Raw genomic sequence first — 71,742 nt, 5'->3', positions numbered from 1 at the left:
GGAGGAGATGGAGTGGAGGAGAGGTGGAGTTGAGGAGAAGAATGAAGAGGTAAGGAGGAGAGGACCACGCCCAGCCATATATACGGCATAGTAATGGCGCACCGTGGGCAGGTGCGCCATTAGTAACTTTTTTTTATTTTTTTATTTATTTTGAATTTTGAAGGCGGGAAGATACTAATGGCGCACCACGGGCAGGTGCGCCATTACTAACTTTTTTATTTTTTTATTTATTTTGAATTTTGAAGGCGGGAAGATACTAATGGCGCACCACGGGCAGGTGCGCCATTAGTAACTTTTTTTTATTTTTTTGACTTATTTTGAATTTTGAAGGCGGGAAGATAGTAATGGCGCACCATGGGCAGGTGCGCCATTAGTAAGTTTGAATTTTTTTGCCTCTCCAGATCTTAAAAGCCTCGTATCTTTTTTTCTGTTAGGTTTTTGAGGATTTTGAAAAAACTTTTTCATCCGAGTTCGTATGCAAAAGTTATGCCCATTTTACAAATTCTCGAGAGATTTTGCAAATAAAGTTGAAATTCATGTTTGAAAATTTTCACAACAACTAGACCACATATCACATGGGAAACTTATTTTCTTTTATTTTTTTCACATTTCCATCATTTTTTTTATTTTTTTTAACTGAAAAGGCGGTCCACGGGGGGGCATTCGGTGGAAGTGGTGGCCAAGTTACTAATGGCGCACCGTGGGAGTGGTGCGCCATTAGTAATGGCGCACCACTCCCACGGTGCGCCATTAGTAGTTTCAAAAATAAAAAAAATTGAATTTTTTTTGAAACATAATTACTTATGGCGCACCGTGGGAGTGGTGTGCCATTACTAGTTGAACTACTAATGGCGCACCATCCCATGGTGCGCCATTAGTAGTTTTGAAAAATTAAAAAAAATTACTAATGGCGCAAGTATTTGCACAGTAATGGCGCACCAACACATGGTACGCCATTAGTATTTAGTAATGGCGCACCACATGTACAGTGCGCCATTAGTGTCCATATTGGCTATAGCTGTTTTTGTAGTAGTGTTCCATCGGACGTGGACTGCACGTGGAGAGGCTGACAGCTGGGTCCACGGCTGCAGCAAGGAAGTGCCTCCTTATTACGCGCAAAATAATGATTCGTCCACCTGACAGTGGGGACCCACCGGACGGGCCACCGTATTTCGCAAAAAAAAAAAGTTTCCCCCTGACTGCTGGGACCCACCAGCTACATCTTCGCACGCAAGGAAGTGCGTCCGGGCAAAAAAACGATTCGCCCCCTGACTGCTGGGACCCACCAGCTACATCTTCGCACGCAAGGAAGTGCGTTCGAGAAAAAAAACGATTCGCCCCCTGACTGCTGGGACCCACCAGCTACATCTTCGCACGCAAGGAAGTGCCTGGCAGTCGGGACCCACCTGGTCGAAGCGTACGTAGTGTTGTCATTCTGGCCGCGAACGTGTACGTACATATATACTGGTGGATGTAGAGGCGTGCACGTGTCGTAGTAGAGGCGCGTACATGTCGTAGTAGAGGCGCGCACGTAGCATGTACACGTACGTACAGCGGCCAGGGTGCAAGAAAGAAAATACGGCCACGTATGTGTACATACGGGCGGGGTCTCGAACGCCTACTCGCGCATACGTACGGCCAGGGCTCGTGTACATGGCTGGGTCGGAACGGAGAAACAGCGTCGTCGTCATGTTCATGGGGAGGCAACGGAATGCATCGTGTTCATGGGGAGGCAACGGAATGCGTCGTGTTCATGGGGAGGCAACGGAATGCGTCGTGCTCATCGGGAGGCAACGGAACGCGTGGGAGCCAACCGGCTGGGTCAGAACGGAATGTGTGGTCGTGTTCATCGGGAGGGCTTGGACGGAACAGGCGATGGAAACGAGGCCTGGTGTACCGCAAAACGGAGGAAACGGACCTCCTACGTTCGGAAGGGGGTCCTGTTGATCGGGAGGGGTGTGGCGTACCGCAAAACGGAGGAAACGGACCTCGTACGGTCGAAACGGGGGTCCTATTGATTGGGAGGGGTGTGGCGTACCGCAAAACGGAGGAAATGGACCTCCTACGGTTGAAATGGGGGTCCTGTTGATCGGGAGGGGTGTGGCATGCCGCAAAACGGACGAAATCCTACGTTCGAAACGGGGGTCCTGTTGATCGGGAGGGGTGTGGCGTACCGCAAAACGGACGAAACGGACCTACTATGGTCGAAACGGGGGTCCTGTTCATCGGGAGGGGTGTGGCGTACCGCAAAACGGGACTCCACGGGATACTATTCATCTCCACCGTCGACCTCCTCCAGCCTCCATGGGCTATCGTCGACCTCCTCCAGCCTCCACGGGCTCCTGTTCATCCAGCCTCCACCGCGCGCTACTCCACCGGCTACTGTTCAACCACCCCTCCACGGGCACCCCTCCACCGTCTACTGTTCATCCAGCCCTCCACACCACGGGGTCATGTTCAACCACCCCTCCACGGGCACCCCTCCACCGTCTACTGTTCATCCAGCCCTCCACACCACGGGGTCCTGTTCATCCAGAGGCAATGCCACCGCTCACCGTTCATCCAACCCCCCTCCCCCCGCAACGCTCACTGTTCATCCAATCGATCGGCTTCAGTTAGTAGCAGTAGCAAAGGAATCGCTCGATCGGGTTCAGTTAACAGCCATCGATCGATCGCTCGGGTTCAGTAACGCGTAGCCTGCAGTGCAATCGCTCGGGTTCAGTTAGAGCCCAACGCCTCGCTCGGGTTCAGTTAGAGCCAACGCCTCGCACACACGCGTGTACGTGTACGAGAGAAACGCGCATCGCTCGGCCCCCGACCTCCCACCGTAACCGGGAACTCCCCGAAATTTTCCTCCCCCTTGCTTCTACCACGGTTTTTCCCGTCATGGACGGCCCAAAGAATGGTATGCAGCTGCGTCTCCGGCCCGCCCAGGACGAAAAGCTCATTTTCTGTCATGATTTTTTGTCATAGAAGTAGGAGCCCACCACATCTATGATGATACCGGGTTTTGTCACAATTATCGTCATAGAAGTGTCATATGTATGACAGAAAAAAAATTCGTTCGGCCCAAAATGTCACAGGTGTGTCTTTTTTTGTAGTGACCGCTAGGTGCAAGGCCCGCTGCAGGAGCAACGCCGGACATTGTGAACGCCTGGCAGAGCAAAGCTGATGACTACTCGATACTTCAGTGTGCCATGCTTTACGGCTTAGAACCGGGACTTCAACGACATTTTGAACGTCATGGAGCATATGAGATGTTCAAGGAGTTGAAGTTAATATTTCAAGCAAATGCCCGAATTGAGAGATATGAAGTCTCCAATAAGTTCTATAGCTGCAAAATGAAGGAGAATAGTTCTGTCAGTGAGTGTATACTCAAAATGTCTGGGTATCATAATCACTTGACTCGGCTGGGAGTTAATCTTCCGGTTGATAGTGTCATTGACAGAGTTCTTCAATCACTACCACCAAGCTACAAAAGCTTCGTGATGAACTATAACATGCAAGGGATGGATAAGATGATTCCCGAGCTCTTCGTAATGCTAAAGGCTGCGGAGGTAGAAATCAAGAAGGAGCATCAAGTGTTGATGGTCAACAAGACCACCAGTTTCAAGAAAAAGGGTAAAGCGAAGAAGGGGAACTTCAAGAAGAACGGCAAGCAAGTTGTTGCTCAAGTGAAGAAGCCCAAGTCTCGACCTAAGCCTAAGACTGAGTGCTTCTACTGCAAAGGGACTGGTCACTCGAAGCGGAACTGCCCCAAGTATTTGGCGGATAAGAAGGATGGCAAGGTGAACAAAGGTATATGTGATATACATGTTATTGATGTGTACCTTACTAATGCTCGAAGTAGTGCCTGGGTATTTGATACTGGTTCTGTTGCTAATATTTGCAACTCGAAACAGGGACTATGGATTAAGCGAAGATTGGCTAAGGACGAGGTGACGATGCGCGTGGGAAATGGGTCCAAAGTCGATGTGACCGCCGTCGGCACGCTACCTCTACATCTACCTTCGGGATTAGTTTTAGACCTGAATAATTGTTATTTGGTGCCAGCGTTAAGCATGAACATTATATCTGGATCTTGTTTGATGCGAGACGGTTATTCATTTAAATCCGAGAATAATGGTTGTTCTATTTATATGAGTAATATCTTTTATGGTCATGCACCCTTGAAGAGTGGTCTATTTTTGTTGAATCTCAATAGTAGTGACACACATATTCATAATATTGAAGCCAAAAGATGCAGAGTTGATAATGACAGTGCAACTTATTTGTGGCACTGCCGTTTGGGTCATATTGGTGTAAAGCGCATGAAGAAACTCCATTCCGATGGACTTTTGGAATCACTTGGTATTTGCGAACCATGCCTCATGGGCAAGATGACTAAAATTTCGTTCTCCGGAACAATGGAGCGAGCAACAGATTTATCGGAAATCATACATACTGATGTATGTGGTCCGATGAATATTGAGGCTCGCGGCGGGTATCGTTATTTTCTGACCTTCACAGATGATTTGAGCAGATATGGGTATATCTACTTGATGAAACATAAGTCTGAAACATTTGAAAAGTTCAAAGAATTTCAGAGTGAAGCTAGTGGAAAATCATCGTAACAAGAAAATAAAGTTTCTACGATCTGATCGTGGAGGAGAATATTTGAGTTACAAGTTTGGTCTTCATTTGAAACAATGCGGAATAGTTTCGCAACTCACGCCACCCGGAACACCACAACGTAATGGTATGTCCGAACATCGTAAACGCACTTTATTAGATATGGTGCAATCTATGATGTCTCTTACTGATTTACCGCTATCGTTTTGGGGTTACGCTTTAGAGATGGCTGCATTCACGTTAAATAGGGCACCATCTAAATCCGTCGAGACGACACCGTATGAACTGTGGTTTGGCAAGAAACCCAAGTTGTCGTTTCTTAAAGTTTGGGGTTGCGATGCTTATGTGAAAAAACTTCAACCTGATAAGCTCGAACCCAAATCGGAGAAATGTGTCTTCATAGGATACCCAAAAGAAACTGTTGGGTGCACCTTCTATCACAGATCCGAAGGCAAGATATGTGTTGCTAAGAATGGATCCTTTCTAGAGAAGGAGTTTCTCTCGAAAGAAGTGAGTGGGAGGAAAGTAGAACTTGGTGATGTAACTGTACCTGCTCCCTTATTGGAAAGTAGTTCATCACAGAAATCAGTTCCTGTGACTACTGCACCAATTAGTGAGGAAGCTAATGATGATGATCATGTAACTTCAGATCAAGTTACAACTGAACCTCGTAGGTCAACCAGAATAAGATCCGCACCAGAGTGGTACAGTAATCCGGTTCTGGAGGTCATGTTACTTGACCATGACGAACCTACCAACTATGAGGAAGCGATGATGAGCCAAGATTCCGCGAAATGGCTTGTGGCCATGAAATCTGAAATAGGATCCATGTATGAGAACAAAGTGTGGACTTTGGTTGACTTGCCCGATGATCGGCAAGCCATCAAGAATAAATGGATTTTCGGGAAGAAGAGTGACGCTCACGGTAATGTTACTGTCTACAAAGCTCGACTTGTTGCGAAAGTTTTCGACAAGTTCAAGGAGTTGACTATGATGAGACCTTCTCACCCGTAGCGATGCTTAAGTCCGTCCGAATCATGTTAGTAATTGTTGCATTTTATGATTATGAAATTTGGCAAATGGATGTAAAGACTGCATTCCTGAATGGATTTCTGGAAGAAGAGTTGTATATGATGCAACCCGAAGGTTTTATCAATCCAAAGTATTCTAACAAAGGTTGCAAGCTCCAACGATCCATTTATGGACTGGTGCAAGTATCTCGGAGTTGGAATAAACATTTTGATAGTGTGATCAAAGCATATGGTTTTATACAGACTTTTGGAGAAGCCTGTATTTACAAGAAAGTGAGTGGGAGCTCTGTAGCATTTCTAATATTATATGTGGATGACATATTGTTGATTGGAAATGATATAGAATTTCTGGATAGCATAAAAGGATACTTGAATAAGAGTTTTTCAATGAAAGACCTCGGTGAAGCTGCTTATATATTGGGCATCAAGATCTATAGAGATAGATCAAGACGCTTAATTGGACTTCCACAAAGCACATACCTTGATAAAGTTTTGAAGAAGTTCAAAATGGATCAGGCAAAGAAAGGGTTCTTGCCTGTGTTACAAGGTGTGAAATTGAGTCAGACTCAATGCCCGATCACTTCAGAAGATAGAGAGAAAATGAAAGTCATTCCCTATGCTTCAGCCATAGGTTCTATCATGTATGCAATGTTGTGTACCAGACCTGATGTGTGCCTTGCTATTAGTTTAGCAGGGAGGTACCAAAGTAATCCAGGAGTGGATCACTGGACAGCGGTCAAGAACATCCTGAAATACCTGAAAAGGACTAAGGATATGTTTCTCGTTTATGTAGGTGACAAAGAACTCGTCGTAAATGGTTACATCGATGCAAGCTTTGACAGTGATCCGGATGACTCTAAGTCACAAACCGGATACGTATTTATATTGTACGGTGGAGCTGTAAGTTGGTGCAGTTCTAAGCAAAGCGTCGTGGCGGGATCTACGTGTGAAGCGGAGTACATAGCTGCTTCGGAAGCAGCAAATGAAGGAGTCTGGATGAAGGAGTTCATATCTGATCTAGGTGTCATACCTAGTGCATCGGGTCCAATGAAAATCTTTTGTGACAATACAGGTGCAATTGCCTTGACAAAGGAATCCAGATTTCACAAGAGAACCAAGCACATCAAGAGACGCTTCAATTCCATCCGCGATCAAGTCAAAGAGGGAGACATAGAGATTTGCAAGCTACATACGGATCTGAATGTTGCAGACCCGTTGACTAAGCCTCTCTCACGAGCAAAACATGATCAACACCAAGACTCCATGGGTGTTAGAATCATTACTTTGTAATCTAGATTATTGACTCTAGTGCAAGTGGGAGACTGGAGGAAATATGCCCTAGAGGCAATAATCAAGTTTTTATTTATATTTCCTCTTATCATGATAAATGTTTATTATTCATGCTAGAATTGTATTAACCGGAAACTTAGTACATGTGTGAATACATAGACAAACAGAGTGTCACTAGTATGCCTCTACTTGGCTAGCTCGTTGAATCAAAGATGGTTAAGTTTACTAACCATAGACATGATGTAGCGACCCGACCTCAGACGGCCAAGTCTCTGTGCTTCAGTGCCATCCCTGGATCGGTAATGCTGACACACACAGTACTCGAATGGATTTATAACAGAGTAGCAATCACACACTTATTACATCGATAGTCTCAAGAGAGATCTTATTACAATAAATATGGCTTAAGGCCATCTAAATAAGATAACAGCGGAAGACTTGGAAGATAAAGCAAGTCCATCAACTCTAATGGCATAGCTAAGTGCATGACAACGACCTAGCGCACCTTACTCTTCGTCTGAAAAGTCTGCAACATGATATGTTGCAACCCGGAAACGGGTCAGCACATGGAATATGCTGGCAAGATAACACAGTACAACAATGAACAAGTAAAACCTATCTCTACATGCATATATGGCTGGTGGAGGCTCTACTGTTATAATGTTTTGTGAAGAGCCAATTTTTCCCTACAGCAAAGGAATATATTTTATTTAACTATCATGGTGGTTGAAACATTGAGAAGGTTCCTCCAACTCAATCCCAATTAAAAAGTAATTATCAACCCAACAAATTAATTTAAAGTGACGAGATCAACATGATAATCCAAGAACCAGATACTCAAGATGTCCATAATCGGGGACACGGCTAACCATGATTAGTTTGTACACTCTGCAGAGGTTTGTGCACTTTTCCCCACAAGACTCGATCTCCTCCGTTGGATTTCTCGCACTACATGATGTTTAAGAAACGGATGACCGAGACACAGTCTTTCAGAAACATTAACTCTTTACTCTGGGTGGACAGTTACACCTACTTTCCCCTACATCTGCTAGCCCACCACTGAAAGAGGTCATGCAACCTACTCAACTATGCTAGAGCCCATAATAGCTTGTGGCTGCACACGGAAGTTTCTAGCATGAATAATCTTATGATCCCTTTGAGCCCAGGTGGCGAACCATAGGATGATCACACGGGTACTCCGGGATATCCTAGGACAATTGAATCGAATCAGAGCCTGGGTTTCTAGAGATTCGATCTGCAAAAAGAATCAATCGAATCGGAGCTACGGAACTAAAACTACGGTCAAAAGAACTTCGAATACAAATCTGCTTGAAACCAAATTTTAAATTTTTCAAAACCTTGTTCAAGTTGATTACACAGAAAGAGGGGCTCAAGACGAAAATTTTGGTGTTGGTTTCACTGGATTTGGACAAATGGTTAAGAAACGGCGAGGGTTTGAAGACCAGGGGCTAATCTTTGATAAAAATAATCGCGGATAGGTCCCTGGCTGAAAAGAAAAGAAAAGAAAAGACTAACGAACGAACGTTCGCTGTCTGAACCTAACCGGCGAACAACGTTCATTAAAACGAACGATCGGACGAACGTCCGCTAAATAAAATAAACCGACGAGAACCGAGTAAAAACCGAAAAAATGCATCTAGGTTTTTAAAAAAAACGATCGGTTTTTACCTAACCAAAAAAACCGGCGGCGGATCCGGCGGCTCGGGCGGCTCGAGTCCGGCGGGCGAGGCGGCGACTCCAGCGGGACTAGGCGGCTACGCGGCGCGGGCAGCGGCGCGGCTCGGCGGCGGGGCTGGCGGCGCGGCTCGGGGTGGTGGTGGGGGTCGGTGGCGAGGTATTTAAAGGCTCGGGGGGGTCGGCGCCTTGGGAAGGGGGTCGAGAAGGAGGAGTCCTCCTCGGACTCGGCGGCGGTGGCGGCGTGCGCCGGCCGGACTCCCGGTCGGAGTAGGTCGGGGCGAGGCGGTGGGCTGGCCCGGCTTAGCTGGGCTATTGGCCCAGTCGGGCGCGCGAAGTTTTTTTTAAAATAGATTCCGCCGAGAAAATCCTAATAAAATAAAAATAGAATATCTAAAAATGCCAAAACAAATTTTCCCTGGCTAAGTAAAATATTTCAAACAAAGTGAACATTTTTCTTGGCCTAAAAATGCATATTTTTCTAATTCAAATAAAATATTAGTAAAATCCAAATAAAATTATTTATTTGATTTTAACATTTTTCCTCCAATATTTCATTTATTTTGGAGAAGTCATATTATCTCCTCTCATATATTTTAATTTGAAATATTTTTGAAGAGAAAAATAATTAAAACCAAAATGATCCCCGTTTCAATATTTGAGAAAACTCAAATAGGAAAATCGTGAAATCCCCAACACTCTCCGTGGGTCCTTGAGTTGCTTAGAATTTCAAGGATCGCAAAACAAAATGCAATAAAATATGATATGCATGGATGACCTATGTATAACATTCCAAATTGAAAATTTGGGATGTTACAAACCTACCCCCTTAAGATGAATCTCGTCCTCGAGATTCGGGTTGGCTAGAAAATAGGGGTGGGTTGTCTTTGCGCAACTCTTCCTCTTGTTCCCAGGTGGCTTCATCCTCGGTATGGTGGCTCCACTGAACTTTGCAAAACTTGATAACCTTGTTGCGTGTAACTCGGCTCGCAAACTCGAGAATCTTGACAGGTTTCTCCTCATAGGTCAAATCACTATCCAACCGAGTCGCTTCCAGGGGTACTGTATCTCTCAGAGGAATATCGGCCATCTCAGCATGGCACTTCTTCAACTGGGAAACGTGAAACACATCATGAACTCCTGCCAGTCCTTCGGGTAACTCCAACTTGTAGGCCACTTCTTCCATACGTTCCAAAACTTGGTATGGTCCTACAAATCTCGGGGCTAACTTTCCCTTAACTCCAAAACGTTTAATTCCTCGCAGAGGTGATACACGAAGATATGCTCTATCTCCAATTTCATAGAATACCTCCTTGCGTTTCAAGTCTGCATAACTCTTTTGCCTAGACTGAGCTACCTTCAGTCGGTCTCGAATCAACTTAACCTTCTCTTCAGACTCTTTGATCAAATCTGGTCCAAACAACTGACGGTCTCTGACTTCATCCCACATTAATGGTGTTCTGCACCTTCTTCCATACAGGGCTTCGAAAGGTGCCATCTTCAAACTGGCCTGGTAGCTGTTGTTGTATGAGAACTCCGCATAAGGCAAATTATCATCCCAACTAGATCCATAATCTAGCGCACAAGCTCTCAACATATCCTCCAGAATCTGATTGACTCTCTTGGTCTGTCCATCTGTCTGCGGATGAAAAGCTGTACTGAATTCTAGCCTGGTACCCAAAGTCTGGTGCAGCTGGTGCCAAAACTTTGAAGTGAACTGCGTTCCTCTATCTGATACGATGGTCCTTGGAACTCCATGCAAACATACGATCCTGGTCATATATATCTTGGCCAACTTCGCACTTGTATAGGTGGTTTTCACTGGGATAAAGTGAACTACTTTGGTCAGACGATCCACTACTACCCAGATAGAATCGTATCCCGATCGGGTCCTGGGTAATCCGGTGATAAAATCCATGCCAAGCTTGTCCCACTTCCATTCAGGTATAGGCATAGGCTGCAGTAATCCTGCTGGCTTCTGATGTTCTGCCTTCACTCTCTGACATACATCACATACGGCTACATACTTGGCAATATCCTTCTTCATACCAGTCCACCAGAAACGCTCCTTCAAATCCAAATACATCTTGGTGTTTCCGGGGTGTATCGAGTATGGTGAGTCATGAGCTTCCTGAAGTATCAACTTTCTGATCTCTGCATTATTGGGCACATAAACACGGTCCTCAAACCACAAGGTGTCGTGCTCATCCTCACGAAAACCTTTGGCCTTTCCTTTGCTCATTCTCTCCTTTATTTCGGCAATTTCCTTGTCATCCTTCTGAGCTTCTCGATTTTTTCCCAATAATGTTGACTGAACCTCCAATGATGCAACAAAACCTCTAGGAACTATCTCCAAACGAAGCTCCCTAAGATCTTCTGCTAATTCCTTAGGCAATCCTCCGCTTACGAGGGTATTAGCATAACTCTTCCGGCTGAGAGCATCTGCTACGACATTGGCCTTGCCTGGATGATAGTGCAACTTCATATCATAATCCTTTATGAGCTCCAACCATCTCCTTTGCCTGAGATTTAGCTCCTTGTCCATGAAAATGTACTTCAAACTCTTATGATCCGTGTACACATCACAACGGTTTCCAATAAGAAAATGTCTCCAGGTCTTGAGTGCATGCACTACGGCTGCTAACTCCAAATCATGCGTGGCATAATTCAACTCATGCGGTCGAAGTTGTCGTGAGGCATATGAAACAACTCTCCCGTCCTGCATAAGCACTCCTCCAAGTCCTAAGCGAGAAGTGTCGCAATACACTTGGAAATCCTTGCGTATATCTGGCAGAATCAGCACCGGGGCTGTAGTCAAACGTTTCTTCAACTCTTGAAAACTGGCCTCACATTCCTTTGTCCATTTGAACTTAGTGTCCTTCAACAGCTCCGTCCTGGGCTTCGCAATCTTAGAGAAATTCTCGATAAATCTTTGATAATATCCCGCGAGTCCAAGAAAACTGCGGATCTCTCCAACTGAGGTGGGTGCCAACCACTCAGTGACTGACTTAACCTTGGTGGGGTCTACTTCTATACCTTCTCCTGATATAACATGTCCAAGGAATCCAACTTCCTTCAACCAAAACACAACTTGCTGAACTTGGCATACAACTGATGTTCCCTGAGCTTCTCGAGAACTAAACGTAAGTGTTACTTGTGCTCCTCTTCATTCTTCGGGTATACCAAAATATCGCCAATGAACACCACAACAAACTTATCCAAGAACTCCATGAACACCTTATTCATCATACTCATGAAATAGGCTGGGGCATTAGTCAATCCAAATGACATAACCGTGTACTCATACAGCCCATACCTTGTGGTGAAAGCCGTCTTAGGTATATCCTGTTCTCGAATCTTCAACTGGTGGTATCCTGATCGCAGATCGATCTTGGAGAATATTTTAGCTCCTTGCAACTGGTCAAACAAATCATTGATCATCGGCAGTGGGTACTTGTTCTTGATCGTCACTTCATTCAAGGCACGATAATCAACAACCATTCTCAACGATCCATCCTTCTTCTCAACCAAGAGCACTGGGGCTCCCCATGGTGACGAACATCATCGAATGTAACCTTTCGCCAACAACTCCTTAATCTGCTTCTTAATCTCCTCCAGATCATTTGCGGGCATCTGGTATGGTCTCTTTGATATCGGTCCGGTGCCTGGCAATAACTCTATCAAAAACTCAATGTCTTGATCTGGTGGCATGCCTGGTAACTCCTCTGGAAATACATCTGGGTAATCCTTCACTACAGGCACTTCCTCCTGAACAACTCCTGAGAGGGAATTTACTTGGTTTCTCCTTGGCGCATGCCTGGATACATACTTGATCCTTTTTCCCTCCGGGGTGGTGAGTAAAATCGACTTACTAGTGACTTCCTTCAAGTGTCGTCCAAATGGTGTGTCTTCATCCGGTTGTGCAAACTTGTTCCTTGAGTCCGCCATCCTAAAGAGTAGAAAATGGAGAGGAGTCAGAAATGAGTAGAGAAGAGTGACCTATGGCTCATCTTAGTGGTCGTGTCCTACATTCAGCGTGTGCTCTGATACCATCTTGTAGTGACCCGACCTCAGACGGTCAAGTCTCTATGCTTCAGTGCCATCCCTGGATCGGTAATGCTGACACACACAGTACTCGAATGGATTTATAACAGAGTAGCAATCGCACACTTATTACATCGATAGTCTCAAAAGAGATCTTATTACAATAAATATGGCTTAAGGCCATCTAAATAAGATAACAGTGGAAGGCTTGGAAGATAAAGCGAGTCCATCAACTCCAACGGCATAGCTGAGTGCATGACAACGACCTAGCGCACCTTACTCTTCGTCTGAAAAGTCTGCAACATGATATGTTGCAGCACGGAAATGGGTCAGCACATGGAATATGCTGGCAAGATAACACAATACAGCAATGAACAAGTAAAACCTATCTCTACATGCATATATGGCTGGTGAGGCTCTACTGTTATAATGTTTTGCGAAAAGCCAATTTTCCCTACAGCAAAGGAATATATTTTATTTAACTATCATGGTGGTTGAAACATTGAGAAGGTTCCTCCAACTCAATCCCAATTAAAAAGTAATTATCAACCCAACAAATTAATTTAAAGTGACGAGATCAACATGATAATCCAAGAACCAGATACTCAAGATGTCCATAACCGGGGACACGACTAACCATGATTAGTTTGTACACTCTGCAGAGGTTTGTGCACTTTTCCCCACAAGACTCGATTTCCTCCGTTGGATTTCTTGCACTACATGATGTTTGAGAAACGGATGACCGAGACACAGTCTTTCAGAAATATTAACTCTTTACTCTGGGTGGACAGTTACACCTACTTTCCCCTACATCTGCTAGCCCACCACTGAAAGAGGTCATGCAACCTACTCAACTATGCTAGAGCCCATAATAGCTTGTGGTTGCACACGGAAGTTTCTAGCATGAATAATCTTATGATCCCTTTGAGCCTGGGTGGCGAACCATAGGATGATCACACGGGTACTCCGGGATATCCTAGGACAACACTGGATTCTCCAGGTGCCCGCAACCAATCCACCCAGATGTGTATTTAAGTAGCCACCTTAAGTTAACCATTAATTAACAATCTCACATCTGTCATGGATACACTCAAACCCAATCCATGTCTACTAGCATAGCATGGCAATATAAGCATAGCGTAGAAGTAACTCCCAAGGGTTTGATAATAAAAGGGCAATAGGTTCTACCTCATCATCTACTTCCCAAACCCACATGTTAAGAGATCCTACTCATGCAATGTTTGAGGATTGTAACTAATGCATAAAAACTGGGTATAAAAAGAGTATGATCAATGTGTTACTTGCCTTGCTGACGATCCGCAAAACCTAGTGACTCGTAGTAGCACGCTTCGCACTCCGGGAATTCTATCGCAAACAAACAATAGCATACATAAGCACTCAAGCAATGATGCACGGGTAAAATTCAAATAAGAAGATCGAATCTAAAAGCTCAACTGAAGAGATTCGATCTGCAAAAAGAATCAATCGAATCGGAGCTACGGAACTAAAACTATGGTCAAAAGAACTTCGAATACAAATCTGCTTGAAACCAAATTTTAAATTTGTCAAAACCTTGTTCAAGTTGATTACACAGAAAGAGGGGCTCGAGACGGAAATTTTGGCGTTGGTTTCATTGGATTTGGACAAACGGATAAGAAACGGCGAGGGTTTGAAGATCAGGGGCTAATCTATGATAAAAATAATCGCGGATAGGTCCCTGGCCGAAAAAGAAAATAAAAGAAAAGACTAAAGAACGAACGTTCACTGTCTGAACCTAACCGGCGAACAACGTTCATTAAAACGAACGATTGGACGAACGTCCGCTAAATAAAATAAACCGACGAGAACCGAGTAAAAACCGAAAAAAAGCATCTAGGTTTTTAAAAAAACCGATCGGTTTTTACCTAACCGAAAAAAAAACCGGCGGCTCGAGTTCGGCGGGCGAGGTGGTGGCTCCGGCGGGACTAGGCGGCGGCGCGGCGCGGGGCGGAGCAGCGGCGGCGACGGCGAGCGGCGGCGGCACGGAGCGGGCGGCGCGGCTCGGGGTGGTGGTGGTGGTCGGCGGCGGCGGTATTTCAAGGCCCGGGGGGTCAGCGGCTTGGGGAGGGGGTCGAGGAGGAGGAGTCCTCCTCGGACTCGGCGGCGGCGGCGGCCGGACTACCGGTCGGAGTCGGTCGGGGCGAGGCGGTGGGCTGGCCCGGCTCGGCAACGGCCCAGCCGGGCGCGAAGTTTTTTTTAAACAGATTCCGCCGAGAAAAATCCTAATAAAATAAAAATTAAAAATCTAAAAATGCCAAGACAAATTTTTCTCGTCTAAATAAAATATTTAGAACAAAATGAACATTTTCTTGGCCTAAAAATGCAATTTTGAAAAATGCATATTTTTCTAATTCAAATAAAATAGGAGTAAAATCCAAATAAAAATATTTATTTGATTTTAATATTTTTCCTCCAATATTTCATTTATTTTGGAGAAGTCATATTATCTCCTCTCATATATTTTAATTTGAAATATTTTTGGAGAGAAAAATAATTAAAACCAAAATGATCCCCGTTTCAATATTTGAGAAAACTCAAATAGGAAAATCATGAAATCCCTAACTCTCTCCGTGGGTCCTTGAGTTGCTTAGAATTTCAAGGATCGCAAAAGAAAATGCAATAAAATATGATATGCATGGATGACCTATGTATAACATTCCAAATTGAAAATTTGGGATGTTACACATGAGTTGTCATTTCATTAACGGGATCACATCATTAGAGAATGATGTGATTGACTTGACCCATTCCTTTAGCTTAGCACTTGATCGTTTAGTTTGTTGCTATTGCTTTCTTCATGACTTATACATGTTCCTATGACTATGAGATTATGCAACTCCCGAATACCGGAGGAACACTTAGTGTGCTATCAAACGTCACAACGTAACTGGGTGATTATAAAGATGCTCTACAGGTGTCTCCGATAGTGTTTGTTGAGTTGGCATAGATCGAGATTAGGATTTGTCACTCCGATTGTCGGAGAGGTATCTCTGGGCTCTCGGTAATGCACATCACTATATGCCTTGCAAGCAATGTGACTAATGAGTTAGTTACGAGATGATGCATTACGGAACGAGTAAAGAGACTTGCCGGTAACGAGATTGAACTAGGTATTGAGATACCGACGATCGAATCTCGGGCAAGTAACATACCGATGACAAAGGGAACAACATATGTTGTTATGCAGTTTGACCGATAAAGATCTTCGTAGAATATGTAGGAACCAATATGAGCATCCAGATTCCGCTGACCGCTGTTGGTTATTGACCGAAGATGAGTCTCAGTCATGTATACATAGTTCTCGAACCCGTAGGGTCCGCAAGCTTAACGTTCGATGACGATCGGTATTATGAGTTTATGTGTTTTGATGTACCGAAGGTTGTTTGGAGTCCCAGATGTGATCACGGACATGACGAGGAGTCTCGAAATGGTCGAGACATAAAGATTGATATATTGGACGACTATATTCGGACACTGGAAGTGTTCCGGAGAAGTTTCGGATAAAACCGGAGTGCCGGAGGGTTATCGGAACCCCCGGGGGAACTAATGGGCCTCGATGGGCCTTAGTGGAGAGAGAGAGGGGCGGCCAGGGCAGGCCGCACGCCCCCTCCCCCTTGAGTCCGAATTGGACTAGGAAGGGGGGCGGCGCCCCCCTTTCCTTCTCCCTCTCCCTCTCCCTCTCCTTCCTTCCCCCTCTCTCCCTCTTGGTGGAAACCTACTAGGACTTGGAGTCCTAGTAGGATTCCCCTCTTGGGGGCGCGCCAAGGAGGGCCGGCCAGCCTCCCCCCTTGCTCCTTTATATACGGGGGCAGGGGCACCCCAAGACACACAAGTTGATTGTTTAGCTGTGTGGTGTGTACGGTGCCCCCCTCCACAGATTTCCACCTCGGTCATATCGTTGTAGTGCTTAGGAGAAGCCCTGCGTCGGTAACTTCATGATCACCGTCATCATGCTGTCGTGCTGACGAAACTCTCCCTCGACCTCAGCTGGATCTAGAGTTCGTGGGACGTCACCGAGCTGAACGTGTGCAGATCGCGGAGGTGTCGTACTTTCGGTGCTAGGATTGGTCGGATCGTGAAGACGTACGACTACATCAACCGCGTTGTCATAACGCTTCCGCTTTCGATCTACGAGGGTACGTGGACATCACTCTCCCCTCTTGTTGCTATGCATCAGCTAGATGGATCTTGCGTGTGCGTAGGAAGTTTTTTGAAATTACTGTGTTCCCCAATAGCCACCTCCCTTCCGCCTCACTTTTGGGCAGACGTTGTCTCGACTACCATCTATGTCATCAACCTTCAGCCATCCACTGCTCTGCAGGGTGGCGTTCCTTTTGAGCATCTCTTTGATCGTTCTCCTGGTGGCGCTTCATTTGTTTTGTTGTGGTTTCTGTATCCTTCTTGTCCCTCATGAACGCACCAAACTGATCGTTCAGTCTGTTGAGTGTGCCTTCTTAGGATATAGTGATAAGCAAAAGGGGAATCACTTTTTATCATGTTGGTCGTCACATGCTTATCTATTGGGATGTGAATTTTTATGAGTCTCGTCCCTTCTACCCACGTCCACTTTCCTCGAACTTCCAGTGCATGATATCACTTTCATCACTTTTTCCGATGCTCCTATCACTCCTTTTGAGCCCTTGTCCATCTGTAATACTGCTCATGCTTCTTCGACTCTTACAAAATTGACGCCGCCATCTCCTATGGTTTCCTCACCTCGCTTATTACAAGATTCTACACCTTCGTCCCTGGTGGCTTCCATCTCCATCAGCTGAGTTTATCCCGGTGATTCCTCCTCGTATTCTTCCATCTTTTACTCACTTTTATATTCGTCGTTCTCATGGTGTGGGTGAATCTATTGATGCGCCATCTACTTTTGATGTGCCATCTTCCTCGTCTCTGCCCACTTATGGCCTGCATCCTCAATTTCTTGTTCACTTTCGCCTGTTGACCGCCCTGGTTTTTCAAGAGCAAGTGCAACTGTTCTTAAGGCGACTCCTTATAGTGATGCTATTGTTAATCCCAAATGGCAGCTTGCAATGTCAGATGAGATTGCGGCTCTTGAGCCCACTGGCACGTGTGTTCTTGTTTCTCTTCCTCCATGTGTTCATTCCATCACTTGTAAGTGGGTCTACAAGGTTAAGACTCACTCTAATGGTTCTCTTGAGCACTAGAAAGCTCGTCTTATGGCTCGTGTCTTTCAACGGGAGCATGGTCTTGATTACAATTTGCTCCTGTGGCGCGTGAGCTGTGTTCACCACTGGTCTATGTCTCATCCTGATGTTAAGAATGTCGTTAGCAGGTCAGTTGTGTGAGGAGGCCTACATGTAGCCACCGCTTGGGTATCCCGTTCCTGACGACACAGTATGTCGTCTTTGTTGCTCTCTTTATGGCCTTAAGCAAGCCCATCGTGCCTGGGATGAGCATTTTGCATCTCTGGTACATACTGCATATTTTCTAAAAGCATATACAGTCAGGATGGACTTATTTAGACCTCTAAACGTCCGTTGACGCGCCCGGTCACTGCCCGGGCGCGTCTGCTTTGAGCCCTCATTTTCCTGCACGCAACCACGACTCTCATATTGTCCTTCCTACTTTCAGACATTTCAACGAACATGTCATATGCGGCACTACCAGGGCACGCATCAGCGGCGGCAAGGACATAGTACGGCATGCACACACCAGAGCTGCCCCTGCACCCGGCAACCACACACGCGACACAGCCAGCTGGTGGCGTCCTCGCGTGGACGCACAAGATGTACAGCAAACACAAGAGCCGAACTTCACAGCCGGCACAACAAACACATGAGCGGGTGACATCCCCGCGAGGACGCAACACAGCAGGCACACAACCAGCCGGCGGCATCCTAATGCGAACGAAGCAACGACGGCGGGCTCGTCTGGCGAGCCGATGCCTAGCTCCTGGCGTTGAGAGCCTACCGCGTCCACTGCATGGGTGCCAGTTCGTGGTCCGGTCGTGCAGGCACCGCCAGGGGTGTGCGAGCTCCGGCTGGGAGCGGCCGTGGACGCGCTGGCGCGTGAGCTCCGGCTGGGAGCAGCCATGGACGTGTTGGCGCGGGAGCTCTGTCTGCGCTCGCGTGCTCCGGCTGGGAGCGGGAGTGGGCGTGCCCATAGGCGCGAGCGGACACAGCCATCTCATGGTCAGCTCCTGCAGGCCGCGCCGCAGGCGTCCGAGCTCCGGCCTGGGAGCAGCCATGGGCTGCGAGGTCCGCCTATGGGCGCCCGAGCTCCGCCCTGGGAGCGGCCGCGGGCGCAGCAACGGTAGCGGTGGCGCGATCTCCGAGCGGCCGCCTGAGGAGCGAGTGCTACCTCTTGAGCACTGCGTTGGTTTTCCCTTGAAGAGGAAAGGGTGATGCAGTAAAGTAGCGTAAGTATTTCCCTCAGTTTTTGAGAACCAAGGTATCAATCCAGTAGGAGATCACGCACGAGTCCCTCGCACCTACACAAACAAATAAGAACCTCGCAACCAACGCGATAAAGGGGTTGTCAATCCCTCAACGGTCACTTACGAGAGTGAGATCTGATAGATATGATAAGATAATATTTTTGGTATTGTTATGATAAAGAGAAATAAAGATGCAAAGTAAAATAAAAGGCAAAAGAAATAACTAAGTGTTGGAAGATTAATATGATGGAAAATAGACCCGGGGGCCATAGGTTTCACTAGTGGCTTCCCTCAAGAGCATAAGTATTACGGTGGGTGAACAAATTACTGTTGAGCAATTGATAGAATTGAGCATAGTTATGAGAATATCTAGGTATGATCATGTATATAGGCATCACGTCCGTGACAAGTAGACCGACTCCTGCCTGCATCTACTACTATTACTCCACACATCGACCGCTATCCAGCATGCATCTAGAGTATTAAGTTCATAAGAACAGAGTAACGCTTTAAGCAAGATGACATGATGTAGAGGGATAAACTCATGCAATATGATATAAACCACATCTTGTTATCCTCGATGGCAACAATACAATACGTGCCTTGCTGCCCCTGCTGTCACTGGGAAAGGACACCGCAAGATTGAACCCAAAGCTAAGCACTTCTCTCATTGCAAGAAAGATCAATCTAGTAGGCCAAACCAAATTGATAATTCGAAGAGACTTGCAAAGATAACCAATCATACATAAAAGATTTCAGAAGAGATTCAAATATTGTTCGTAGATAAACTTGATCATAAACCCACAATTCATCGGTCTTAACAAACACACCGCAAAAGAAGATTACATCGAATAGATCTCCACGAGAATCGTGGAGAACTTTGTATTGAGATCCAAAGAGAGAGAAGGAGCCATCTAGCTAATAACTATGGACCCGAAGGTCTGAAGTAAACTACTCACACATCATCGGAGAGGCTATGGTGTTGATGTAGAAGCCCTCCATGATCAATGCCCCCTCCAGCGGAGCGCCGGAAAAGGCCCCAAGATGGGATCTCACGGGTACAGAAGGTTGCGGCGGTGGAATTAGGTTTTTGGCTCTGTATCTGATAGTTTGGGGGTACGTAGGTATATATAGGAGGAAGAAGTACGTCGGTGGAGCAACGTGGGCCCCATGAGGGTGGAGGGCACGCCCAGGGGGGTAGGCGCGCCCCCTGCCTCGTGCTCTCCTGGTTGATTTCTTGACGTAGACTCCAAGTCCTCTGGATCACGTTTGTTCCGAAAATCACGTTCCCGAAGGTTTCATTCCGTTTGGACTCCGTTTGATATTCTTTTTCTGCGAAACACTGAAATAGGCAAAAAAACAGCAATTTGGGCTGGGCCTCCGGTTAATAGGTTAGTCCCAAAAATAATATAAAAGTGTATAATAAAGCCCATTAACATCCAAAACAGAATATAATATAGCATGGAACAATCAAAAATTATAGATACGTTGGAGACGTATCAAGCATCCCCAAGCTTAATTCCTGCTCGTCCTCGAGTAGGTAAATGATAAAAGCAGAATTTTTGATGTGGAATGCTACTTAGCATAATTTTCAATGTAATTCTCTTAATTGTGGTATGAATATTCAGATCCGAAAGATTCAAGACAACAGTTTAATGTTGACATAAAAATAATACTTCAAGCATACTAACTAAGCAATTATGTCTTCTCAAAATAACATGGCCAAAGAAAGTTATCCCTACAAAATCATATAGTCTGGCTATGCTCTATCTTCACCACACAAAGTATTTAAATCATGCACAACCCCGATGACAAGCCAAGCAATTGTTTCATACTTTTGGTGTTCTCAAACTTTTTCAATCTTCACGCAATACATGAGCGTGAGCCATGGATATAGCACTATATGTGGAATAGAATGGTGGTTGTGGAGAAGACAAAAAAAGGAGAAGATAGTCTCACATCAACTAGGCGTATCAACGGGCTATGGAGATGCCCATTAATAGATATCAATGTTAGTGAGTAGGGATTGCCATGCAACGGATGCACTAGAGCTATAAGTATATGAAAGCTCAACAAAAGAAACTAAGTGGGTGTGCATCCAACTTGCTTGCTCACGAAGACCTAGGGCATTTTGAGGAAGCCCATCATTGGAATATACAAGCCAAGTTCTATAATGAAAAATTCCCACTAGTATATGAAAGTGATATCATAGGAGACTCTCTATCATGAAGATCATGGTGCTACTTTGAAGCACAAGTGTGGTAAAAGGATAGTAACATTGTCTCTTCTCTCTTTTTCTCTCTTTTTTTTTATTTGGGCCTTTTCTCTTTTTTATGGCCTCTTTTTTTTCTTTTTTTCGTCCGGAGTCTCATCCCGACTTGTGGGGGAATCATAGTCTCCATCATCCTTTCCTCACTTGGGACAATGCTCTAAAAATGATGATCATCACACTTTTATTTACTTACAACTCAACAATTACAACTCAATACTTAGAATGACTCTATGTGAATGCCTCCGGCGGTGTACCGGGATATGCAATGAATCAATAGTGACATGTATAAAAGAATTATGAACGGTGGCTTTGCCACAAATACGATGTCAACTACATGATCATGCGAAGCAATATGACAATGATGGAGCGTGTCATAGTAAACGGAACGGTGGTAAGTTGCATGGCAATATATCTCAGAATGGCTATGGAAATGCCATGATAGGTAGGTATGGTGGCTGTTTTGAGGAAGGTATATGGTGGGTGTATGATACCGACAAAAAGTGCGCGGTATTAGAGAGGCTAGCAATGGTGGAAGGAAGAGAGTGCGTACAATCCATGGACTCAACATTAGTCATAAAAAACTCATATACTTGTTGCAAAAATCTACAAGTTATCAAAGCAAAGTATTACGCGCATGCTCTTAGGGGGATAGATTGGTAGGAAAAGACCATCGCTCGTCCCCGACCGCCACTCATAAGGAAGACAATCAATAAATAAATCATGCTCCGACTTCATCACATAACGGTTCACCATACGTGCATGCTACGGGAATCACAAACTTTAACACAAGTATCCCTCAAATCCACAACTACTCAACTAGCATGAATCTAATATCACCATCTTCATATCTCAAAATAATTATCAAGCATCAAACTTCTCATAGTATTCAACACACTCATAAGATAATTTTTACTAATCTTGGATGCCTATTACTTTAGGACTAATTTCTCAATTTAAGCAAATTACAATGCTGTTTTGTAGGACTCTCAAAATAATATAAGTGAAGCATGAGAGAACAATAGTTTCTATAAAACAAATCCACCACCGTGCTCTAAAAGATATAAGTGAAGCACTAGAGCAAAAACTGTATAGCTCAAAAGATATAAGTGAAGCACATAGAGTATTCTAACAAATTCCGAATCAAGTATGTCTCTCTCAAAAGGTGTGTACAGCAAGGATGATTGTGGCAAACTAACAAATAAAGACTCAAATAATACAAGACGCTCCAAGCAAAACACATATCATGTGGTGAATAAAAATATAGCCCCAAGTAAAGTTACTGATGGACGAAGACGAAAGAGGGGATGCCTTCCGGGGCATCCCCAAGCTTTGGCTTTTTGGTGTCCTTAGATTACCTTGGGGTTCCATGGTCATCCCCAAGCTTAGGCTCTTGCCACTCCTTGTTCCATAATCCATCAAATCCTTACTCAAAACTTGAAAACTTCACAACACAAAACTTAACAGAAAATCTCATGAGCTTCGTTAGCGAAAGAAAACAAAACACCACTTCAAGGTACTGTAATGAAATCATTCTTTATTTTTATGGATGTTAAATCTACTGTATTCCAACTTCTCTATGGTTCATAAACTCCGTTACTATCCATAGATTCATCAAAATAAGCAAACAACACACGAAAAACAGAATCTGTCAAAAACAGAACAGTCTGTAGTAATCTGTACCTAACGCAAACTTCTGGAACTTAGAAAAATCTATCAAAATAGGAAGACCTAGATAATTTGTTTATTGATCTACTGCAATTGGAATCAGTATGTTATCACGTTCTGGTGATTTTTAACTATTGTTTTCGTGAGCAGAAAGTTTCTGACTTTTTCAGCAAGATCAAATAACTAATATCCAAGTAGATCGTATAGGTTTTACTTGGCACAAACACTAAATAAAACACAAAAACACATCTAACCAGAGGCTAGATCAAATATTTATTCCTAAACAGAAGCAAAAAGCAAAAAAACTAAAAATAAAATTGGGTTGCCTCCCAACAAGCGTTATCGTTTAACTCCCCTAGCTAGGCATAAAAGCAAGGATAGATCTAGGTATTGCCATCTTTGGTTTTAGGGAAGAAAAGAGCAAACTTGTTATCTATGGAATTAATCTTTCTATTTTGATAAATCACGTGGCTATTAATGGTAGAAGAAAGATTAAGCACGTTGCGGAAATTTGCATCTAGGCTAGCTTTTATCTCTTTGATAAATTCGTTTTGGTAGGAGAGCAAAAGAGATGTAGATTCAACTTTCTCATTCATGGGGTGCCCAAATATGGTTTTCATCTTTTCATAAGTATCTACGGCATCCCCTTCAAAAAAGCCTTCTCCAAATATAGAATCTAGGACATGCTTAAACGAAGAAGGTAGGGCAACATAAAAGCTCTTCAAGTAAATTTCAATTTGGTATTGGGGTACATAGTTAACCCGGATCCTTAACAGTCTATCCCAAGCATCTTTTAAAGATTCATTGAGTAAATAACGAAAAATTCCCGAATCATCTTCATCAAAATTATTAGGACTCTCATTGACAACTCCGGCAGGTTTTTCCATAGCATTATTTATGAGTTTAGATAGAATAGAAGGATCGTCCAAAGTACTAAAGCTCGGGAGAGAACCCCCATCTCTTTTTGGTTCCGACATGCCGAAGGAAAGGCGAGCAGAAAAGAGGGCGAATAAAACGGCAAGGGTGAAGTGGGGGAGAGGAAAACGAGAGGCAAATGGCAAATAATGTAATGCGAGGGATAAGAGTTTGTGATGAGTACTTGGTATGTCTTGACTTGACTTGACTTGGCGCGAATCTCCCCGGCAACGGCGCCAGAAATCCTTCTTGCTACCTCTTGAGCACTACGTTGGTTTTCCCTTGAAGAGGAAAGGGTGATGCAGTAAGTAGCGTAAGTATTTCCCTCGGTTTTTGAGAACCAAGGTATCAATCCAATAGAAGATCACGCACGAGTCCCTCGCACCTACACAAACAAATAAGAACCTCGCAACCAACGCGATAAAGGGGTTGTCAATCCCTCAACGGTCACTTACGAGAGTGAGATCTGATAGATATGATAAGATAATATTTTTGGTATTTTTATGATAAAGAGAAATAAAGATGCAAAGTAAAATAAAAGGCAAAAGAAATAACTAAGTGTTGGAAGATTAATATGATGGAAAATAGACCCGGGGGCCATAGGTTTCACTAGTGGCTTCTCTCAAGAGCATAAGTATTACGGTGGGTGAACAAATTACTGTTGAGCAATTTATAGAATTGAGCATAGTTATGAGAATATCTAGGTATGATCATGTATATAGGCATCACGTCCGTGACAAGTAGACCAACTCCTTCATGCATCTACTACTATTACTCCACACATCGACCGCTATCCGGCATGCATATAGAGTATTAAGTTCATAAGAACAGAGTAACGCTTTAAGCAAGATGACATGATGTAGAGGGATAAACTCATGCAATATGATATAAACCCCATCTTGTTATCCTCGATGGCAACAATACAATACGTGCCTTGCTTCCCCTGTTGTCACTGGGAAAGGACACCGCAAGATTGAACCCAAAGCTAAGCACTTCTCCCATTGCAAGAAAGATCAATCTAGTAGGCCAAACCAAACTGATAATTCGAAGAGACTTGCAAAGATAACCAATCATACATAAAAGAATTCAGAAGAGATTCAAATATTGTTCATAGATAAACTTGATCATAAACCCACAATTCATCGGTCTCAACAAACACACCACAAAAGAAGATTACATCGAATAGATCTCCACGAGAATCGTGGAGAACTTTGTATTGAGATCCAAAGAGAGAGAAGAAGCCATCTAGCTAATAACTATGGACCCGAAGGTCTGAAGTAAACTACTCACACATCATCGGAGAGGCTATCGTATTGATGTAGAAGCCCTCCGTGATCAATGCCCCCTCCGGCGGAGCGCCAGAAAAGGCCCCAAGATGGGATCTCATGGGTACAGAAGGTTGCGGCGGTGGAATTAGGTTTTTGGCTCCGTATCTGATAGTTTGGGGGTACGTAGATATATATAGGAGGAAGAAGTACGTCGGTGGAGCAACGTGGGCCCCACGAGGGTGGAGGGCGCGCCCCCCTGCCTCGTGCTCTCCTGGTTGATTTCTTGACGTAGACTCCAAGTCCTCTGGATCACGTTTGTTCTGAAAATCACGTTCCCAAAGGTTTCATTCCGTTTGGACTCCGTTTGATATTCTTTTTCTGTGAAACACTGAAATAGGCAAAAAAAAGCAATTTGGGCTGGGCCTCCGGTTAATAGGTTAGTCCCAAAAATAATATAAAAGTGTATAATAAAGCCCGTTAACATCCAAAACAGAATATAATATAGCATGGAACAATCAAAAATTATCGATACGTTGGAGACGTATCAGCGAGCGAGCTCTGGGACGGGCATGCTCCATGCTCGTATGAAAAAGGAGAGATAGAGGGGGGAGGTGAGGTGGGACCTACGAGGGTTGTCCGGGCGCGTCCGGGTAGCCTCATATTCATCTCATATTTGAGATGGATTGGAGGTGGTGGAAATTGCACAAACCACCTACTTTTGGTGTTAGTGTGGCACAAAACACCTACTCCGTACTTTACAGATTTGTTGCACAAAACACCGTATATTGGGGTAATTCGTTGCAGTTAGGTCTAATCCACCATTTAGGTGTATTTGACAGAGAAAATTGCAAAAACCACCTATTTTTGGTGCTGGCATTGCACAAAACACCTACTTTATAGATTTGTTGCACAAAACACTGCATATTGGGGTAATTCATTGCAACTAGGTCTAATCCATCATTTGTGTGTGTTGACATAATTCCGACAAGTGGGTCTAGTTTGTAAGTGCACCGGTGGCAAAAAAACCGGCCACATCAACAACCAACAAGAACTATCAATATCTCACAATCCTTTGCTCGAATTGAGCTGAATTTTCCCCTGAATATTAGTGAGTGCATGTATGATTTATTGGGGGTTATTTTTGCATTTAGATAATGTTAATTTGAGCAAAAACATTGAGCGAGCCAACTAACGTTGCAAATATCGCACAAACTGTTGGTCCACATGAGCTGTGTTTTTTTTCGGAATAGTATTGGATACAAGTGTGATTTACTGAAATTATTTCGCATTTATTTTGAAAATTTTGAATTTTGAGTAAAAAATATAAGAGCCAATATAGACTACCAATATCTCATTATAATGCGATCCAAATCAACTGAAACTTTCCAGATTCATTACTGGTTACATCTAGCTAGTACAACACCACAAACTTTCGTGTGACTAAACATAAGATTGCTAGATAAATCTAAAAAGATCCATAAATAGCCACAATATTCATAAAATAAGATCAGTAGCACCAAAACATGGAAGATATTGTTGCCATCGGGCTTTAGCATCCAAGTAGTCGCCATATGGCCATTACAGACATCATCAAGTCTCCCACACGAAAATATTACGCCATGAGGTTTTATTATCCAAATACATCCCAAGTTGCAATATAGGCATTACATACTGATATACGATATTCACTCTTGTCGAGGCTGGACTTGAAGTGAAGTAGGAATACGTTATTTGCTTTCTTATCCTCGCTACCATTTTTTTGACACCGGTGCATTTACAAACTGGGCCCATTTGTCAGAAATCATGTCAACACATCCAAATGGTGGATTAGACCTAGCTGTAACGAATTACCCTAATATATGGTGACGACTTCCCGACTGTCTACTACAACAAATTGTGCCCGGCTCTGGCGAGGGAGGGGCGATGACGGCGACGCGCCTTCGGCTCGCTTCAGTGCTTGTAATCGTCGCCAGGTGGTATATGAATCTGGATGTAATTTTTATTATTTCTGGTGCTCATTGTACTGCCATGATTGAAGATGAATAGATCGACAGTTTCCCAAAAAAAAGTGAGAGATAAACCAATAGTGGCCATGATTGACTCAATTAGGACCATAATTTTCAAGAAAATGCAAAACAATTCCAGTAATTCACGCATGTAGCCAATGCTATTCTGGAAAAAAAACTCACCTCATTTGGACCAATAGTTTGTGAGACATTTGCAATGTTAGTTTGCTTGTTCAATTTTTTTTTCAAATTTTTACATTTAAGAAAATGAAAATAATCAATAGTCATAAATGGATTCACTAATATTATGGGGAAATTCAGCTGAGTTGGAGCAAAGGATTGTGAGATATTAACAGTTCTAGTTGGTTGTTGATGTGGCCATTTTTTTGCCACCGGTGCACTTACAAAATGAACCCACTTGTCAGGATCATGTCAACACACATAAATAATGGATTAGACCTAGCTGCAATGAATTACCCCCAATATATGATGTTTTGTGCAACAAACCTATAAAGTAGGTGTTTTGTGCACCACTACCACCAAAAGTAGGTGGTTTGTGCAATTTTCTCATTTGAGGTGCGTCGAACAACTCGGACATTGAAGGACGAAATGAGGAGTCCGGTTGGATCATCTTTTTGTGACCAGACACTGTACGGACTGCCCGTCCGGGCGTCTAGAGAGGAAATAGGGGGTCCAACTGCATATGCTCTAACAATCCGGTCCTGAAATAAGCCCGCCACACGTCACCTCACTCCTACTGGTGATGCACCGCAGCGCTGGCTAACCTCATGGTGACCAATAGTAAACAAGACCATTAGGGTAACTCCAACGCGCCGACCCAAACGGGCGCTTTATCCGCTTTTCGTCCGTTTGGGTCGGCCAAGTGGACGTGCGCATCCGCTTTTTAATTTGGGTTGGCAGGTGCGCCCAACGAAAGGCATACCCATTTTTACCGACGTGGCCGAAACAGACAATAAAACATAATTATACATAAATGGTCGGTACAACGCCGGCCAAACTCCGCTTAAACATAACTAAATATAAGAAAACTCTAATAAACGCCCGCACGCTGCCCTTGTAGACCGCCTTGCCCTTGCCCTTGCCGCCGTCGTCGCCGCCGGTGAGGTCGATGAAGACAGGAGGCGGTCCAACCCAACCGAACGCTGATTGATAGGCCGCCAGGGCAGCCTCCTCCGACATCTATCGCGGCGGCGGCATAGCGGCGAGGCGGGTGCGCTCCTCCTCCTCCTCGCGGCGCAGCTGCTGCTCGCTGCCAGCCCCCTCCTTGGCGAGCCAATGCTCCTTCCAGCGCTCAAGGTGAGCCTCCTCCTCTTTTGGCGTGAAGGCGTAGTAGCAGGGAGGCGCGCTCACCCACTCGCGAAGCTCGCCGGCCCACGAATAGGACTCCTCGGGCCAAGTGGGGGGGCGACGGTGGCCGCTTCCGCGTGGGTGTTGGCTCAAGCTCCGGCTAAGGCTCTGGTTCGGCCTTGGGCTTGACGAGGGGCGCCGATGGCGGCACGAACAGGGGCGCGTGGACGGAGTCCCCCGCCGCGGACAAAGCAATGGCGTGCTCCAGCCCATCCCAATGGGCATCCTCCTCGAGCCGGCTCGCCTCCAACGCATGTTGCAGGGCTTCCTCGAGAGCGGCTTGGTACTCCACCTCCGCCTGCTCTTCCTCCAGCTTTACCTCGGGGGGCGGCGGTGGGACGTTGTGGTCGATGTGGATGCCGCGTTAGCGCTCCTCCTCGTACTCTATCGTAAACCAGCGCTCCCAGTTGGGGGAGTTTGGCGCGTAGGCACGCATGGCGCGCTGCTCCGGCATAAGCAGCTCGCGCCGCCCGCAAACATCCTCCGCGTGTGCCCGTGCGGACCGCGGCGTTGCCGGGATGGGGATGCCTGCGGGTCCAGATGTCAGCCGTGCGGCAAGTACACATCCGTGTACTGCAGGGGTTGGCAGTACTCCCAGTGCCACCGCGCCTGGTGGACTGGGATGTACAGCCGCTCTCGCTCTCGTGATGGCTTGCCGTATCTAGCCGGTGGCGATGGAGGAGGGAGCCCGCGGGAAGATCTCGCGTCGGCGCTGAGCCTCCCCTTCCTCCCTCCCTTCCCGCTGAAGATGACAATGGCTTTGCTAGGGTTTCGGGCTGGCTGGCTGGCTAGGATTTTATGGTCGCCGACGATGGAACAAAGGTGGCCAGATGTGGACGAGAAGTGGATGAGGTCGGCCCCGCAGCATGCATCCATTAAAAAGAACGGGCACGCGACCCTTCCACACACTGCCAGGCGGGCCCGAGGTAGGTGGCCGCGTTTAATATGACCACATGTGGTTGTTGGCTGGCTGACTTGTGGGGCCGCGGCGGACACCGAGGGAACACGCGGCGCGTCCACTTCGTGTCCAAGCCGCCGCATTTTAGGACTGAAATGCGTCGATGCGGATACGAAGTGGACGCAATTTGGGTTTGGGTCGGCGCGTTGGACCGGGGTTTTTATCCGCGCCGATCCAAACAGACTTGGACGGGCGAAATGGGTCGCCCGGTTGGAGTTGCTCTTAGTGATCATTATTCTGATCCCTTCAAAGTATTTTTTTTTCCTTTTTATACTCCACCAAAATATAGCTTGGGACTCCAGTCTTATTTGTCTTTGTTAGTTGTTGGTGTGTTTTTGTATGCACGCCTTGATTTTGGCTCTATGGATCCTAATGACTATGCAAAGGTCAAAAATGTGCTCATTGTATTTGAGTCAAGATACGGTAAACAAGAACAAAAGCAAACAAACCTGGGCTGGCAGTGTGCCATCTTCAGATTACCTTTCCCGTCCTTTTGATCTGTCGGTATAGTAGTACTACCGATTGGCCGATGCTCCTGTGACAGCAGAAAAGTCCACGAGAAGCCAGCGTACCGCCTCGGCCAGTTCCGCCGGACGTCTTGTCTGGACCGGAGAGTGCACACGCGCGACGACCGAGCACCAGTCTCGCGCCCCTTGACTAGCGATCGAAATCCCGCTGTACAAAGGGCCTGCGTCCGTCTTCCCTGCGCGCACTTGGTGAGTACTACTAGTGCAGGAGGATAAGGGTGGGCTGTGAGAGCGATGGGGTCGCTGGGGAAGGACGCGGCGGCGGGGGAGCGGGTGGTGCTGGCGGTGAACGGCGCGCGGCACGAGGCGGCCGGCGTCGACCCGTCGACGACGCTGCTGGAGTTCCTCCGCACGCGGACGCCCGTCCGGGGGCCCAAGCTCGGCTGCGGCGAAGGTGAGGGCAGCACCGCTCGATTCATTTCATATCCCCTTGTTTAATTCTTCTTTCGCTCGTTCGAATAAGCGGATCGATCGAGCCCAGATTTCGATCGAACCGGTACCAGTTCTTGTGTGTGAGCAGGGAAGAAGTTTGTGTACACGTTCACGTAGGACATCACGCCACAATCACAATGCACACCGATGGTTAATGTTGCTCGTCTCTTGTTCTTCTAATCTTCTTCTTTTTGCTTAATTAGATTAGCTAGCTAGCGCTATCGTTCATAAATCGTGACGGGCACATATATACATCGCAGCCGTCGGCCTTTTTATTTCCTTGCATTATCGATCCTTCACGGCACATACCGATTCCAGCCTCCATCGCAGTTATTGGATCGATGGTTCGTTCATCAAACGCGGGCCACAAATATAGTTTTACTGTTTGTTTTCTCCTGGGAAAATCAATCCTCCTGCCTGCTCCGGCCTCCGTGTGAGCATGCGGCAGATGCTGCCGCGATCTGATTACAGCGTTTACTTCTTGGATTCTGGTACCGCTTGCTTGATCCCATGCACACTTCACATTGCTAATTTCGTTAAGGGCCTGTTTGGTTCTAAATAAGTCACCAACTTATAAATCAAAAAATAAAAAAAGTGACTTATTTTGCCAAACAGACCTAACTTATAAATCACCCCAATTTATAAGTCATAAATTGCTCCACCTCAACTTAAAACTTATAAGTCACCCTTTTGCGTAGGTCCCACCACCTTTACATAAAAAGACAAGATGAAAAGGTGTGGTTAGGTGACTTATAAGTCAGATGACAACCAAACAGGCGTGACTTATAAGTCATTGGTTTTAAATCACCTGACTTATAAGTCAGGAACCAAACAGGCCCTAAGTCAACTCCACCACGGAATCTAGCTTTTCATTGGATGGACCCTCTGTCTGAAGATCCTAGTCCAGATTTTTCGGAATAGAATAATTGAATGATAAGGTGGTGCACATGGTCAATCTCCATCTTGAAGCCAAGTCTCTTTTGTCTTCTTATATTTTACATGAAGATAAGAAGTAAAGAATAGGATCTCGGCATCGACTTTCCAACCTGCTCTCAACACCCACACGATCACACTGACCGCTGCTCTTTTACTATCAATAATGTGGCAAGACATAATCTGGCCCATCACGCAAGTTCACGCGTATAACTTCATGTAGGAGTATATAATTCAAATTTGCAGTTTAGTGGCAGTATTTTTTTTCCGCTGTAAGTTTACTTTGAATTTCTTTTTTCAAGAATGAATTTTACTTTAACTTTACCTACTATCAAACGACTAGTCAACAACCAATGACTTTGTACAACAGTTAACGGAAATAACATTGCCGAGCACGTTACTGTCACTACACTCGGCCTAGCGATGCGAAAGAGGTATACTAGTATATATTTTCTTGACTTTTATCTAAAAATAGTACTACCTTCGTATCAAAATATAAAATGTTTTTATAGACTAAACTAGTCTACAAAAATGTCTTATTTTGCTACGGAGGGAGTAATAATCTCTGATTTTGGGGCCCCTAAAATTCGATGGCCCTATACAACTGCTCCGGTTGCACATGCCAAGATACGGGCCTGATCGCAGCTGTCGGCCTCTTGCATTATCGGGAGGAATCGATCCCTGCACGTCTAAGTCAAGAGCATAGAGCCAACACCACTACACAAGGCTCAGTTCGTTCCAAATAAGAAAGAAAATAATACTGTTTGAACCCTCTTTTAGTACAACTTTGTTTACGTTGACTAATATAGAAAAGGAAAAATTCACAAAAATATACGAATTAAAAAATGTTCACGAAATTTTAAAAAAAGTTCACCAAAGTTGATTTTTTTCATCGAATTTGAAAAAAGGTCATCGCATTTGAAAAAGAGTTCATCGTTTTTTGAAAAAATTTAATCAAATTAAAAAATTCATCGATTTTGAAAAGAGTTCATCAGATTTGAAAAAAGATCATCGATTTATAGAAAGTTCATCGATTTTGAAAATAGTTCATCATATTTTAAAAAGAGTTCATTGATTTTTGAAAAAAAATCATCGAATTTATAAAAAGTTCATCGATTTTGAAAACACTTCATCATATTTGAAAAGAGTTCATGGATTTTTGTAAATAGTTCATCGAATTTTTAAAATAGTTCACAAATCTGAAAAAGTTCATCGATTTGAAAAAAAGTTCATGGAATTTTAGAAAAGGTTCATCGATTTAAAGAAAAGTTCATGTATTTTCAAACAATTCATCGAACTAGGAAGAAGGAAAAAGTAAAAACAAAAAACAAAATATTAAAAAGGGAAAACAAAAAAGGTAAAAGGAAAGAGTGAAAAGAAAGAAAAAGTTCAATCATAGCAGATGCCGCGAGTTGGCGTGGTGGTTACACAGGCTGTAATCGGTAGGGAGGACCCTCGTTCGAATCACGATTAACGCGTGTATTTTCTCTGATTAAAACATAGAAGAAAGGAAACGCTAATGGGCCGGCCCAGTGCGGGAGCGCTTCAGGCGCCCGTTTGCGAACGGGCGCATATGCGCCAAATAGGATCCGCCGCCGATTCCAGCCTCCGTCGCAATTGATGGATCGATGGCTCTATATATCGTTCATTCATCAAAAGCGGGCAATCTTTAGCTGACGATCTTTACGAGAACCGGATTCATATTGCTTCAGATAGCAAGATGGTGGTGAATGACATCAAGGTGAACTCGGCAGCAGGGTATGGAGCCATTCTGCATGAAATAAAAGACCGATCTAGGAATTTCTTTTGTTGTAATATAGTTCATGAGTTTAGGAGCTCGAATTTCGAGGCTCACACTCTCGCTAGGCATGCTTTAGGACTCGGTTTTGGTCGCCATGTTTGGTTAAGCCGACCGGGGGAGCTTCCCTTTCCTGTAAACATTTTGGAGATGGAATAAAGCTAAGCGAGATTGTCTAAAAAAATCAAAAGCGGGCCACAAATATAGTTTTACTGTTTGTTTTCTCCTGGGGAAATCAATCCTCCTGCCTGCTCCGGCCTCCGTGTGAGCATGCCATCTGATTACAGCGTTTGATTCTTGGATTCGGGTACTGCTTGCTTGATCCCATGCACACGCTACATTGCTGATTTAGTAAGTTAACTCCATCACGGAATCTAGCTTCCGTAAGAGGGTATTTCCAATGAGGCAAGTAGTTTATCGAAGGGACCCTTTATCTGAAGATCGTAGTCCGGATTTGTCGGAATAGAATAATTGAATGATCGGGGGCGCACATGGTCCATCTCCCACCTTGAAGCCGAGTCTCTTTTGTCTTCTTATATTTTACATAAAGATAATAGAGAATAGGATCTCGGTATCGACTTTTCAACCTGCTCTCAACACCCAGACAGCACAGACGATCACACTGACCGCTGCTCGATCTTTTACTTTCAATAATAAGGTGGCAAGACATAATCTGGCCCATCAGGCCAGTTCACGCGTATAACTTCATGTAGAAGTATATAATTCAACTTTGTAGTTTAGTGATTCTCGAGAAAATAAAAAAGTAGTTTAGTGGTAGTATTTTTTTTGCTTGAAGTTTAATTTGAATATCTTTTTTTTAATGAATTTTACTTTAACTTTACCTACTATCAAACGACTAGTCGACAACCGACGACTTTGTACAACAGTTAGCGGAAATAGCCTTGCCCGGCACGCCATTGTCACTACACTCGGCCTAGCGATGCGACCGAGATATACCGCACCCGCAAAAAAAAAGATTGAGATATACTAGTATATATTTTCTTGACTTTTATCTAAAAATAGTACTACCTTCGTATCAAAATATAAAACGTTTTTATAGACTAAACTAGTCTACAAAAATATCTTAGTATTTTGCTACGGAGGAGTAATAGTAGCTAAGAAAACAATAAACTAGAGGATTACTAGTTCTTTACGGTCACTCAGCTCAGGCATGATGGTGACAAAAGGATGCCTTGCCGTTGTACTTTTCTCATAGTGGAGCAATCATACACCCATCCAAAACAATTGGACCATGACTCTGCTTTTTCCTGTTTCGTGGCCAGGCCCGGTCCATGTTCAGTTCAACTGCCGATATTAGAAACTTTGGCGCGTGTTCCAGTTTGCCACGTTCAGTAGCGAAATTCTGTAATCAGTACCACCAGATTTTTGCCCGTGTCAACTTGGCAGATTTACAGTGTTTCCTCATGCGTGGGACATCCATCGCTCACCCACTGCTAGCCAATGACATGTGGGTCAACGCCAAGCTAGCATGCCACACATGCGGAACATACACTCGGATACCTACACGAGGCACAATGCACTGTATTTGCATCATAGGACAAGTTATTGCACCAGTTGTGTGTATTTTGCAACTTTAGGCATCAGAGCATGGTTAATAATATAGCCAGCTGCTGGCTATAAGCCAGTGCCATGTCATCTACAGCCCATTTTATAGCCAACATGTACAATAATAGATCAAAAGAGTGTACTACTTTTTTATTATCTGGCCCACCCTTCATTCTCACAAGGTGCCTAGGAGCACGTGTTAGAGTTGGCTCTTCACGAAGAGCCCGCTTACCTTCTCTCTCCTCTTCTCTTTCCTCCAACTAAGCAGAAATATACTAGTTTAATCCTTATAGCCCGCTTACTCAGCTCTATTGTACTTGCTCTCAAAAAACCGCGCTAGACCATGTATTTAAGGCATCCGCAGTGTATTTAACTCTTGATATTTTATACAGATTCGCATGACTTTACACTTTACAGAATTAGTGGGACCATATACTCGCAATAGCCGTTGCCTTTTAGCGTGAATTACGTGAGATTTTTTATCTTCGGTTTTGGCCGATTCTAGCTGAAATTAACATATCCCCGCAAAAAAAAAGTGAAATTAACCAACAGCAAAAAAAATCTAACGTGTGTTAACGTTGCTGCGTGCATGCAGGTGGATGCGGCGCATGCGTGGTGCTCATCTCCAAGTACGACCCGGCCACCGACGAGGTGACCGAGTTCTCGGCGAGCTCCTGCCTGACGCTCGTCGGCAGCCTCAACCACTGCTCGGTCACCACCAGCGAGGGCATCGGCAACACCCGCGATGGCTACCACCCCGTCCAGCAGCGCCTCGCCGGCTTCCACGCCTCCCAGTGCGGCTTCTGCACCCCCGGCATGTGCATGTCCATCTTCTCCTCGCTCGTCAAAGCCGACAAGCCCGGCACCACCACCGCCGGTGATCACGCCCCGCCTCCGGGGTTCTCCAAGCTTACCTGCGCTGAGGCCGAGCACGCCGTTTCCGGCAATCTGTGCCGCTGCACCGGCTACCGGCCTATCCTCGACGCCTGCAAGAGCTTCGCCGCCGACGTCGACCTGGAGGACCTCGGCCTCAACTCGTTCTGGAAGAAAGGCACCGACCGCGCCGACGTCGGCAAGCTGCCGGAATACTCCAGCGGCTCTGTCTGCACCTTCCCTGAGTTCCTCAAGTCCGAGATCAAGGGTCAAATGAACGATGTTCCAGCGGCGATCGCCGGCGAAGACGGCTGGTACCATCCCAGGAGCATCCAGGAGCTCCATAGCCTCTTCGATTCCAACTGGTTCGACGAAAATTCAGTCAAGATCGTGGCGTCAAACACCGGCGCTGGCGTGTACAAGGATCAAGACCTGTACGATAAGTATATCGACATCAAAGGGATCGCAGAGCTTTCTGTCATCGACAGGAACAGCAAGGGGTTGGAGATCGGGGCAGCCGTGTCCATCTCCAAAGCCATCGAGGTCTTCTCCGATGGCACTCCGGTATTCAGAAAGATCGCCAGTCACCTGAGCAAGGTGGCCTCGCCGTTCGTCCGAAACACGGCGACCGTCGGCGGGAACGTGATCATGGCACAACGACTGCAGTTCCCGTCGGACATAGCCACCGTTCTTCTTGCCGCCGGCTCCACCGTCACCATCCAGACGGCTTCCAAGATGTTGTGCCTGACGCTCGATGAGTTCTTGGAGCAGCCTCCCTGTGATGCCAAGACCATACTGCTCAGCATATTTGTCCCGGATTGGGGTTCAGACAATGTCATCTTCGAGACCTCTCGTGTAGCTCCCAGACCATTTGGCAATGCCGTCTCCTATGTCAATTCTGCATTCCTGGCAAGGACTTCAGGCGATGGAGCATCAGGGGAGCTCATAATTGAGGATATCTGCCTTGCATTCGGCGCATACGGTGTCGATCATACCACCCGGGCTCGGAAGGTTGAAGAGTTCTTGAAGGGGCAATCAGTGAGTGCGCCTGTGATACTTGAAGCTGTTCGATTGCTGAAGGATACTATCATGCCGTCAGAAGGCACCACACACCCTGAATACAGAGTCAGCTTGGCTGTCAGTTTCTTGTTCAGTTTCCTTTCTTCACTTGGAAACAACCAGATTGAACCAGCAAAGGCAATTGCTCCCAATGGGTCATGTGCAAATGGAAGCATGAATGGTCAGGTTGCGAGCGAAGACTTGCAGATTCGCTCAAGACAAGAACTGGTTTTCAATGACGAATACAAACCTGTCGGCAAGCCGATCACGAAATCCGGGGCCGAGCTGCAAGCTTCTGGTATACTCCTACACTCTTATTCCAATGTTTTATTTAGCTTATAAGTGTTTACTTCAATTAGTTTGTACTCTTCAATTACAAGTGATAGTACTACTCGACAATGCTAGTCTACCTTATAACTTACGCACTTCTTAGATTTCTGTAGCTTGAACTTCTCAGCATTGTTTATAGTAAAGTTGTACTAAAGCTGCGTCAATTAATATGGATCGGAGGGAGTAATATTTTCTTCTACATACTTCAAGATTATTTGGGAGTTTTCTTTATTCATCTTTAGCACAATGGTTCTATCAGTGCTGAACCATCTGACATGCTGCATCCCTGAATATATTTCTTCAAAAATTAAAAAAGTTTGGCACATCTAACATGGGCTTGACAATATTCTTGCTTGTTTTCCAGGGGAGGCTGTGTATGTTGATGACATCCCTGCTCCCAAGGATTGCATCTATGGAGCATTTATCTACAGCACACACCCTCATGCCCATATCAAAGGTGTCAACTTCAGGCCATCTTTGGCTTCAGAAAAGGTCATCGGGGTTATCACCGCAAAGGATATTCCAGCCGGTGGCAAAAATGTTGGAGCTGGCATCAATATGCTAGGAACCGAAGCTCTTTTCGGCGATCCGGTTTCTGAATTTGCTGGTCAAAATATTGGCATTGTGGTACCTACTTCTGGCCACCTGAACTCAATTTCAGGACATAAACCAGTACTAGTTTATTTTTACACTGAATTTTAAGAGACCATTGGACTTACCCTATCCTTTGCCATCACTCAGATCGCTGAAACACAGAAGTACGCCTGTATGGCGGCGAAGCAAGCGGTCATTGAGTATAGCACCGAGAATCTTCAGCCGCCGATTCTGACAATAGAAGATGCCATCCGGCATAACAGCTACTTCCAAATCCCCCCATATTTTGCTCCTCGGCCAGTTGGGGACTTCGAACAAGGGATGTCTCAAGCTGATCACAAGATTCTATCAGGAGAGGTACACATTTGGTATTTAGGGTGCTGCATTGTTAGTTTCAGATGACGAAGATAACTGAATAGTGTCTTTTGTTAATTTCCGACAGGTGAAACTTGAATCACAGTACTACTTCTACATGGAGACTCAGACCGCATTGGCCATCCCCGACGAAGATAACTGCATCACCGTCTACTCCTCTACGCAGCTACCCGAGATCATTCAGAATGTCGTTGCGGACTGCCTCGGCATTCCCTACCACAATGTTCGCGTCATCACAAGGAGAGTTGGAGGCGGCTTCGGTGGAAAGGGAATGAAATCAACCCATGTAAGTTCATTTAGACACACACCAACAATAAGTTCTGCAGCATTCATTCAGACTACACACCAACAATAAGTTCTGCTTTTCAGTTGGTACAACCTTCTGATCATGTTGCAATTGTTTGGGTTTTCAGATAGCATGTGCGTGTGCAGTTGCAGCGTTCAAGCTGCGGCGCCCTGTTCGGATGTACCTCGACCGGAAGACGGACATGATCATGGCCGGAGGGCGGCACCCCATGAAGGCGAAGTACTCCGTCGGGTTCAAGTCGGATGGCACACTCACGGCTCTGCACGTCGATCTTGGGATCAACGCCGGGATATCGCCGGACTTGAGCCCGTTCATCCCGGCTGCCACCATCGCTTGTCTGAACAAGTACAACTGGGGCGCCCTCGCCTTCGACATCAAGTTGTGCAAGACGAACGTATCGTCCAAGTCGGCCGTGCGTGCGCCCGGCGACGTGCAGGGCTCCTTCATCGCCGAGGCCATCATCGAGCACGTAGCGTCCGCGCTCGGGGCCGACACCAACGCCGTCCGGAGAAAGAACCTCCACAGCGTCGAGAGCCTCACGAAGTTCTACGGCGACGCCGCGGGGGACGCCCCGACGTACAGCCTCATCGACATCTTCGACAAGCTGGCCTCGTCACCGGAGTACCGGAGCAGGGCGGAGGCAGTTGAGCGGTTCAACGGCGGGAGCAGGTGGAAGAAGCGCGGCATTTCGTGCGTGCCGATCACCTACGAGGTGGCCCTCCGGCCGACGCCTGGGAAGGTGTCCATCCTGAACGACGGCTCCATCGCTGTGGAGGTCGGCGGCGTGGAGCTCGGGCAAGGGCTGTATACCAAGGTGAAGCAGATGACGGCGTTCGGGCTGCGGGAGCTCTGTCCCGACGCCGACGGGCTGCTCGACAAGGTGCGCGTCATTCAGGCCGACACGCTGAGCTTGATCCAGGGCAGCTTCACCGGTGGGAGCACCACCTCCGAGAGCAGCTGCGAGGCGGTCCGTCAGTCGTGCACCGTGCTCTTCGAGCGCCTCAAGCCCATCAAAGATAGTCTCGAGGCCAAGTCCGGCGCGGCGGCGCCATGGAGCGCCTTGATCGCCCAGGCTAAGATGGCGAGCGTGAACCTGTCGGCGCACGCCTACTGGAAGCCCGACCCAGCCTTCGTAAAATACATCAACTATGGGGCCGCCGTCAGCGAGGTGGAAATCGACGTGCTGACCGGAGCGACGACGATCATGAGGAGCGACCTGGTCTACGACTGCGGGCAGAGCCTGAACCCGGCGGTGGACCTCGGCCAGGTAAGCTCGCCGCCGACCGGCACAGCCCTGCTTCTGCTGATCGTTGTAATATGACTCCATTTTTGGTTGATGGATCAGGTGGAGGGCGCATTCGTGCAAGGGGTGGGGTTCTTCACGAACGAGGACTACGCGACGAACGCCGATGGGCTGGTGGTGAACGACGGCACATGGACGTACAAGATCCCCACGGTGGACACCATCCCCAAGCAGTTCAACGTGGAGCTCATCAGCAGCGCGCGCGACAAGAAGCGGGTGCTCTCCTCCAAGGCGTCCGGCGAGCCGCCGCTGCTCCTGGCAGCGTCGGTGCACTGTGCCATGCGGGAGGCCATCAGGGCGGCCAGAACGGACTTCTCGGTCAACTCACCGCTGACGTTCCAGATGGACGTGCCGGCGACCATGGCCGACGTCAAGGAGCTCTGCGGCCTCGACGTCGTGGAAAGGCACCTCCAGAGCCTCTCCTCCGCCGCCGAGGTCCCGACTCCCGTGGCATGACGCTGAGTGCGTTGTGTGTAAAAGGTGGGCATGTAATTTGGCTCGTGTGTTATGCAAAACAGTTTTGCTAAGTCTTAATCGACTCTATGTTGTATTTCTTTGATCTTGCATGAAGATTCAGACAAATTCTTTCTTTTCATTGTCTTTTTTCTTATTTGACTGAGAAGTCTCGGTCGACTGAGATCTAAGCACACCCTATGGAAAAATGTTACACCTACAGACCCAACCTACGGACGTACATCTCCGGCTGTGCTACGGTGCTAATCTTCCCCTCCCTCCTGGTTCAAATTTGAACAATAATGGCTCGGGCATCTCCAACATGGACTCCTAAAACGAACACTGTATCCATCCACGAAAAGTGATACGAGAGTCGCCATTCAACCGTGTACCTCAAACGTCCGCATACGTTGCAGATCAAATTTGAACAAACCGGATGATTTTCAGGTAAAACGGATGATTTTCATTTAAATTTAGGGCCAATTCCATTTTTCCCCGTAACTTTGTCCCGACCTCATCTTTACCCCTAAATAAAAACAGTGCTCAACTTTGCCCCTCTTCCGTTAGGTGCGCTTATAGGAATGCCCTTCCGTACATTTTCCGTCCAGTCAAAGGCCTTTAACCGTTAGATTTTTCCTTTGACTGGACGGAAAATGTACGGAAGGGTATTTCTATAAGCGCACTTAACGGAAGAGGGGTAAAGTTGAGCACTGTTTTTATTTAGGGGTAAAGATGAGGTCGGTACAAATTTAGGGGGAAAATGTAAATCTCCCTTAAATTTAACCAAATTCATTACATTTTTGGCATATATCTTTCAACTAAACAAAAACGAACGACGCTGTTTTAACCTGGTCTAAATCTTCATCAACCGTGGAGGTGTGTGTGTTTCACGTCATGTATTCCCCGTGTCCAACAAGCTCAACAGATGCGAGCCCCAGGAAGTGCAGCGGTGGGAGGGGAAGAATAGAACGTGGAACACGACCCACATGCGACATCAGACTTGGTCGCATTTCTGTTCTACCTTCTACTCTTCGTCACCGGAGTCTGTCGCATGGACTCCGTTGGAAGGGTCCCACGTTTGCATTCGGATGCTCTTCCGCCATGACGACGTTGAAGTGCGCCTGCGTGGGCAGGGACGTCGGCTCGTCATCGGATGCCTCCTCCATATCTCGGCTGCTCTTCTTTAAGAGGAAGTGGTACTCATAGGCCCGGAGACCATTATAGAGGCGATCGGATACACTTTGGCTCATCTGGAATCGACGGCGGAAAAATGACTCAAATAGCACATCAGGGACAAAGTAGTCGTCCATCCACATCATATGCCCCATGCCCTTTGTCGATTCATCACTCGATGCCCCTTGATTGATCCTATGCATGTTGGGCATCTCCAATAACCGCATGCATCGTCACCATTTCATCCTCATCTGAGGAGGCTGAATCCATGAACGCGACATAGAAGTACTCCACAACCAAATTCATTGTGTTCACTTTAAAGTAAACAACAATAAAATCAATAAATTTGGCTATGACATTTGATTGAACACTTGCCAGACGTGGTGTCTGTCATGGACCACAATGTGCAGGGGCGGAGGGTACCTGTGTTACGGCAAGACCAGGGTTGCAAGTAAGGCCGCAAGTCGGAGCTTGTCGCCCTTTCGCAGGGGATTCTAACCTTGTGTCAGACCCATGGGTAGCGACAGAGGTCCGGCAAGGCCTGTGCAGCAAAGTGGGTGGTATAGCGTCGGAGTGGGTGGTACGACAACGGTGTCGGTCTCAGACTATGCAGATGCAGCGAGGGTGGAGGGACAAAAGTAGGGCTTTGTGGTGTTTCTGGTTGGGCCCAGGGTGTCCCTACGCGGCGGAGGTCCGAACACACACAAACCTCTCCAAGTTTGCTTGCGGTTTGCAGGAATACGGTTTGCAGGAAGTTTAGCGGCGTTTTGATGGACCGCGTTGGAATGCCTGACTGCCGGATGGCTCATGTGAATCATGGCAGGGGGAAACTGCGCTGATATGCTCTCATTTCTACGAGAAACAGAACGATTTTATTTATTTATACTCTGATTTCACGGAGCCATGGAGACACTGAAATTTATAGGTTTGTTGTGTGCGCCAAATTCACCTCTGAGCACATTTGCGGCCCTCTGGATCGCCATGGCGACCCTCCACAGCTCCTGCCGCACCGCCGCCTGCCGTTGTCTCGTGCTCTGGTTCCCTCGCCGAGAGATGGCGTCCGCGATCCCCGGGAAGAACGAGAGCTCGCTCTCGTAGTCCTCCGGTGGCGAGTACATCTACGAATAAACAAATAAACTGTTGTTGGAAAGGCGTGCTCATAGTCGCTAGAAATATGATCAAGTTATTCTTGGCGCCATTGTTGCGTCACTTGGCGCAGGGTTTGCTCACCAGATGCTTGTACCATGTTCTTCCTTGGAGTCCTTCCGCGTGCAGGAAGCTTCTTTCGGCTAGCAGAAGGCGGTCGTTCAACAGCCGCCTCCTTATAAGACCGCGTCCATCGTGTATATCCAGCAGCTTTAGTTCCTGGATTTGATACCAAAAATCAACAGCGTAAACCACTAAATTTCACACCCAAACCATTTCATTAACCGTGGCCTGATAGTGTTAAAAAAAAATATTGTGCTGGACTACTCTGGCAAAGCTTCAACGGTAACTCAGTGGTCATTGACCATAACTGAGGCAAACATGCGAATCTGCTTAAGCATTTGACAACAGAAGTGCATATTCTTGGAGCCCGACAATGTCCAAACGAAAATAAGAAACACAAGTACACGAACAAAAAATTACAATGGCGCAATACAAAGGAAAAATACAATAAAGTGTGTATAGCCTCAACATACCTTTGCCTCCTTCTGAACTTCTGTAGCTGCACTGGAAAGATCATTGATGAATCCATTTATGACACTGACTGATTGACTATTGTTCATCCTGTCAGCAAGTACATTTGTATGCTCCTGTAATGTTACGAATTCCAAGTGTACATTAAAACAAACACGCTACATCGGGACACTGTTGCCATAGTAATACACGCATGGCTTATTATGTGTTTGACAGACCAGATTTGCCAAATTGGGCATAGACCTATTTATAATTTGTAGATATGATGTGTTAAATGAGAGTTAATCCCTGATCTGGAGGTCAATCCTCTCAAGGAAGAAGCACTAATGTGTGTAGCATCTTATGAAGACAGAGAAAGAAATGCCCAACAATAATGAATATGCTTATCATAATTCTGAAAAATAATTACTGTACCTGCAACTGTGAGGCATATGTGTGGTAATCAAAAGGCAACACAAGATCATTTGCCAAGCGAAGCGCTAGTAGTCCCCAAATTTCGGTAACTGATGAAGTGGAAAAGTCAAATAAGTGGGTCTGATGACTACTATTATACATGCTTGCGGAAATCATTTTTCAAGCACCAGTCAAAATCTACCACAACCATATGTGCAGTTCTGTAGGCCACAGTCCATGTGCATTCTTACTCTTGACCAACAAAATTGTAATTGTAAGGCACTCATATCATTTTGATAGATCGTGCTGCTACTTACTAGCCAAATGACGAAGAAACAATGGATCACCATGCTTTTCCATCCAGATATAAGAGTCAAGTGCAGTATGATATCCAGGAAATTCTGTATCAGTAGTACTCTGGTTAGTGATGATGATTAACAGAATCAATAGGACACGTGGTATGAAAAGATAGAGCGAGGAAGTAAATTCCATCTGCCTATTAAGGCTGACCAGGAAAAATATGGAAACAAAAGAAATTATCCGCATACATAACTTTAAAAAATTGGATTTTATAACCCAAACAAAATACATAAAAAATTGATATGCAGTAACTATACTAAAATTGGCATTTATTCGAAAGGAATCCATATTGGGCTATCTGAAACTCAAAATTATACAAGATCTGACTTCTGAAAGAGATGAAAATATGGTAGTTTCTATTTGGAAAAAGGACAGTTTTTTCCCCTCAAACTACATATATGCTGAAGTGTAAGAGTAAGACAGCGGAGATCACAAGGTATGATTTCGTATCAAATATCAACAAGAATCTTGGAGCAACCATTGAATTAAATGTACTCAAATACCTTTTCCATAGTACAAGTCCACACAAGGAATTCCAGCATGATGGAGAAATGGGGCGAAATCAGAATCAGTTCTGGCAAGTCTCTCTATCTGCATATTGAGATCATCTTCAGAAATAAATCCAAACACCTAGAATACAAGCAAGGTACTAACTGCAATCATCTCAATACAATTATTCTGTGTGGGTATTGTCCGTGATTACATTAGCAAAGAGGCGCTCTCGAGGCAAAATGAGGAGGAAACCTTTCTGAATTACGCGAGCATGATCGGTAAGACCAAAGTGGTTTATTAATTGATCATATGTACCACACTCAACGGAGATTAGACCAGTTTCAAAAGATAAATCTGCCAAAATTCCAACTAGCAGCCATTTGTTCATATCTAAACCTGGTTTCTGCGTACTAATTGCAAATACTTAGAGGCTAATCTTGGCTCCAAGCTATAGACCATGTAGTAAACTGCTGTGAAGATAATCTGTGGATTTCAAACTATGAATGTACTATTTTCTTGGTTTGATCTTTGAATTGCTACCGTGTTTCAGTTAAACAATATATTAGATAACTATATTGTGTTTTTTTATACCACCTATTTTAGTAAAGATCGGAGTATTGCTCGGATTAGAAATACACATCATTTAAAACGGGAAGTGGCTGCATTTGCGTTCCTTTGGTCTGGCTGTCATCGTGACTGCTGATTTGAATAAAAAGTTGACCTCGACAATGTAGATTGTAGTAGCCAAATTTAGGGAGAGGCGTGTGTTCGCCCACTATGATCTATAAAGACCTCATACGCATTTGGGACAACTGCTCCCAATGGCAGCACACTATGTCTGTCCCCTTACTAGCATCATAATGCACGATAGTCAACGAGATCAGTAAGAAAATTATGAGACCACAAATGAGACGTGATGTCAACATGGTCACAGTTAACTTGCATGCAGAGGACAAACCGTGACCTCTATGTGGCGCTGTTGTGAAACTCTCATTTGCCTTTTAACCATTTTAGAGCAACTAGAGACAAGAGACAACATCGAATTGTAGTCCAACCACAATACTATGTGCAGGGGGGAAATTAAACAATCATAATTCTTACATTGATGCCGCCATTCATTGTACTCCATGTATCATGAACTGTCTTTCCTTCAACATCTGGATCCTTTACCTGGAAATAACAGGTTTGAAATAGAATAAATCTCATCTACTCATTCCAATTCTTTCATACCACGGTGACGCTGATGTCGTAATGATATTTCCTACATAACGATGGTTAAGCTAACTAGTTTCAACCATATGCGGGAAACATGCAGGTACTAACAAAGGTTTTATAACAGAACCATGTGTAAGAAATTGCTACTGTTAGCTAAAAGTGAACTTGAGCCAGAGAAGAATGCAAGAGTAAAATAATTTCTTTTTACCTGTCTTGTAACATCGATCAAGAGCTTATCCAACTGGGGAGTAGAACCAGCGAAAAGCCCCATGCCTTGCACAGCACAGTCAACATTCAAGTAAGCTACAGCTTTGGATTGAAGATCTCCAAGGTTCTCTTCGACCCATTCAGTTGACCCGATCTGGAAAAAAGAACCTTCAAAATATAGAAAAAGCAAGTGTAGCAAAAAGTAAATGAGTCTTGGGAGTTGTAATAAATTAACAAAGTAAATCAAGTAAAAGAATCTTTTACTCAGAATTTTGAGCAGCCTAAAACTAGATAGCACATAACAACTTCATGTGGTCATGATTTTGCTATCAATAAAATCAAGAAAATGATTTGCAAATGATCCAATATCAGAAATCCATAAAACTTAACATCTGCCTTGTTCTTTTTTTTCTCTAACCAACATCTGCCTTGTTCTGATCTTTTGAATTGTGAGTATTGCAAATCATGCCACTACCAACAGCCACATAATCAGACCATTATTTTGCAAAAAAAACACTTGCTGATTATGTAGGTAAAAAATTAGTCAACCTCAACTGCTTGCCACCTTATTCTGATATTTTGAATTGTACCTACCACAAACATGCCACTATTGACCGCCACATGATTACATGATTATTCTTGCAACATAGACACACATATATTGACATTTAAGGTCGATGCAGCTTCACATTTGTGACAGCCAGTTTACCACCTTATGAATTTTGCTACAAATGACCAGCATGCCTTAACTCTAAAGTGCACGTACAGTTTCAAATTTAGTGAGGGCCGGGGGGAGGGGGGCACATGTCCCCACACTACTATACACATATCCTATGGTTACGTAGATCATGTTTTTCAAACCAAGCATCTTATCATCTTCTGTTGATACAGACTTACCATTCCAAACTCTTCAGCATCCCAGCTACAAAGAATGATAGTCCTCCGTGGTGTCCAACCTGACCGCAGCATTATTCCAAGACGGCGAGCAACATCAAGAAGCGCAGCTGTCCCACTATTAGGATCAACTGCTCCATACGTCCATGCATCTCGGTGGTTCCCAAGGATCACGTAACGATCAGGTTCTTCGCGTCCTTTTATGACAGCAAAAATATCCTTTATCGTAGCCATCTTCCTGTCCTCCTTAAAAACAGAGATGAGAAGACCGTTTTTTCAGAAATTAAAGCCACCATGAGCTTGAATATTGTCGATGAGGTACAAGTAGTATTTGAAAGGAGATGCAACAACACAAAACTCCAAAGAAAATACTTATGAACGTACGGCAATTATATGGCCTTTTGTTTGTCCAGCACTACCTGGCCCACCCAAAAATGACAAAATGGTATACATCATCAACAGAACAAAGTCACCCAAAGGTTGCAAAATTTACAGCACCGAAATGTTCTGTTATTTCATACTCAAATTACTTTGCTATATCGCCAGAAAAATCTCCCTTCACAAATTATAATCCATATTCTGAGAATGCGAAAGGATTAAGGATGTTATGGAACCATGAGAAAGGGAAGCAAAAATTACCACTCTACATATATTAGTGACTTACAAATGGAGGAGAGCAAAGATGCGATAAATGTGGGCAGACAAGGAAGCCATTATCTGCCTTTCATGAATAAAGTGAGGAAGTATATACACAGCAAAAGAAGGAGGCATCCAAGCTCCCTTCACCGTGTATCCGTAACAATAATCTTCAGAAAGCCAACCAACCTGTACTGGCAGCAAAAACTACCTGGGGGCGCACTAAACACCAAACAGAGCCGCTATTTGACAGTCTTTGCTTTACCATGGAAAAAGATCAAAAGATGCAAGGACCGCTGGAACCATATCCCAAATAGTGAGGTCGACAACGACATGAGTCACTGTAATTCCCTGCTTAAATTTGGTAGTAGCAGTAGTACAAATGTACAATACAGATGCAGGCCACAGACCACACACTCTACCAGATTAAGCAAACGTCAACCTCGGTGAGTTCCTAACAAAAATGGGTCAAATTAGCAGCCTATCTATGGAAACCCCAAAATTCAGGTGGTCGGTCGACGGAATTTCCCGTTTTCGCGTCCTTCTTGTCCGCCTCTGTCTGTACATGGCGACAGCAAAATACCAAACCAATGCCTATGTACACCTGAATACCTGGTAGGTGAAGTTGACCAGCGTGGGGCCTGGTCCGACGCCGCCGGCGTGGCCCTCGAGCCCGAGCCCCGCGCGCCACTCCGCCGGCAAGGCCGGCCCGCCCAGGCTCCGCACGATGGCCGAGGCCGTGTCGGCCGACACCGGCATGGACGGGATCGTCGGGAACCGCCGCCGGACCGCCTCGTGGTCGAACCCTAGCCGCTCCGCGCCGTCCGCCGCGGCCCAGCCGGGCGTGAGCGGGTCGCCGGGGCCCCCCAGGAGGACTGTGCCCCTCTCGACGCCGCCGTCCGCGCGGCCGGCGATGAGCACTGCGACGGCGCCCCTCCCCGCGGCGCGCGCCACCACCCCGCCGCGGTACCCGCCCCCGCGGACCGCCACGGCGACGCGGCCGCGGAGGGACACCCCGAGCCGGTCGAGCGCGGCGAGGTCCTCCTCGCGGCCCAGGTTGACGAACACCGCCTCCGCCACGGCCGCACCGGAGGGAGCATACGCGTGGTAGGGCCGCACGACGCGGCGGCCCGGGTCCGCCGGCTCGTCCGTCGACAGGTGCGCCAGGAGGGACCGGTCGGCGGCGAGCAGCGCGAGTGAGGCGTGCGCCCGGTACGAGAGCAGCGGTGCGTACTCGCGGGTCAGCGTCCTTAACCCCGCGGCGCGGAGCCGTGAGAGCACGTGCGCGGCCACGCCCGCCGCCCCGGGCGTGCCCGCGAGGTGCGGCCCCGACGTGAGAGTGAGCAGGTCGGCGGCGATGCTGGCGTTGGCCCCCGGGGAGAGCGAGAGGAAGAGCGCGGCAGGGTCGGTGCCGGATTGGCCGGGGCGGGTCCCCGGCGGGCGGCCGTGGAGCACGAGCAGCGAGACGAGGAGCAGCAGGCCGAAGGGCAGGAGGAGGCGCGCGAGGCGGAGCGGCCGCGGCGAGGAAGACGGCGAGGAGGCGTGCGGCATTTCGCGGCGGCTGAGCCTGAGCGTGTGGGGGCTCGGAACACCAGCGGGCTTCGGGGGCGCGCCCACCACCCGTGCGCGGCTTTTACGGCCATGGAAAGGGGGCCGTTACCAACTTTAGCGCGGCTCGCCATCGCAGTACCCTGTACTCTACTTACTACAGTATACTGGTGGTCCTATACGTAGGAGTACGTTGTGGATGGGAAGATGCATGCTCTCGCCATTGCCGTTTCTTCAGATAAGTAAGAGTACGTGCGTAACGTACGAGTACTAGGCTTTACTACGAGCGGGGGTCCCGGGGAGCTTCCACTCGGAGCGAGTGCCGGCGGCGGGGCCGGCTGCGCTGCGCCGATTGGCCGGCTGGGGCGGTGCGCGGCGCACCTCGGCCCACTAGCGATGTGTGTGGGGGCGCGGGCTGTCGCCCCGCCGCCCGCGAGCGAGCTCCCTTTGCGACGTGCCGACTGCCGAGAGGGAGCGGGGCACGGACAGAGGACAGCGACCGGCGCACCTGTGGGCTGTGGCAGGCAGGTCGGTGCGTTTTGGGCTTTCGGATGCTCTCGGTGCCTGCTCTGTAGACCGATAGGGCATCGCACGTGGAAGAATGGGACGTGCTGGTTGTCGTCTCGCGGCGAACAAAGGTGTGTGTGCGTGCTCGTCGTTTATCCATGGGCATGTGCTTTATGTCACTTTGGATGAGACGACTCTGGCTAGCAGAGGCTGTGAGGTGAATAGTTGTGGTTTACTGCTCGATTCAATCCGCAGTCCGGTGTCCCATGTTGTTCACTCCTCTTATATCTTTCCTTCTCTCTGACACTGATCAACAAATTTTATTCCGGCATCCGTCTACGGGCAGGGATCAGTCCATAAACACGGATACAAAAACCGGCCATCCAACACTATTCTATATATATGCCGGCAATTTCAAATTCAAATAAAGTCCCACCCATAGCGCCCCTGAATCACACCAGCACCGGATAACATAACCGATCATAACCAAAAAGAAACAAGTATGCTTATAGTTTTTGCATGTTTCATCACAAAAAATATCAGTCCGGCAGTCTGTGCAAAAAATTATGCCCTGCCGGACCGGTAATCGGAGCCTCCACGCCGCACCTTCTCGCTTCGCCCTCTCCTCCTCCCATCTCTTTCTCCAAACCCACTTCTAATTTTTTTTTGGTGGTTCTTTTCTTGATCGGTTGGGTCATTGGTTTCTTTCATGATGGCTTGGGCAGTGGTCTTGGCTATGTATGCGTTTTACTTGGTTGCCCATTCAACTTCAATCAACAATGCATGATGGTGAAGTTTTTCTTCTATATTGAATTGCAAATACAGAATAATTAGTTTTGTATATTCAACTTCATATCTAAACCTGGTTTCTGTGTACTAATTGCAAATACTTAGAGGCTAATTTTGGCTCCAAGCTATAGACCATGTAGTAAACTGATGTCGAGATAATCTTTGGATTACAAACTATGAACATACTATTTTCTTGGTTTGATCTTTGAATTGCTACCGTGTTTCAGTTAAACAATATATTTAGATAAATATATGGGAAACGCTAAGACTCCGTCGGTTGATCGCGCAGAGAGTGCCGCCACCAGCGCAGCCATTGGATCGCCCTTAATCCAGGACTACTGACGCATGATTGCACACGTTCGTTATTTCCCTAGCAACCATGTGCCCCTTTATCTTATCTTGCAACAGCAATAGTGTTGGGCCTGGTTACGTCGGGTGGACAGCGATCGACCTTGGGCGGAGTTCAAGCTTGTCCTCCCCAAGGAATCCCTAGCATTAGTCGCAGCGGCTACCAAGGTGACGCTTGGAAATGGGAAGTAAACTCTCTTTTGGGAGGATCGCTGGCTACATGGACTGCGAATTCAGGAGTTTGCCCCTGGAATCTATGAAAGGATCTCAAAACGAGCAAGGAGCACGCGCATAGTACATGAAGCCGTTTCTCTTGGCTCATGGACTCGGGACATCTGCCCCGACATGGCCTATGAGGCTCTGCTGGACTATCTGGAGATTTGGCGGCGACTACAAGGGATCTAGCTCCAGGAGCACGTCCCCGACGCCATTACATGGGCATGGGCAACGAACGGACAATTTCTCGGTACGGTCTGCCTATGCGGCAAGGTTTGTTGGTAAGGAGGTGGCGCCGACGGCGGATTTTTCCTGGCGATCTCGGGCTCCTCTCCGGTGCCGCTTCTTCACCTGGCTAGCTTTGCGAAACAGATGCTGGACTTCAGACAGACTTGCCAGTCGCGGCCTCCCGCATCAGGATGCTTGCCCGTTCTGCGACCAGGAGGACGAAACCATTGATCACATTCTTCTGACATGCGTGTTCGCTAGATCAGTTTGGAGAACTCTGTGCTCGGCCTTGGGGAAGCCGCAGTGGTCCCCAACGGCCCAAGACAACCTAAAGGATTGGTGTGTAGCACGAACGTCGAGTGTCCACAAGCCGAAGGAGATACGGGCGCTCCTCACCCTGGGGCTTTGGGAGTTATGGAAGCACAGGAATGCAATTGTGTTTGATGGCGCCGCTCCATCACTTCAGCAGGTAGTTGGGCGCATCGTCACGGATTCCGGTAAGGCTTGGCAGCAGGCGAGCTTATTGAAGGGCGAAGTGGATAGTATGTTTGATCTCTTCTGGTAGGGTGAGTAGGAAGTGAGTAGTCCCGTTCGCCGCGTTTGTAGGTGGAACGGTGGATTGTACATTACGTGCTGTTGTTACTGTAGCGCTTAAAACTCTGTAACAACAATGGTGGTTCGGGTTCTTACCCCCTCCCTTCTATAAAAGATGATACGCACACTCGTGCGTATTCGAGAAAAAAAAACTTAGACAAGTTTTTGCAACATCATCTCTATTGCAGAAAAATTTCTGCAACAAGATCTCTATTGTAAAAAAAAATTACAAGAAGACCTCTGTTGCAAAAAAATTCCGCAACACAACCTCTGTTGCAAAAAAAATAATCTGCAACATGACATATGTTGCAAATTTTTCCGCAACATGGTCTTTGTTGCGGAGTAGAGGAAGACGTTCAGCACTAGCTTGTGTTAGATCCAACGACTCGCTAGGCGGCGGATCTTTTTCGGCCGACGCGTAGCAGTCCCCTAAATAGATTGTGTTTTGCATCTTGCACTGCATTGCGTTTGCAATTTTGCATACACCTCTCACGGAAGAAACTCCTCACAGCAGTGCCTGTGTGTCTCCATGTAAAGCTACTAGGAGTAGAATTTTCTTTCACATGTTTTAGTAGTAGTAAAACAAAGAGAGATAGTAGTAGAAGTTCGTAACTGAATCGCAAAACCCAGGAGAGAACTGTAAAACCGGACCACGGGTCTAGCCGATCTCCAAATCAAATCATTTGGAGACGGCGGTGGCCCCGCCGTCGTCGCACACAAATCGCTTGACGGCCCGGACCACGCCGCTTCCGGCGTCGCCGTACGGCTCGATGACGAAGAACCCGTGGTCCTGCCCCTCGAACTCCACGAGCTCCAACGGCTTCCCCATCGCCTTCAACCTCGCGACGTAGTCCGCGGTTGGGCCGCGCAGCTGGTCGCGCTCGGCGGCCACCACGAGCATCGGCGGGAGCACGAGGCCGTCCAGCGCCGGGCTCCCGGGCGCGAATGGGTTGGCCAGCGGGTGGTGGCGGTTCCTCGTGGACTCCGGCGGCAGCGCCAGGCGCCACAGCTGGTCGCACGCCGGCGCCCCGCCGAACAGCGGGCAGAGCATCGCGCACCCGGCGACGCGCGCGGGGTCGAGGCTGAGGCTGCCCAGCCCGAGACGGACGGCCATGTGGTGGACGATGTTCCCGCCGGCCGAGTCGCCGCAAACGAACACCCGGCTCAAATCCGCCGACCCCGCGAGCCAGGGGTCGGCGCTCTCGGCCGCCGCCTGCCCGCGCACCCAGGACAGGAAGGTCGCCGCGTCGTCGAGGGCCGCGGGGAGGCGATGCTCCGGGGCGAGGCGGTAGTCCGCGGACAGCACCACGGCCGGGATCTCGCCGGCGAGGCGGAGGCAGCAGGCGTGGAAGTTGGGCATCTCGAAGCTGCCCATGAAGTACCCGCCGCCGTGGAAGTAGGCAAGCACCGGGAGCTTCTCGCCACAGGAGGCCGCCGGTGGCTTGTACACGCGGAGCTTGAGGTTGTGGTCGGCGTCGTACACGACGTCCTTCCACTCGACAACGGGCTGGTCGGGCGGCGGGGACGGGGAAGGGAGCGGGTTGTAGTCCGGGAAACGAATCACCGTGCCGTCGCTGAGGAGCTGGAGGAAAGGGCGCATATCCTCCACGACGTGCGGCGGCGAGGAGGACGCCATGCGGCGATGGGGCTATGAACTTGGCTGAGGCAGTTTACTTTTGACCACTGATGCCACTAGTCCGGTAGGCTAGCCGGCGGCCAGTAGTACTTATAGATATTCTGAAAAGTTAAACTCCATAAACTTTGATCAAGTTTATAAGGAAAATTATTTATATCTACAATACAAATATATACAATATGAAAGTACGTCTTGTGATGTATCCGAGGATATGTATTTGGTATTCTTGATCTATATTTTTTTCCATTTCCATATGAACTTGGTCAGAATCTATAAAGTTTGATTCTCAAAAAATATACGAACTACTTTATGAAACGGAGGGAGTACAACATGAACGATGTGAGCTAGTTTGGGCATTTTTTATCCGAAATTGAGCAAAGATCTCATCTTCAGATAATCAGTGATTGGTTAGGTGTTACTGGTCAGTGATTGTTTCAGTGATTGGCATGTCTAATCGAACGCTAATGACCACATCCGCCATGAGCGCGCGTTCGATGAGGTGGACCACCGGGCGATGGAGCGTGCCAACATGGTGGCGGTCGCCCGGCTCGCCAGCGAGCTTTCAAGCAATTCATCGCCGACGAGAGCAAGGCGAGGACCAACCGCCGGTACTTGGCCGAGGAGGATCACGAGTGTGATGCATTATTCAACCAGCTCGCCAACGACAACTCAAGTGACCCCGTCGATGCGCTGGTGCTCTGGCAGGGGACCCATAAACCTCGCCCCCGACTCAGGATTAGTGCTTGCTTTAGCTTTAGTTTACCTCTATGTAAGAGCTATCTACTTTAATTATGAACTATGATGTTGTGTTCTGAATCATTATGTATGATTATGCACTATGTGGTCACAATTTAATTTCAATTTTGAGTTTTGAATGAGATGTTTGCGCACAAATTGGATTTGAGGAGTTAAATTTCAGGATTCGGTTAGCTTCACACATTTTTATAACTCCTCGTAATTGAGAAGTTAAGATTTAAGAGGAAATTGGAGGAAAATATTTGAGGGTTCGGCTAGTGTTGCCCTCAGAGTCATGGCGCCGAGTTGGAGTGCCACCAAGCTATGGCACTCCTCAAAGTTTAATCCATGTTACTTTTGTCTCTCATATCTGACAAAATCAAACAACTGACATATAAAGAATTATTAAGGATCCCCACTCTTCAAAATTTCTATAAAAAAACTTGGAATCAAAGAGGCACCAGATGAATCAAAAAAACCACAAGTGACGAGGTTACAAGTATGGTTGTGAGAAGCTACGAGGCAAAAACACATAACACGATCGTGTCGCTCTCCGGGGAGGGGCGGCTTGGGCGAAACCTAACGGGCCACCGTCGCCAACCCCCATTCACCCCCTGCTTAATCTTGCCGCCGTTGGGCAAAGCCCATGCGGCAGCCGGCGGTGGCGGGACTCCCATGCTCGGTTGCTCGGTTGCGCGGTGTGCGACGCAAGGCTGGGTGCCGGGTGGCCGATCTGGGCTCTCTCTCCGGCGGTGGCGCTGGTGCTGGGCCGACACGGGGGTTGTGGGCGCGCACACGCGATGGAGTTCGAGCGGCACGGATCTGGCACATCTACGACGCTGTGGTGTTGGGCGCTGGGGTGGTTGTGACCTCATCTCCTCCTCGCGGTGGATGCACAGTGACATGTTGTTTTGGCTGTACATGGCGGCCTCGTGCCCGGGTCTGGTTGGCATGGGACGTCGGTGGGATGCAGTGATGTTGGCTGATCGGAGACGTGCGAGCGGCAAGGCAGTTGCGCATGGTGGGGGGCTGCTCTGGTCGGTTGCGGGTGGATTGGAGTTGCTGCTCCAGACCTTCATGGTCGGCCAGGCGGCGCTACTCGGTTGGATCGGTGCTCTGGTGAGGTTGCGGTGGTGTGCTTCGGCGGTGGCCACCGCGTGGTGCGGGTGGTCATGTCGATGGGTGTCTGGCAGCACTTCCTCTTTGAGCCGGCTCGCATGGTGGGTGTGTGGGCAACGTTTGTGGCCTGTCAGAGCCCTCGTTGCAGTGGTGGTGGTGCCGATATCGATGCAGGTAGTCCACAATGGTGACGTGCAGGCCATTGCGTCCTCCGTTCCTCTTGGTTTGTTTCGCCACTGTAGAGTGTGGGCGGAGTCATAGCTTGGCCTCGCACGTTTAGCAGTGGCTTGCCCTATGTCGCTCCCCGGGGCCTGAGGTGGCGAGGCATAAAGCTTTGGGCGAAAGCCTTGTTCTTGGATGGGGGTCGTTGCTGGTGATGTTGGCGCCTATGGGCGACGTTGCCAAAGAGTACTTCTTCAAATTGGGCTGTGGCCGGTTGGGGTCCATGCGGCGTTTAGAGGCTGTTCACTAGGCCGAACAATTGTTGGGGTTTGTTGGGGCGGTTTTGCGTGGATCAGGGTGAAAGCTTTGGAGTCGACCGGGGTCGATGTCGGTGGTGGCGATGTTTTCGGACGTCGTTTACCTTCTTGAAGGCGTTTTCGAAGATCTTTCCTTCGAACTTTCCGAGGAGATGGTATGTTAGGTGCTGGTGGTGTGCTTGGGTTGTGGCTAGTGGTTTTTTTTTGCCTTTTTTTTAGTTATTGTTATGGTTTTCAGCCTAGTTTCGGTAATAAACATGTTCGCCCTATATTTGTTTTTCTCCCCATAATTAAATCGGCGGAGCTCCTACCTTAACACGTCAAAGAAAGAAAAGGTACAAGGCATCTGAAGTATCTTTCGTGCTTGTAGATATCAGGCGGTTGCTTTTTCTTTTTAATAGTGTTGGATGCTTCCATCATCCTCTCTTTTTATTGGAGTGGGGATGCCTTGTGTATATGTCATGAGTAAGGTCCCTCCGTAACTAAATATAAGACGAAAACAACTTCTATTTTGTTACAGAGGTAGTATCTTATTATGTACAATAGGTAGACAATGAGGCAAATTTGTCGACAACGGGTACAAGAAAGAAATCTCATAGGAGGGTTATTAGGGTAATGAAGTAGAGTTACCGATGACGTGACTATTGCACCGTCAACGGCGACAATGATGAGGTGCCAGAGTTAGTTTTGAGGTTGGATAGGAAGAGGATGATGTTTGGGACGTGATGTTTCTTAGCTCCAGCTCAAATAAGCTCAGGCCAACAATAAAATCTGAAATTTTGAAAATAGACTCTAAAAATTCTAAAAACTTTGTGGCAAGCATTGACTAATATTTTGATTGATTGCAAAGTCTTATCATTGAATGACATTCATAGAAGTCGTGAAAAATAATCGATGCTCCAAAAATGCAATTTTCAAAAGCATTTTTTAGTGCTGACTCTTTTGTCACGACACCCACAATTGCCATTCCATGTTGAGACTTTGCAAGCACTCAATACGTTTATCGAAGTTTTCCAAAAAGAATTCAGATTTTTTTTGAATCATTTTTAGCCTTTTCAAATTTACTATTCATCAAAAGCTCATTTGAACTCGTGAGCAGAAGAGGACTTTCGGTGTTCCTTGGTGCTAGAGGTTTAGATATAGGGAAAAGTATATTTTTCGTCCCTCAACTTTACCGATAGTATAGAAATGGTCCCTCAATTACAAAACCAGGAAAACATAGTCCCTCAATTGTTGAAACCGGATATTTTTCGTCCCTCAAACGGCTTCAGGTGATTTTGTGGTGACGTGGCATGGTTTTGACTACCGAACTCGCCACATTATCGTCCACCTCATCTTCGTCTTCTTCTTCTAGCTTCTCTCTCTCACCCAGGCTGGAGAAGAATCCGATGACACATGGTTACCATGAGCCTGGCCTGCCTGCTGCTGGTCGTACACCGTTGTGACGGCGCGCTCCACTCCGCGGTTGACAAAGTAGTGCACGGTGGCCATGTGCCACTGCCCACGCCCTCGGACGCCAGCGCCGGTGCATCCACAGGGAAACAGAGTCGCACATCACGAAGGGCGCCATGCACAGAGTTGCGGCACCAGCAGTCTGAGCACGGCTGCACGGCTCGCCGGATTTGTCGCCGCTGCCATCGGCACGGCGCGGCGGGAGCGGGAGCGAGAGAATATCATCAGGGATCAGGCTTGGAACTAGAGCGGGAGTGAGCTAGGGGCCGACGGTGCAGCAGCAGGAGCATTTGTCAGGCTGAGAACCAGCGCGGGAGTGAGCTAGGGGATCCCCTGTAAACAACAGTCGTGAAAATCAGCAAAGTTCGAGGCGAACCTTTAGAACATCTCCAATGGCCGCACAAAAATATCGCGCCCAATAAAAGTTATAGCGTGCCACTTTAGCACTTTTAATGCGCCGGGACCAACATTGCTTTAGCAGACGTCCAAAGACGCGAGCACAAAAAGCAGACAGTGCAAATTGTGAAGCGCACGCAATCCGAAGCCCAAAATATGCTGCGCGCGGTAGCGTTTTTCAGCGCGCACCCAAAACTTTTTAGCGCTACAGCATCTGCTGGAGCTGTTGGGCGCTAAAAAAACGAATTTTTAGTGCGCGGAGCTCTTTTTTGACGCCTGCTCTTAGCAAACATAGCCAGCCTTTGTGTGCGTGCCTACGTTGTGTTTCCATCCGACTGGTTTGTACGTATGTGCGTGAGACTTGGGCGTTTCTGGCCGGGGCAATCAATTTGCTTGGCTGTGCACGGGAGGATCGATCAAGTTGCGTATGGATGTATCATCAGCAGCGAAGGAAGAGGTGGACGAGTACGAAGGTGAGGCCGCGGCTGCCGGAGGCAGCGGAGCAGACGTGCGGTGAGGTGCTTCCCTGTGCACAAGGAGAGAGGAAGAAGACGAAGGTGAGGTGGATGACGATGTGGCAAGGTCAGTGGTCAAACCATGCCATGTCAGCACAAAACCACCTGAAGCCGTTTGAGGGACGAAAATTATCCGGTTTCAACAATTAAGGGACTAGGTTTTTCTGGTTTTGTAGTTGAGGGATCATTTCTAAACCATTGGTAAAGTTGAGGGACGAAAAATATACTTCTCCCTTAGATATAAAGCCTGATCCACTTGAATTGAGGAGGTTGTTATAGTGGTTTGAGAAATAAGTCAATTAAGAAATAAGCACATATCGTTGGATCTAGAGAGAACAACTTACCAAAACACTAAGAAAATTGTTCGATCTAGAATAGTGACGGCTCATGAACCATTAGCTGCATTTTAGCGAAAAGGCAAGCACCCTAACAATGACTGGTGGTGTTTAGATGGTCATTTGGAAATATGTATTTTAAATGAAAATGATTAAAATCTGACATCAGATTTGTAGGCATGACAAATCCAATGCTTTTTACGCCAGATTATGTTGTCTTAGGGGTATCTCCAAGGCGGATCCGTAAACCTCCACAACCGTTCGGATCACGCTGTCCGGACCGTGGAAACCATTCAACGCGGTCCTGTATCGGTCTGTCGTGCGGTCCGGATGCGATTTCTCCCGCAAACCGTAGACAAAAGTGGGGGAGGTTTGCGTGAGTCCGGACCGCTCGCAAGCCCCGCTCCTGACCACCCTGGCCACGAAAAACCCGTCACCTTGGATCCTAGAAAGTTTGCCTTTTCTTTTTAATAGTGTTGGATCCTAGAAAAAAGAACGGATTTGCCATGTTTGTTAAAGAAAACCGCTCTCGGCAACATAATTTGTCATCTTGAATGTAGTATGATTTTTTCAATGCTAAAAAATCTGACATTTGATTTGTAGCGAAATCCTTATAAATTGGCAATACATTCAAATCGGATGCATATGTTGAGAAGAGAAAAAAGAATATGTCTAAGTTTTTGGCATCTTTGTATTTTGAGGAGTATGACATACGAGTGTCCAAAACAAAATGTTACTCCACTCGCCCTTCACAAAGCAGCGATACAAACTGAACTGCTTTGCTCGATCTCCAATTTAGTCGGAGGCGCCGCCGTTACCGTAGACAAACCGTTTGACGAGCCGGACCACCTCACTGCCGGCGTCGCCGTACGGCTCGACGGCGAAGAACCCGTGGTGCTGCCCCTCGAACTCCACGAGCTCCACCGGCTTCCCCATGGCCTTGAGCCTCGCGGCATAGTCCGCGGCGCGGTCGCGCAGCAGGTCGTGCGCGGCGGCCACCACGAGCATCGGAGGCAGCGCGACGCCGTCAAGGGCCGGGCTGTCCGGGCCGAACGGGTTGGCCAGCGGGTGGTCCCTCGTGGACCCAGGCGGCAGCACCAGGCGCCACGCCTGGTCGACCGCCGGCAGCGACAGGAACGGGCCCGGCGGGAACTCCGCCTCCGACGCCGTCCTCTCCTCCCCGCCGAACATCGGGCAGAGCATCGCGCACCCGGCGACGCGAACGGGCTCGAGGGGGCCGAGCCGGCCCGACGCGAGGCGGACGGCCGTGTGGTGGACGACGCCCCCGCCGGCCGAGTCCCCGGCGACGAACACCCGGTCGAAGTCCGCCGTCTCCGAGAGCCATGGGTCGGCGTTGTCTCCAACAGCCGCTGCCTGGCCGCGCACCCAGGACACAACGTTCGCCGCGTCGTCGAGGCCCGCGGGGAACCGGTGCTCGGGGGCGAGGCGGTAGTCTGCAGAGAGCACCACAGCCGGGAGCTCGCCGGCGAGGCGGACGCAGCACGCGTGGAAGTTGGGCATGTCGAAGCTGCCGATGCTGTACCCGCCGCCGTGGAAGTAGACGATCACCGGGAGCTTGTTCCCGGAGGAGGAGGCCGCCGCCGGCCTGTAGATGCGGAGCTTGAGGCCGTGGCTGGCGTCATACACGACGTCCTTCCAGTCGACGACGGGCTGGCCGGGCGGCGGCGACGGGATCGGGAGCGGGTAGCCGTCCGTGAAGCGGATCACCGTGCCGTCGCTGAGGAGCTGCAGGAACGGGGGCACGTCCTCCACGACGTGCGGCGGCGAGGAGGACGCCATGGGAGAGGTGCGGTCGTGTGGTGGCGACGAGGAAGTTGACTGGAGCGGGGTCACGTTTTGGCCAGTGATGGTACTGCTCGCAGCTAGTGTGTGTGTGGTAGGCAGCTTGGAATGGGAGACATCTTTGCTGCGTCGCCATTTTTATATACCAACGGAGTGAGCTAATTGAGCATGATATATTTTTCTAGAAACTTGATGAGCACGGATCCAGCGTCAGTTAGCCGGTCTCTCTTGGCTTCCTGCTGATTTCGTCTCTGTTTCCGCTGCCGAAATTATCCACGTGCCTTTTAGAAAACGGCGATTTCGTGTCAAGAACTGATGTTTTGATTCAACCGAGTGAGGTGAAAAGAAATGAGTAAGAACATGCTGGTTTTTTCAAAAAAAAGAGAGCGCTTGCTAGTTCAATTATTAAAGTTACTAGTAAAATGCCCGTGCGTTGCAACGGGCTTTTAAAGCGATCTTCATTTGTTCCCTTTTCTTCCCTTAACTAAAATGTTTCTCACAGTGATATGTGAACTCATAAATTTACAACCAAACTAACATATCAAGAGGTAAAAACATATTTATCGAAGAGCATATGTACATCAGATTCGACATTAAGGTTCCGATGTCTGGTAGATTGAGAACAAAAAAATGGTGACTTACCAACAAATCTCATTTATATTTCAGAACATGGTTGTGATAACCCACAAGTATAGGGGATCGCAACAGTTTTCGAGGGTAGAGTATTCAACCCAAATTTATTGATTCGACACAAGGGGAGCCAAAGAATATTCTCAAGTATTAGCAACTGAGTTGTCAATTCAGCCACACCTGGATAACTTAAATTCTGTAGCAAAGTATTTAGTAGCAAAGTAGTATGATAGTAACGGTAACGGTAGCAAAAGTAATATTTTTGGGTTTTGTAGTGATTGTAACAGTAGCAACGGAAAAGTAAATAAGCGGAGAACAATATGTGAAAAGCTCGTAGGCATTGGATCAGTGATGGAGAATTATGCCGGATGCGGTTCATCATGTATCAGTCATAACATAGGGTGACACAGAACTAGCTCCAATTCATCAATGTAATGTAGGCATGTATTCCGAATATAGTCATACGTGCTTATGCAAAAGAACTTGCATGACATATTTTGTCCTACCCTCCCGTGGCAGCGGGGTCCTAATGGAAACTAAGGGATATTAAGGCCTCCTTTTAATAGAGTACCGGAACAAAGCATTAACACATAGTGAATACATGAACTCCTCAAACTACGGTCATCACCGGGAGTGGTCCCGATTATTGTCACTTCGGGGTTGCCGGATCATAACACATAGTAGGTGACTATAGACTTGCAAGATAGGATCAAGAACTCACATATATTCATGAAAACATAATAGGTTCAGATCTGAAATCATGGCACTCGGGCCCTAGTGACAAGCATTAAGCATAGCAAAGTCATAGCAACATCAATCTCAGAACATAGTGGATAGTAGGGATCAAACCCTAACAAAATTAACTCGATTACATGATAGATCTCATCCAACCCATCACCGTCCAGCAAGCCTACGATGGAATTACTCACGCACGGCGGTGAGCATCATGAAATTGGTGATGGAGGATGGTTGATGATGATGACGGCGACGGATTCCCCTCTCCGGAGCCCCGAACGGACTCCAAATCAGCCCTCCCGAGAGGTTTTAGGGCTTGGCGGCGGCTCCGTATCGTAAAACGCGATGAATCCTTCTCTCTGATTTTTTTCTCCCCGAAAGTGAATATATGGAGTTGGAGTTGAGGTCGGTGGAGCGTCAGGGGGCCCACGAGGTAGGGGGCGCGCCCAGGGGGCAGGCGCGCCCCCCACCCTCGTGGACAGGGTGTGGGCCCCCTGACATGGATTTTCTTCCGGTATTTTTAATATTTTCCAAAAAGATGTTCCGTGGAGTTTCGGATCATTCCGAGAACTTTTGTTTCTGCACATAAATAACACCATGGAAAGTCTGCTGAAAATAGCGTCAGTCCGGGTTAGTTCCATTCAAATCATGCAAGTTAGAGTCCAAAACAAGGGCAAAAGTGTTTGGAAGAGTAGATACATCCGTTGCATGGCAATCCCTACTCCTCGCATTAACATCAATTGATGGGCATCTCCATAGCCCGTTGATTAGCCTCGTTGATGTGAGACTTTCTCCTTTTTTGTCTTCCCACATAACCCCTATCATTATACCTTATTCCACCATAGTGCTATATCCATGGCTTGCGCTCATGTATTGCATAAGAGTTAAAAAGGCTGAAGCGCGTTAAAAGTATGAACCAATTGCTTGGCTAAAACCGGGGTCGTACATGATATGAATATTTTGTGTGGGGAAGATGGAGCATAGCCAGACTATATGACTTTGTAGGGATAACTTGCTTTGGCTATGTTATTTTGATAAGACATAATTGCTTAGTTAGCATGCTTGAAGTATTATTGTTTTTATGTCAACATTAAACTTTTATCTTGAATCATATCAAATCTGAACATTCATGCCACAATAAGAAGAGTTACATTGAAATTATGCCAAGTAGCATTCCACATCAAAAATTCTGTTTTTATCATTTACCTACTCGAGGACGAGTAGGAATTAAGCTTGGGGATGCTTGATACGTCTCCAACGTATCTATAATTTTTGATTGCTCCATGCTATATTATCTTCTGTTTTGGACATTATTGGGCTTTATTATTCACTTTTATATTATTTTTGGGACTAACCTATTAACTGGAGGCCGAGCCCAGAATTGCTGTTTTTTGCCTATTTCAGAGTTTCGCAAAAAAGAATATCAAACGGAGTCCAAACGGAATGAAACCTTCAGGAACGTGATTTTTGGAACGAACATGATCCAGGAGACTTGGACCCTACGTCAAGAAAGCCACCAGGAAGCCACGAGGTAGGGGGGCGCGCCTACCCCCCCAGGCGCGCCCTCCACCCTCGTGGGCCCCACATTGCTCCGCCGACGTACTCCTTCCTCCTATATATACCTACGTACCCCCAAATGATCAGATACGGAGCCAAAAACCTAATTCCACTGCCGCAACCTTCTGTACCCACGAGATCCCATCTTGGGGCCTGTTCTGGAGCTCCGCCGGAAGGGGCATCGATCACGGAGGGCTTCTACATCAACACCATAGCCTCTCCGATGAAGTGTGAGTAGTTTACCTCAGACCTTTGGGTCCATAGTTATTAGCTAGATGGCTTCTTCTCTCTTTTTGGATCTCAATACAATGTTCTCCCCCTCTCTCGTGGAGATCTATTCGATGTAATCTTCTTTTGCGGTGTGTTTGTTGAGACCGATGAATTGTGGGTTTATGATCAAGTTTATCTATGAACAATATTTGAATCTTCTCTGAATTCTTTTATGTATGATTGGTTATCTTTGCAAGTCTCTTCGAATTATCAGTTTGGTTTGGCCTACTAGATTGATCTTTCTTGCAATGGGATAAGTGCTTAGCTTTGGGTTTAATCTTGCGGTGTCCTTTCTCAGTGACAGTAGGGGCAGCAAGGCACGTATTGTATTGTTGCCATCGAGGATAACAAGATGGGGTTTTTATCATATTGCATGAATTTATCCCTCTACATCATGTCATCTTGCTTAAAGCGTTACTCTGTTCTTATGAACTTAATACTCTAGATGCATGCTCGATAGCGGTCGATGTGTGGAGTAATAGTAGTAGATGCAGGCAGGAGTCGGTCTACTTGTCTCGGACGTGATGCCTATATACATGATCATACCTAGATATTCTCATAACTATGCTCAATTCTGTCAATTGCTCAACAGTAATTCGTTCACCCACCGTAAAATACTTATGCTCTCGAGAGAAGCCACTAGTGAAACCTATGGCCCCCGGGTCTATCTTCATCATATTAATCTTCCAACACTTAGTTATTTCCGTTGCTTTTTACTTTGCTTTTATTTTACTTTGCATCTTTATCATAAAAATACCAAAAATATTATCCTATCATATCTATCAGATCTCACTCTCGTAAGTGACCGTGTAGGGATTGACAACCCCTTATCGCGTTGGTTGCGAGGGTTTATTTGTTTTGTGTAGGTGTGATGGACTTGCGTGTAGCCTCCTACTGGATTGATACCTTGGTTCTCAAAAACTGAGGGAAATACTTACGCTACTTTGCTGCATCACCCTTTCCTCTTCAAGGGAAAACCAACGCAGTGCTCAATAGGTAGCACACAGTTCTACAGAACTCTACCTTGGTGACCCCGTATGTCGATAAACACAAGAACAGTCTGCGCTCCAAACACCCGGAGCAGTGCGATGACTGGATTACATGTGAACACATCAGGACTTTCAACAGTTGGTTGGAAACACGTCTCAGAGGTGACAACACTGTTTGTGATGAGTTGTACTCGTTGTCCAGGGGACCATCTTCGACTGTATTGACTTACAAAGGATACGAGATAAATGGGAATACATTTTACACGATCGCCCAAGATCAAAAGAGCACCAACCAAAATAGCGGTGTCCGCTTTGATGCATCAACCAAGAGGGGAAAGGACACATATTATGGTTACATAGTGGACATATGGGAACTTGACTACGGACATGATTTTAAGGTCCCTTTGTTTAAGTGCGAATGGGTCAATCTGTCAGGAGGCGGGGTACAGGTAGACCCACAGTACGGAATGACAACAGTGGATCTGAACAATCTTGGGTACACTGACGAACCGTTCGTCCTAGCCAATGATGTGGCACAAGTTATCTATGTGAAGGACATGTCTACCAAACCGAGAAAAAGAAAAGATAAGGAAGCGAATACATCATACGATGAGCCAAAGCGCCACATAGTTCTTTCAGGAAAAAGGGACACCGTGGGAGTGGAGGGAAAGACAGATATGTCTGAAGATTATGAAAAGTTTCATGAAATTCCTCCCTTCAAAGTCAAGGCTGACCCAAGCATCCTGATAAACGATGAAGATTATCCATGGTTATGGCGCAATAAGCAAAGGACACAAGCGAAGAAAAAGTGAAGACTTTCTCTCCACAACTATTATGACGATACCATGCCAACTTTCAACCTTTTCGTAGTTCATTTGAAATGCCTGTTGTAACAGACGAGTTTCCGTATGAAACCCTGATATCTCGAAGCAGATTGTCTGTTTTGTACATGAAGTGCATCCAGTTTTTGCCGTAACCCTCTCAACTTTTTTGCACATGCTATGTGGGTGAAATGATGATACCATGCCAACTTTCAACCTTTTCAGAGTTCATTTGAAATGCTTTTCAATTTCAGGGTCTTATAGCTCAAAAAAATCAGTAAATGCATGAAAAATAATAAATGAAGTTAGAAAGGGATGAAAATTGATGATGTGGCTTTGAATGGTGCATTTTGAACACAGAAAAAGTCTGGAGTTCAACTAAGTTCAAAAAAATGAAATGCCTATTGTAACAGACGAGTTTCCGTATGAAACACTGATATCTCGAAACAGATTGTCCGTTTTGTACACGAAGTGCATCCAGTTTTTCCCGTAACCCTCTCAACTTTTTTGCACATGCTATGTGGGTGAAATGATGATACCATGCCAACTTTCAACCTTTTCAGAGTTCATTTGAAATGCTTTTCAATTTCAGGGTCTTATAGCTCAAAAAAATCAGTACATGCATGAAAAATAACAAATGAAGTCAGAAAGGGATGAAAATTGATGATGTGGCTTTGAATGGTGCATTTTGAACACAGAAAAAGTCTGGAGTTCAACCAAGTTCAAAAAAATGAAATCCCTTTGTAACAGACGAGTTTCCGTATGAAACCCTCATATCTCGAAACAGATTGTCCGTTTTGTACACGAAGTGCATCCAGTTTTTGCCATAACCCTCTCAACTTTTTTGCACATGCTATGTGGGTGAAATGATGATACCATGCCAACTTGGTGTAATGCACTCGGGAATGAAAGGAGGGGCTACCATGCATCACCGACGGTCGAATATGTACACCACGTGAGCTGAGAGTTTTCAAGAAAAGACTCAACAGACCGATAGTCAGCCCATGATGAATAATAATGATCTAATTTAGGTTTTTAGTACATATATTTAATTGTACAAGTTTAATATTTGAATTATGAACATAGGAAATGTCGTACTCGGACGACGAAAGTCCCCCGGGGGAGTGCGACTGGTGCCACGACGATCGAGGTCTGTGCGACAGGCCTCACCTGGACGAAGATCGGTGCTTCAGCATTAAGCTGGAGGAGACCTTCGATGTTGAAATGGTACGCAACGACGACAAGTGTTTTTTTCGTAATTAAGCATGACTTCAACTATTTCAACGTGTAATTTTCATCTTTTACAATTCGACTAGCTTATCCCATGCCATGCAAGACGCTATGTCCTGGAGAGGATGGGTTTTGAAGACCATGAAAGTTTGGAAACAAAGAAAATTCACCTACGGACCCATCATGGTGTGGATTTTGAAGTAAAGCTGTACAATTCTGAGAGCATAACCCATTTTGGTTGCAAAAAATGGGAAGCACTTTGCAAGATGTATGGTTTTCATGAGGATATGCTTGTCACCATGGATCTTGGTGATCCTGAAATCGAGCAAGACAATATGGACATTTGGGTCCTTGTTGATACGCCTCCAATTCTACCGCTATGTGAGTTTCTCAAACATAGTTATTAGCTAATTTATATTGTTCATTTCAAAATAGTTGACAGCTTATTTCCATTGACATCTTATTTTAATTCTTCAAAGAATGTGCGGAAGATGGTAGACAGAACCTACTACACCGAAGGCTCCGAGTTAACTTATCAGGAGAAAAATCATATGATCGCATTTTGTACTGATCTTAAGAATTACAATATCTACAATCAAACTCCTCAACATTATGGTCAATACGTGCCACTAGTGCACGTGTTGAACTACGGTAACTACTATGGAGATACCCTGGTAAGATATTTTACTATTACGACATCCGTGCATCTTTTGCATACTTCTAAAACTAGTACATCATTGCTAACTATGAAGTTATTACTATGTTTTTCAACAGATAATCCCATAGGATTGTGTGCCTCATTTGATGTATCAGAATGGTAGCCTTGATGTTTTGAACATACAGCCAGGTCATCCTACGAATCACAACTGTCCATACCGAATTTCTAAAAGAAGTGGAGACATGAAAATCAAAGAATGGAAAAAATGTATGGACAGTCGTAAGGAGGTTCTTGGAAGCAAAAGGAAGCGAAGCGCAAGAACTAGAGACAGGATGATCTCCATTCTCCATAATGGAGAGTCAGGGTCTATATTGTTTTATGCTATTTTACCTTAAAAGGGTATTTAGGTCCTACCTAATACTGATGATCATGTGCTAAGAACAATTAAGTAGGGTTGGTTTGATGACTATGAGGATGATGATCATATGACTTGTTATTAATAACGAGTAGAAGTTGTATGATGATGATTAGTAGGACTTATTATTATGATGATGCATGATGCGAGCATGAAGAGTTATTATATATCAGTGGGTGAAATGAACATGGATTGGATTGAAGTGAAGGCAACATGCATGTGGTGCATGTCGAAAGTAGTACTAATCCAAACTTGATCAAGTTAGGATTAGTATTACTTTCGACATGCACCACATGTTGCCTTCACTTTAATCTAAGCCATGTTTAGGCATAACAGTAGCGTTGGTAAACCAAGCACGGAGATAAGAGAGGACACTTCTCTCTATTAGCTAGCTAACACACCCTAAATTACCCCCTAAACCACCCCCTTTTAGAAAAAAAAATAAAAACCTCAGCTCCTGCCAGCTGCTGACGCGTGGATGCCTATTGGTCCCGGTTGGTGCCACCAACCGGGACCAAAGGCCCTCCTGCCTGGGCTCGCAGCACCGGCCATGTGGAGGCCCATATGTCCCGGTTCGTGTAAGAACTGGGACTAAAGGCCTAGGGCTTTAGTAACGACCCTTTAGTCCCGGTTCAAAAATCGGGACAAATGAGCCTTACGAACCGGGACAATAGGCCCTTTTTCTACTAGTGCCAGCTCCTTCTTCCTCTCAGCTTCTCACAAGTTCGCACAGGAACAATGGAACACATAAGTTTTTTGGCGCCGTGCTGCTTCACACAGCCACGACCTTTTCTCTCTGTATTTCTCCTTCTCAAAGCAAACATACGTACAACTCTTAAATAAAACACACACGCACGCACACAGCCGGGGCAAAGCCGCCCTGATTTTTGTGGCACTAACCCACACACCAACGCACCACTATCTAACTATCCCATGCGGCTAATCTTCTTCCTGGACCTGACGTGCAATACTAACAAACTCACCCGTCTACTCCTCAAGGCCTTGGCTTCAGATTGCCGTTTCACACGGCGGCGTGCCGATTCACACGACACCAGGCATCTCACCATCTACATCGCTTCACACGATCTGGAATCTCGCCTTGCACACTTGCTGCTCCAAGACTCCTACCCACGACTCACCTGATGAACTACATGCAGTACAAAAGCAAAAAACACATGCATATATGAAATCAATATTAAACCTAACAGACGTAATGAGGTGCGGCAGGATGGATGGATTGTGTTGCCTTTTGAATGTAGTCGAGACATCACATCATGTTGAAGAAGCTGTCCTTGCTGCCGCTCACCCATGCCACCACTTCGCCTACCGCTTTGTCCATGGTGACAATCCGGCCGCCACCAGCGACCAGCCTCACTATAGCGACCGGATCCTCTGTCGTTCCTAGGATTTCCGATACGCAGCTACATCCACGTGCTAGTCCTGGCCGCCGTGAGGACGAGGACGAGATCGTCGGGAGAGAGGGTCACAATCTAGATGAGACCAAAGGAAAGATTGTAGAGTGTTTTGTGATTTGGAATTTGTGGGCCTAGGTCCCTAGCTAGGCAAGGAAAGTTAAGATTTTTGGAAGGAAAGATTAGGACGGGGATGGGGAGGATCTTCGGTGGTGGGGGTATGGAACGAAATCAAGGACGTGGGGTGGGCCTGGGGATTTCGTTCGATCGATAGGTTAAGAAACGAAACGACAACGTACTCATAGCGAGATGATCGAGGGGCCTCGCTCCCTCCTTCGAGCGAGTCGTGGGCGATTTTAGGAAGGTGATCGAAAATTATAATGCAATTGTTTAATCCGTAATTTGGTATTAAAGTATTATGGATATAAAAACCAAATGGGAAACCAATTCGGTTTTTGATGGGAAGGTGATCTCACGTAAGAAAGTAAGCAAATTAGCACCTACCAAAGAAAGAAGCGCGAGATTATTACCTGATATAAACCAGGCGGAGTATTAAAGGGAATTACTTCGGTTTTAGTGGCAGGGTGAAAAACCTATGTATAGGAGAGATGGTGGGAGGGAGGACGAAAAAAACCCAGCAAAAATAAACCATGGATACTATTCACCAACTCAGACATTAGGAATAGAGATAAAAGGTTGTTTTGGTTCGTCACAATTATTCTGTGCAAAAAATATTAATCTTTTGCTAATTATCAGGCGGCTGAGAATTATTGATTTGTCGGTCGATTTCGGCTTTGCCCCGCATACCAGGCGGCCGGCCATGGACTCCACGGCGAGTGTGAGCCGTGAGTGAGTGAGGGACAGCGCTCGCCATGGCGTCGATGGCGGGAGTGTCTCTGAGGGTTGATTGTTCAGGTCAAGGGTGAAGGGTTATCTTTAGCGCTCGAGAAACCGAGGGCGGGGGTGTTGGAAGGAAGGCGGGGGCAACGACAACACGGTGGTAAGCAGCGGCTAAGTGAAGGGCGGGGAGACGAGGCAAGCGCGGTAATGTCATGGTTCGTGGGAGGCGGGAGCTGGCGATTAGGCCGACGTTGTCGGTGAAGCATGGAGGAAGAAAAAGAACGATATAATGTCGGCAGGTTCCAAAATTCGATTGACATAAAAAAATCAGGCACCTACCAATAGACGGTTCTAAAATTATTACATGTGTAGCAGCAGTGTTGCAGAAAAGCGATTCGAAGCAAGCTTCGAACCAGTTCAACTTCCAACTTAAAAAAATATCTCTCCATCCGAACAAACCTCTTGGTTTGATTCAAAGGGTTGGTATGGCTGACTTGTTAAAATTTAACCGAGAAGGGGTAAAATAGGCAAATAAAGAACAATGTGATTACCATCCTCCGTCGAAAATAATTTATGGGATATCGAGGGTTTTGTTTGAGGTAGTCCTCCCACTATAAGAAATCCGGCATCTCTTCCGCAATCCAGAGTTTGACATCTCGGTTAGGAACCGCCATGTCATTGAGCATTTTATTCCTCCCCCTCCTTTGCGAGTGCTGCAAGGATGAGTTCACCATCGTTGGATGAAGACGTCGACGGATCCATGAGCATATACAAAACGGATCCACATCCACTCATTGTGTTGTGGGAGGCGAGACAGGTGGATTCAGGAATGCTGAGAGATAGGTGAGAGGGGTGGGATGCATAGGCATGTAACATACCCGTTGAAAACTAGTCGTTGGAAGATAGTTGTTGGAAAACAAGCCACTAAAAGTATAGTTGTTTGAAAAGTAGTTGGTGGCATTATAACCATTACAACTACAAACCGTTTGAATTATAATTTTTGAATTGGTAGTTACAAGATGTGTTTAAATAAAGGAGAGAAAATATAGACAATTGTTGGAAAACCGGTTGTATATAAGAAGAAATCTTTTTGGACTATTGCTTCAATGGATATATGGAAAACCAAATATACACATACTGCTGGAGACGCTCTCAAAGGTGGGCGGAGGACAAAGACATATGTGGACAACTGGAATATTATGATGGGAATGTCTAATATAACCATCAGACATTTGTTTTTCATTTTGGTCCAGGTCATCTTTTGTCCAATGACGAATTGCCACATGTATCTGTTGCTTTGAGTTGAGTTCATTCTGCCATTTGTAAGGAAATTCATCTAATTTCATTTGGCTTTCAGGTCGGATTCCTCTTGGTCTCAATGTTCAGCTCCACACCACCCCCGACCTTGTTGGGCTTTCCAACCCTCAACCCACCCTAGAGGGCCCAAATGGTAAACCCGAAGAGTTCCTGTTAGTGTGGTTCGACATGCAGATCCGGCACAACATCTTGTTACTGTTGGGAATCGTAGCATAATTTTAAAATTTTCCTACGCTCACCAAGATGCATCTATAGAGTATACTAGCAACGAGGGGAAAGGAGTGCATCTACATACCCTTGTAGATCGTGAGCGGAAGCGTTCCAATGAACGTGGATGACGGAGTCGTACTCGCCGTGATTCAAATCACCGATGACCGAGTGCCGAACGGACGGCACCTCCGCGTTCAACACACGTACGGTGCAGCGACGTCTCCTCCTTCTTGATCCAGCAATGGGGAAGGAGAGGTTGATGGAGATCCAGCAGCACGACGGCGTGGTGGTGGATGTAGCGGGATGCCGGCAGGGCTTTGCCGAGCTTCTACGAGAGAGAGAGGTGTAGCAGGGGAGGAGGGAGGCGCCCAAGGCTGTTCTACTGCTGCCCTCCCTCCCCCTTTATATAGGCCCCCTGGGAGGGGGGGCGGCGGCCAAACCCCATCTAGATGGGGGGGCGGCGGCCAAGGGGGTGCCTTGCCCCCCAAGGCAAGTGGGGCGCCCCCCCACCCTAGGGTTTCCAACCCTAGGCGCAGGGAGGAGGCCCATGGGGGGGGCGCCCAGCCCACTAGGGGCTGGTTCCCTTCCCACTTCAGCCCACGGGGCCCTCCGGGATAGGTGGCCCCACCCGGTGGACCCCCGGGACCCTTCCGGTGGTCCCGGTACAATACCGATAACCCCTGAAACTTTCCCGGTGGCCGAAACTTGACTTCCTATATATAATTCTTCACCTCCGGACCATTCCGGAACTCCTCGTGACGTCCGGGATCTCATCCGGGAATCCGAACAA

General features: G+C 46.7%; 4 protein-coding genes across 4 annotated transcripts; 1 reads left to right on the top strand and 3 right to left on the bottom strand.

The window, feature by feature from the left end:
- The first annotated feature begins 30,074 nt into the window (after positions 1 to 30,074).
- Positions 30,075 to 40,260, top strand: LOC109765340 (indole-3-acetaldehyde oxidase). Its single transcript, XM_020324134.4, has 7 exons — positions 30,075 to 30,489; positions 35,420 to 37,054; positions 37,451 to 37,713; positions 37,828 to 38,037; positions 38,123 to 38,341; positions 38,469 to 39,629; positions 39,708 to 40,260. Exons 1-7 carry the CDS (start codon positions 30,330 to 30,332, stop codon positions 40,119 to 40,121), a joined length of 4,062 nt encoding a protein of 1,353 aa, XP_020179723.1. The 5' UTR covers positions 30,075 to 30,329; the 3' UTR covers positions 40,122 to 40,260.
- Positions 40,261 to 42,140: 1,880 nt separating this feature from the next.
- LOC109765341 (probable glutamate carboxypeptidase PLA3) lies at positions 42,141 to 48,813 on the bottom strand. Its single transcript, XM_020324135.4, has 10 exons — positions 47,781 to 48,813; positions 46,536 to 46,778; positions 45,640 to 45,792; positions 45,318 to 45,386; positions 44,228 to 44,315; positions 43,682 to 43,765; positions 43,386 to 43,474; positions 42,974 to 43,087; positions 42,522 to 42,656; positions 42,141 to 42,409 (listed from the first exon to the last, which is right to left on the bottom strand). The coding sequence occupies exons 1-10, from the start codon at positions 48,717 to 48,719 to the stop codon at positions 42,185 to 42,187; spliced, it is 2,139 nt and encodes a 712-aa protein (XP_020179724.1). The 5' UTR covers positions 48,720 to 48,813; the 3' UTR covers positions 42,141 to 42,184.
- A 3,023-nt stretch (positions 48,814 to 51,836) lies between these two features.
- Positions 51,837 to 53,331, bottom strand: LOC109765342 (strigolactones hydrolase CXE15-like). Its single transcript, XM_020324137.4, has one exon. It carries the CDS (start codon positions 53,032 to 53,034, stop codon positions 52,078 to 52,080), a length of 957 nt encoding a protein of 318 aa, XP_020179726.1. The 5' UTR covers positions 53,035 to 53,331; the 3' UTR covers positions 51,837 to 52,077.
- A 5,403-nt stretch (positions 53,332 to 58,734) lies between these two features.
- On the bottom strand, positions 58,735 to 59,986 carry LOC109765343 (strigolactones hydrolase CXE15). The gene has a single exon (XM_020324138.2). It carries the CDS (start codon positions 59,863 to 59,865, stop codon positions 58,861 to 58,863), a length of 1,005 nt encoding a protein of 334 aa, XP_020179727.1. The 5' UTR covers positions 59,866 to 59,986; the 3' UTR covers positions 58,735 to 58,860.
- Between the last annotated feature and the right edge of the window lie 11,756 nt (positions 59,987 to 71,742).

Source organism: Aegilops tauschii, chromosome 5, assembly GCF_002575655.3.
Source record: "Aegilops tauschii subsp. strangulata cultivar AL8/78 chromosome 5, Aet v6.0, whole genome shotgun sequence".
Classification (NCBI taxonomy): Eukaryota; Viridiplantae; Streptophyta; class Magnoliopsida; order Poales; family Poaceae; genus Aegilops; species Aegilops tauschii.
The sequence above is the reverse complement of the archived record's forward strand: the minus strand, read 5'-3'. Positions and strand labels throughout refer to the sequence as shown.

Excerpts from the sequence above, each read along its gene's own strand:
- LOC109765342 (XM_020324137.4), bottom strand. The coding sequence starts at position 53,034 with ATGGCGTCCTCCTCGCCGCCGCACGTCGTGGAGGATATGCGCCCTTTC.
- LOC109765343 (XM_020324138.2), bottom strand. The coding sequence starts at position 59,865 with ATGGCGTCCTCCTCGCCGCCGCACGTCGTGGAGGACGTGCCCCCGTTC.
- LOC109765340 (XM_020324134.4), top strand. The coding sequence starts at position 30,330 with ATGGGGTCGCTGGGGAAGGACGCGGCGGCGGGGGAGCGGGTGGTGCTG. Across the intron at positions 30,490-35,419 it reads CAAGCTCGGCTGCGGCGAAG|GTGGATGCGGCGCATGCGTG; the intron begins GTGAGGGCAGCA and ends GCGTGCATGCAG. Across the intron at positions 39,630-39,707 it reads CGGCGGTGGACCTCGGCCAG|GTGGAGGGCGCATTCGTGCA; the intron begins GTAAGCTCGCCG and ends TTGATGGATCAG.
- LOC109765341 (XM_020324135.4), bottom strand. The coding sequence starts at position 48,719 with ATGCCGCACGCCTCCTCGCCGTCTTCCTCGCCGCGGCCGCTCCGCCTC. Across the intron at positions 43,766-44,227 it reads GGACTTGTACTATGGAAAAG|AATTTCCTGGATATCATACT; the intron begins GTATTTGAGTAC and ends CTACTGATACAG. Across the intron at positions 43,475-43,681 it reads GTTTCTTCGTCATTTGGCTA|TTACCGAAATTTGGGGACTA; the intron begins GTAAGTAGCAGC and ends CCACTTCATCAG.